Raw genomic sequence first — 72,089 nt, 5'->3', positions numbered from 1 at the left:
GAGAGGCCTGTTGTTTCTTTATTGTGGGTCTGAGAGAAGGTATTCGTGGTCTTTTGTCGTGAGAGGTGAAGAGAGAAGACGCAAGTGGAGCGAGTTGGTACACCGCAGGGTGGAGTAGACTTGGAGCGAGGGTCCAGGAGTCGATGCTCAGAGGAGGTCGATGGGGAACGAATGGATGGAACCGTGAGCTCCAATGTGCATTTTAGACTGTTTCATTAAAATGGGTCCTTTTTCTTTTGATGTTCTTTACTGACCCTATAGTCAGATTAAGAATTATAAAGCTCAATTGTCTCTTTGCATATGGTGTACTGTCTAATATTTTGCGGTACGGATTTGTAACCAGGCAACACATCACACAGCATCCACACAAACGAGATTTCTCAGTTCGACTGGGACAGGCTGTCTTTCCCTAGACAAATGCATGCTGGCCGAACCTGATGGTTACGCAAGTATTAATATGCTATCTGTACTCCATTTGTGCTGGGATTCCCAGCATATCATGAGCATCTTTTTACTGAAGAACCAGAAATAACCTACACTTCCTGCAGTGTCACCTTGTGTCACAATTATCAACTGGTCGTTGTCCTTGGTGTTTTCTGTACAATAACTGAATCATTTATTTAAGGAAAAATACAAACAAATGAAAGTGATTGTTTCCACCTTTAGAAAGGGAGTAGGGGAGTGGTTGTTCAAAAATACATCTTTACTTCCACCCCCCGCCCCCCCACACACTCTGCTTTCCAGAGTGATTTCTCCCTCTGGGATTCACTTGTCCATTCATCCTTCCCACTAACCTCCCTCCTGACACGTATATCTGCAAGCAAGAGGTGCTACGCTTACCCATTCATCTCCTCCCTCACCTCCATGCAGGACCACAAACAATCTTTACAGCAAAGGCAACATTTCACCCGCAAATCTGGGGTTGTCTATTGTATCTGGTGCTCCTGATGCAGCCACCTTTACATTGGTGAGACCCAGTGTAAATTGGGGGACTGTTTTGTGGAGCACCTTCACTCCATCTGTCAAAGGCAGAATTTCCCAGTGGCCAACTATTTTAATTCCTATCCCCATACCTGTTCCAGCATGGCCTATGCAGTCCATGGCCCATTCTTCTGCTATGAGGCCACTCTGAGGGTGGAGGAGCAGCCTCATATTCCATCTAGATTATCTTCAGCCTGATGGCATTGAACATTGATTTCTTCTTCGGGTAAATTTTTTTCTCTTTTTCTTTTCTCCATCCCCTTCCTTCTTTTACCATTCCCTACTCTGGCCTCTTACCTCTTCTCAACGGTCTGTTACCTCCCACTGGCATCCCTTCTTTGCTTTCTCCCATGGTCCGGTCTCCTCACCAATTAGATTCCTTCTCCAGCCTTTTACCTTTCCAACCCATCTGGCTTCACCTATCACCTTCAAGTTTGTCCTCCTCTTCCCCCACCCCCGTTTTATTTTGGTACCTTCCCCCTTCCTTTCCAGTCTTAGTGAAGGTTCTTGGCCCAAATGTTGACTTTCATAGATGCTGCCTGGCCTGCTGAGTTCCTAGAGCATTTTGTGTGTGTTGCTCTGGATTTCCAGCATCTGCAGAATATCTTGTCTATTAGTTATGTACACCTTACAGGAGATGCAGGTTATGTGTCCTTGTGGTATTTACTTCACTGAAGATAATAGACATTCCGAAATATAAACCATAATCTTGTGTATAATATTACATTATTACAGAACAGATCGTCTAAACAAGTTGCAGTAAACAAAATAGAAAGTTTTATACTGCTGTTTCCAAGATGAAGATTACATGTCAGACCTTTGGTTTTATTCGATGAGCATGGTATTTGCAGGCTGATATTCTGATTCAGATCTCCAGGTCTAATCTGGTGTCAAATTGCAGACGCTTTTCAATGAGGATTCTTGGTCTTTGGAATAAGGAAGCAAATTATGATTTTTAAATTAATTTAAAATGTAAAGTAATTTTATTTCTCAAAATATGTATATCAATTTCAATAATTTTATAAAATGTTCCCAGAATTAAGATATGTAAAAGAAAATGTTTTCTTTACTGGCATCAACGTCCAAGAACTGTATTTCAGGTAAGGACACTACACAAAAGTATCTAGCCTATTTTCTATTTCCTAACCAGAATTGTGCAACAGACTTCAATTATTCATTGTACTTTCATGAAGCTTTTGAATTAGTTCCATCCCCCTGTTTTATCCCTGGTAAACCCTTATCAGTTGGGTATTCCATTGCTTTTTTGTGCTTCCTTCATCTTAGTAAAAACTGTACACACATTTCTCAGATCTTTCTGGAGAACCAGAAATACACTACACTTAGTTCTGGTTCTTTTCAACCATTTTACAGCATATAGTTAGAGAACATCCTACCTACAGTTTCTACAACAAATTTTGTGTGAATGCTTTCAGCCAATATCTGACAACTATTTTTATCTAATGCATATATGCCTAGTGATTCCCAGAAATCCGTTATTGGGTCTATTTTCCTCCTCACTCCTGTTCACACTTCCTTAGTGAAATGACCTACAAGTCAATCATAATCTATATGTCAATGCAATTCCTATAAACAAGCTTTTATGTTGTTAAATTGATAGGTATCACTTTTTTCAGTTTAGCACAGAGAGCATTTTCTGTCCCTGCCCTGAAGCTGTTTTGACTATCTTTTCCATCTCCTTTTTCTGTCTTAAGCATGCAATGCAAAAGCAAATTATAAAACCATTTGTTATTTATTGGGCAATGTTGATGGAATTTAAATCAATTATGTTGAACATTGAACTCAACATGATCATTCCAATTTTGCAGCAAACTTCCTTCTGACTGGCAAACTTATTCTTCCTGACAAACCTTCAGAAACTGAAGTTCTTCTGAATGAAATGGAGTTGCTTTAAATTCCAGAGCTCATCAAAGCTGTGAAATCGTACAGGAGAGACAGGGGTAAGTCCTTGTGTTCCCAAAGGACCTTTTGAAGTAAAATGTCCTACTTTTAGGATGAAAACATGACAAAGCTGTATAAGATAACAAATTAAAAACTATTGAGTTATTTGGCCATCACAAACAAGAGAAAATCTGCAGATGCTGGAAATCCAAGCAGCACACACAAGGCACGTGTCTCAGCCCGAGAAAACGACTGTACTCATTTCCATAGATACTGTCTGGCCTGCTGAGTTCCTCCAGCATTTTGTGTGGGTTATTTGGCAATATCTTTTTATAGATCAAAAAAAAGAAATGTTGAATTCGGTGGTCTTTTTATTTTAGACAATTGATGAACATTTAACAGTAACTGCCTATCGGGAAGATTATTTGTGCACAGTTTTTTTTAAATTAGTTTACAAATGTCATGGAAACTTTTCAGCATACATAGTTGAGACAAAACTGATTAACATGTCTACCTTAATATCCAGAATGGAAATTATAAAAGCTTAAAAAACGATTTTAAAGATTTGTAAGAACATTAATTTTATTTTAGTATACTTGCTTTGCTTCTCACTTCTGAACTCAACTTATTTTGGGTAATTGTGTCCGTAATTGTTTCTACCTCCTAGACTCAAATTTTTTTGAAAGGATAATGCTACTTTTTTTTTTGCAAGTAACACCCACAGAGTATATAAACTACTGTCAGATTGGATAGCAAAAACAAAGATGTTGTTGATAAAGTGTCTTTCATAATATTTGAATGTCCCAAAGATTTTCTGCACATAACTAAATACAATAAAAGTCTGATAATTTGGCACCCTTGGGATTTTACTTTTGCCAATGTGTCAGATCTTCTTGACCATCGGATGGTACTTGCACTATTCCCAAAACTTCCATTTTCTTTACATGTAACACACATAGGGAGTATGGAAAACAGAAATAAGTCAGTTACAGCTTGTTATACATGGCTGACAGTCCACAGATAGAGAGAACTTGGTGTATCAATGAGTGATTCAAATGCTTAAATTATCAAGATTTCTGAACCTTGGATGCTGAATTATCAGTTTTTTACTGGTAGAACAGTAATCCACTATTATAATATAAGAAAGGTTATTGTATAATGTTTGCAGCAGCTTTATGGGGATCATTCAGTGCAAGTCTCTTTACAAAGTAAGATGGGTAGATTTTGAATTGACTAGTCAGCGATAAAAATATTCTTTAAAGATTAAAAAGGATTTGAAACTTAATCACTGGTCCATAATTATAATTATCCACCCTAACAGCAAGTTGAAAATCAATGCTATTACACTTCATTATCAATTGCAATTTTGAGTAACATACTTCTCACTTTATTATAGCAGGTAATTCCAAAGATGTCTCTATCCCTGGCAGTTCTGTAAATCATTCTGAAGTGGGTTGTGAGGCTGTAGGTGTTATGGCAAGCAAACCATTATATGTCCTTGTCCTGGAATTATTAGTGAAGTACCCAGATTCAGCACTAGGACAGCTTTGAAAGCAGCCTTGATGGGATGAAACTATATATTTTTGGCGATGGAGTTCTTTTTAAACATGTCAGGTACTTTGTATTAAATTTGATATTAAATATGATTGATTCTAATTGTTGATTGATATCAAGTATAATTTATATAAATTTGTTTTCATAACTTTCACATAATATTGAACATTTCATTTCTCAAAGTAATTAAATACATGCTTGTGTTATGTGCCAGCAGCAATAGGCCAAAGACTCAGTTTTTAATGTTAAACAACCACATTTTCAGTATCTACCCAAAGTACAGACAACTAAACAAATTACTCCCCTAAACAAAAATTAACAGTGCTCTGCATTTGTAGCTCACAAACGGTGTCAGGTTTGAGAACAGTTCTTCTTAAATCTTACTCAAACACAGTCCCAGAAATGGCAATCCAGATGATTCCAGAAATCCACGGAAATAGGTGAGGGAAAGAAACTTGTAAATCCACACTAAGATGTCCACTGAACATTTCTCACTGATTGGTGTTGTGTTTGCTTCATCATGCTGTTTTTACACTCTCATGCTGGGTCCTCCATCACTGAGGATAGTAGCATTTTTGGAGTTTGTTTTGTTAATCATTTTTGATTTATCATTGATAGTAAAGATACCTGTATTAGACTATAGCTCCACCTTTAGTACTCTTAATTCCAAGCAAACTCATTTCTAAACTCAGACCTGGAACTCAACACCTGTCTTTGCAACTGGATCCTTGACTTCCTGACCAACAGGCAACAACACCTCATCTGTGACTATCGCCAACCCTGCTGCCCCAAAAGGCTGCATCCTCTACCCCTGCTCTGCTCCCCAAACTCTCACGAATACTTGGCCAGATTTTGCTTTAATTCCATTCCATTTTGCAGCTGATACTACTGTAGTGGGCTGAATCTCAAACAGTGAAGAATTGGAGTATAGAAAGTTGGTAGAGAGCCTACTGGAATGGTGTTATGACCACAACTTTTTCCTCATCATCAGTGAAATGAAAGAGCTTGGTCATTGACTTCCAAAGGGGGCGATGGCAGTCAGTGCACCTGCTCCTGTCTACATCAACAGTGCTGAAGCTTCAAGTTTATAGCAGTAAACATCACCAAGTCCAACCTCATTGACACTATGGCCAAGAAAGCCTCTGCTTTCTCAGGAAGCTAAAGAAATTCGGCATGTCCTTTTTGATTCCGTCTGGATGCAACGCAGCTTAGTATGGCAATTGCTCTGCTTTTAACTGCCAAAGAACTGCAAAGAGTTGTGGACACAGCGCATAACTGAAAGCAGTCTTCCTCCATGTAGTCTGTCTATATTTGTCATTGCCTTAGTGAAGATCCTAACGTGATCAAAGGTGCCATCTACCTCTCTCCACCCCCCACCCCAACCCCTTCAACAATGGGCGGAAAAAACAAAAGCTTGAAAGCATGTGCCACCAGGCTGAAGAAAGGCTTCTATTCTCCTGCTATAAGACTGTTGGAAGGTTCCCTTGTCCAATAAGAGGGACTCTTGACCTCACAATTCACCTTGTTATGACCTTGCACCTTGTTAACCTGAACTGCACTTTTACTGTAACGGTAGCACTTTATTCTGTGATTGTTTTTTTTCTCCCTTGGACTACCTTGGTACAATGCTATAATGAATTGATCTGTTTGAACAGTATGCAAGCAAAATTTTCACTGTACCGTGGAACACTTGGCAATAATAAAATCAATTTATCAAGTGGAAAGTTCATAATCTGATGTCGCTGTAATTTTTTGATAGTTGGTATGTTTTCAGAAAATAGAGATAATGGCTTTAGACTATTTGGCAGTGTTCTCTGATTCTGTAATAAAGCTGATGGCAAGTTAAAGTTAATGATAATTAATTCACAGTTTGTTCTAATTTACTGTGCTGAGTCCATAAATTGTCACTGTTTTCTTTCATTCCTGTTTTTACTTTGTATCCTAACTGCAAAAGATTGATATTATTTGTGTCTCCAGAAGCTGGTTAGGGACATGTTGTTTACCTTTCACTGAAGATATGTCTCAAATGTGTGCAGTTTGTGTTTATCTGGACCGACACGACAGCCTGTATCAGCCAGTTAAGGATGCCATGCAACTTTATCTCCAGAAAAGAAGAAAGGAGTCGCTTGAATCAATGTTGCAGATAAGTATGTTCATCTAAAATGCAGCAAATTTTAAAGTGGCAGGCAATGTTGAAAGAGTTGTTAGTAAAGCAAATGAGTTTGTGGGTTTCCTAAGTAGAAGCAGAGATCTTAATGCAGAAGGTACTTTTACAAGGCATTCATTATGCCACAACTGGAGTTTTGTGGTCAATTCATATTGCTGTGTTTTAGGAAGAATGTCAATTTAGAAAGAGCGCAGAAAGCATATACATGAATAGCTCAAATAGTGAGGAATTCAGCTATAAGGTTCAAATGAAAGAATAATTCTTAGATTAAATATTGGTAAGAAGAAATTTGACATGAACAGGAAGACTTTAGATAGACTACGGGGGAAAATCTGTTCCTATAAGTAGATGGTTGAGAGTCTTGAACACACAAATTCAAAGTGATTGTCAAATGATGCAAGGAAACCCTTTTTGCACTGTGGGTTCTGATGTAGAACTTTTTGTAAGGGTGGTGAAAAGAGAGCTAATTGGGGCTAATTGGAACTAGCTGAAGGAAATTAATTTGCAGACTTCTGGGGAAAAAGTTGGGGAATGGAACTGATTAGATTGTTGTGAGGGAAAGATAAAATATATGGACTAAATGATTCCCTTCTGTGATGTTTTAATTTTGTGTACTTTCAATAAAACCAAGACTTTAAAATTTTATTTGCATGTATCATTTTCTATCTGCAGTAATTTGCAACTTTAAATTATTTAATTGGTTTGAGGTACCTCAAATGACAGTTGGACTGCTGCTGTCAACAGCCATACACTTCTTCAGATTGTGAAAGTTTATGTAGGAAATTATTGGTACGCCACTTACCTGAATACCTTCCTGAAGGTAAGCTAATTTATTTTTCTGTCATCTGCTTTGTAGATAATTTATTCATCAGCATATATACCAGTTCTATGAATGTTGTCCAAAATAGTTATTTTGATGTTTTTTTGAGATGTAATAAATATATTACTGGCATTATTGATATTGTAATTGATGAAACAGGAAAAAACAGTAACAAAAATATCTAAGCTAGTTATTCTCATGACCCGTAGTTCTAAAACAAACTGATGTCATTATGATATAATAATCCCTAAATAGGTCAGGAATCTGTGATGCAATTTAGGGTGGAGTGTGTTCAAGATGTTTCTGTCCCATATACTGCAAGTATAGAAACATAGAAAATAGGTGCAGGAGTAGGCCATTCGGCCCTTCGAGCCTGCACCGCCATTTAGTATGATCATGGCTGATCATCCAACTCAGAACCCTGTACCTGCCTTCTCTCCATACCCCCTGATCCCTTTAGCCACAAGGGCAATATCTAACTCCCTCTTAAATATAGCCAATGAACTGGCCTCAACTGTTTCCTGTGGCAGAGAATTCCACAGATTCACCACTGTCTGTGTGAAGAAGTTTTTCCTCATCTCAGTCCTAAAAGGCTTCCCCTTTATCCTTAAACTGTGACCCCTCATTCTGGACTTCCCCAAAATTGGGAACATCTTCCTGCATCTAGCCTGTCCCCCCCCCCCTCAATCTTCTAAATTCCAGTGAGTATAAGCCTAGTCAATCCAGTCTTTCATCATATGGAAGTCCTGCCATCCCAGGAATCAATCTGGTGAACCTTCTTTGTACTTCCTCTATGGCAAGAATGTCTTTCCTCAGATTAGGGGACCAAAACTGCACACAATACTCCAGGTGTGGTCTCACCAAGGCGTTGTACAACTGCGGTAGTACCTCCCTGCTCCTGTACTCGAATCCCCTTGCTATGAACGCCAGCATACCATTCGCCTTTTTCACCGCCTGCTATACCTGCATGCCCACTTTCAATGACTGGTGTATAATGACACCCAGGTCTCGTTGCACCTTCCCTTTTCCTAATCGGCCACCATTCAGATAATAATCTGTTTTCCTGTTTTTGCCACCAAAGTGGATAACTTCACATTTATCCACATTAAATTGCATCTGCCATGAATTTGCCCACTCACCTAACCTATCCAAGTCACCCTGCATCCTCTTAGCATCCTCCTCACAGCTAACACTGCCGCCCAGCTTCGTGTCATCCGCAAACTTGGAGATGCTGCATTTAATTCCCTCGTCTGAGTCATTAATATATATTGTAAACAACTGGGGTCCCAGCACTGAGCCTTGCCGTACCCCACTAGTCACTGCCTGCCATTCTGAAAAGGTCCCGGTTATTCCCACTCTTTGCTTCCTGTCTGCCAACCAATTCTCTTTCCACGTCAATACCCCCAATACCATGTGCTTTAAGTTTGCACACCAATCTCCTGTGTGGGACCTTGTCAAAAGCCTTTTGAAAATCCAAATATACCACATCCACTGGTTCTCCCCTATGCACTCTACTAGTTACATCCTCAAAAAACTCTGTGAGATTCGTCAGACTTGATTTTCCATTCACAAATCCATGCTGACTTTGTCCAATGATTTCACCGCTTTCCAAATGTGCTGTCATCACATCTTTGATAACTGGCTCTAGCATTTTCCCCACCACCGATGTTAGCTAACCGGTATGTATTAGATGGTCCTGCTAATTTACCAGCCACTTAAGGAAGGTGATAACACAGCCTAAGATTCCACCTCTGTCCTGGTTTAGTATATGATAAATTCCACATTCTATTAGACTAAGAATGCAGTAATTTACCACATACAAAGTTAGGGCAGAGGTAGAACCTTGGGTTATGTTGTAGAACCTTGGGTTCACCCTGGAGTTTTAAAGTCTCAGCCAAGTTAGTTTTACTATATATATTTTGAAATGATCCCAACATTGACATTTTGGGAACAACATCTGAAAAAAAACACAAGCATTTACTACTGTATTTTTGTTTCCTCCTTTTAAGGCAAATTATAAGAGCTTTCCCATTAAGCAATGGCTATGTTGGAATCCAGCAAAATTTTCAATATTATCAAATACAAATCCCTGCTTTTCCAGACCTATTTCCTCTCGAACCCTTATTGTATTATCTGGTCCTATTATTTATAGTCAATGATGATTTCATGGCAATAAAGCCCTTTGGTATCTCATTTCAGTAGCACCTTTTACTGGGAGAGTAGTCAACTGAAGATTATGTCCTTGAAGGAGAATAGGAAAGAGCTTGAATTGAACATCACTGTCATTAGTGGACTGATTTGGTCTTTTTCTGTGCAGGCTCTACATAACTTCTTGTAAAATGAGAAATAGCAATATGATAGGGGCTTTAGCCCAATTAATTTTCTCTCCCATTGACTTCGAAGTAAAAGAGAATTATGATGGACACAGAAGAAGTTGCTAATTTGTTATTTCATATTTTCTGTTACTGCTTTAAAACAATTTCATCCATTCATATTGTGATGGAACTGCCAGAATATGTCCAACCAGACCTGGAATCCTTTCTTGAAATACAACTTATATAAACATGCAAACCTAAAATGTGCATGATGATAATATATTTGACAATAAAGGAGCATTACAGATTAGTCCTGTTTTATTTTCATCAACATCCATGTGGCAGGAACCATTAAATATTGATCAGCATTAAAGAATACTGGGGCTGGTTCCTGATATAAAGGTGTGAATGAGAGTGACTTTTTTCAGGGTGGGAGCCATTTGAAATCAACAACTCTCAACAGGAGTGAGTTATTGTTTTAAGAAGCATGTGAGAGAGTGACATCTTGTAGGGCAGGAGCCATTTGATAAAGGCAAGTCTATTCAGGAGTAAGTCATTGCTTTAGGTAGCAAGTGAGAGATTGACATGCTGCAAGATAGGAGCCATTTGAAAACATCAAGTCTTGTCAGGAGTGAGTATTATTTGAGCGGCCCATTGTTGATGCAGGCAGGCTTTGGTTCAACAGGCTTCAGCAAGATCAGGTGTAGGCTAAAGACGCTGAGCTTTTGGAGTCATTTAGTTGATTGTAGGATTTAAGCTGAAGAAGTGGGAGCTAAAGGTATAATAAGTGTGGGCATGATGAAAAGCTCCTCCTGTAAGATGTGGGATTTCTGGATGTCGAATGGTCTTTCTGATAACTATATTTACAGGAAGTGCAGCCAATTTCAGCTCCTGACTTGATAGGTTTAAGGAGCTGGAGCTGAAGCTGGATGTATTTGGGACCAACCAGGAGGCTGAGACCTTTACTAAAGTGGGCATACCTGGAGCGTAGGCTTCTCCTGGTGGTCAACCATCTCATATGTGAATTAAGGGGAATAAGCACTCAGTGCAGGTTCCCCTGTGGCCATTTCTCTCAGCAAAAAGTATACTCCTTTGCAGACTGTAGTGGGGATGACCTATCAGGGTGCAGCAGCAGCTAGGCCAGGCCACCATAGCCGGCTCTGAGGCTCAACAGGGAAGGGTAAAGTCAGCAAGTGCAGGAGAAAAGAGGGCAAAGAACCTTTGGTAGTTGTTTCTAAGACTTGAATTTGATAACATTGTCAGCAGCCAGATCGTAAGTCCTCTGTGTATCCTGTCAAGAAGGCCAAATTATCAGGTATGTGCTCTCTACCAAGAGAGGGAGAATGTGGTGATGATTATGGTATTGATGATGATAATACGGTAAGGAAATCAAGCAGAATGTGAGGAAAAAGAGCCCATGTTTGTAATAGTCAAAACCTATTAAAGCTCTTTTAGATTCTTGTGGTTCACTATCATTTATTAAGAAAAATCATGCCCCTGCCTTTGGTGTTGCCTACAGTCAGCAAACACCTGTCCAGTATGTCCATGGTGACTGGAAGTCTGAGTCGCTGGCAGAACTCACTGTTGATTTGGATGACCACAAAGTATTTAATGAATGTAAGTGTGCTGAGAAACTGCCAGTTAACATGAATCGGGAAGAAATTTGCCTGTGTTTCATGATTTACTGAGGAAGGAAAATAGCCAATCACACTCATCTGTTACTCCATGAGTAGATAGTGCTGGTTTGTATTTTGGCATGACCTGTGCAAACCAAACCAATGGCCGGGTTACAATCTCTGCCTGACCTGAATGCTAGTCAATGGGAGGAAGGAATCAAAAGGCCTAGAAAATTAGGTTGGCAACAGCACCGTGAGAAATATGCTGGTTCTCCTGCCTCTGTTGATAATTGTATAGATGGTGTACCCATTTGATGATGATGATTCTGAAGGGGCTATGGAGGCCTGGAGGATTGACCTCTCCCATCTTGATGGCTGCCAACCAGTGGAGCTGCAGAGGGTGTTTGCTTATTTTCCACAGATGTTCCAGAAGAGACCAGGGCTGACAAAGGTCATAAGACATCCCATCATGATCAAACATGACCAGAGTTAAGTACAACACACTGCTACGGAGTGTCAGAGCGGCTTGTGGGGGCCCTGAAGTATGAGATGCTGACCATGTTGGCACTGGGAGTCATCAAGCCTTCAAATGGTGAGTGGAGTAGTCCTATCGTTATTGGCCCCAAGGAGGATGGTACCCTGAAGATATTCATTGACTTCCAGAAGCTGAATGCCATTTCATTTTTCAATGCTTATCCTATGCCCCGCATTGATGACCTATTAGAAAGAATTGGACGGGAAAATGACATTACTAGACTGGACCTTTGTAGAGGCTACTGGTAGGTTCACCTGGATGACCAATCAAAACCCCTCATAGCCTTCCAACCCTGGTTCTGTTTCAATTCACCATGATGTCCTCTGGTCTTCATAGTGCACTGGCAATCTTCCAGCAATTGGTGAACCAGGTGTTACAAGGCTGAGGACTGTAGTGCGGCCTACCTAGATGACGTGCTTGTCTACAGCCAGATGTGGTCAGAGCACTGGGACCATCTGCACAGGATCCTGGAAAATATGCTGATGGTTCTACCCTCAATGTACAAAAATGTGAGTGGGCAAAAAGGAAAACCAGATATCTTGGCTATCAGCTGGGACATGGAAAAATCTGAGCCCAAGTGGACAAAGTGAAGTCCTTCCTGGCTCTGGTAGGGTGGCATCACGGGTTCATTCCCCAATTCGCCACTCTGGCTGCACCTTTGACTCATCTTCCTGGGAAACTTGTAAGTCACCCAGTGTTGTGGACAAGTGAGTGTGAAAACACTTTTCCAGTCCTTAAAGCTCACATGTGTTCTTCATCTGTACTTCAGAGCTCAGACCTTGACTAATGGTCTCTTATCCAGGTGGATGGCTGCCTCAGGAGTAGTCACTGGAGCAATGCAGGTCTGAAGAACCTGGAGAAGAGCGACTTACCTTTTGCCTGAGCCAAAAACTCCTCCCAAGGGAAACCAGGTATTTCTTCATTGAAAAGGAGTGTCTGGCCCTTGGCAGCCTTCAGTACTACCTACTTGGTGGGGAGTTTGACTTCTGCACAGACCACAGAGTGATGTCATGGATTCAAACAGTGGAGGACCGTAGTACTAGAGTGACACAGTGGTATCTGGAGCTTCAACCTTTCAAATCCTGCATCCATCATAAAGCAGGGAAAGGGAAAGTCACTGCAGACTACCTGTCTTGGCTGCTGTGTGTTGGTGCAGCAGGAGAGGAGGGTGGAAATGTGACGGAGAGCACTCAGTAAACACACTCCTTATACATGTGCATTTACAGACACACAGTCACTGCCTTGTCATTCTGATGTCGTTGTGCTGAGTGGACACACTTAAATGTCTTCCCCGGTATATTCTCATAATGGGTCCGAAACCAAGCTGATGAACTTATATTGGCTGGATGGTGCCCTCCCACCATACACAGTGAAATATTCATTTTCTGTACTAATGGGGATGTGTAAATATGTATATATTGTTTGTATACTGTATTTAAAGGAAATTCTTCCTTTTATTTTGTAATATGATTGTAACTACATTGTGCGATGCATCAAGTCTTAAGTTAACTTTGTGGGTAATTAAAGATGGTGTGTCCTGGTGCCTAATAAACTGAGCTTTTATCATCAGTTGGAGAGAGATCATGGCTTCAAGGACTTAACAGTGGACAAAAATAGTATGGAGCTATTAGTGTGTTTTCTAGTAGATATCCTTAGGAAAATATTGGCAGTTTTTTTCCCACTATTTTCTCTAATTTTGTAAATTTGATTTTTGACGCACCTAATAAACACACTTGCATTAAAGTGTTAAGCGACTCCAGCCATTTCTGTAACAGAGCTTGAGGTAAAAGAACTCTTCAGAGGCAGTAATCATAATGTGATACAATTCACTCTGCAGTTTGAGAGGGAGAAGATAATGTTTGATGTATCAGTATTACAGTGGAGTAAAAAGAATTACAGAGGCATATGAGAGGAGCTGACTAAAGTTGATTGGAAAGGAAAACGAGTATAGCTGATGGCAGAACAGCATTGGCTGGAGATTCTGGGGACAATTTGGAAGGCGCAAGGTAGATACCTCCCGAAGATGAAGAAGTACTCTAAAGGGCGGATGAGGGAACTGTAGCTGACAAGGGAAGTCAAAGACAGCATTAAAGCAAGAGACGGCATATAATGTAGCAAAAATTAGTTGGAAATTAGGAAAGAAAATATGAAATATGAAGATAAGCTAGCCAATAATATGCAAGAGTACCAAAGGTTTTTTGCAGATCTGTGAAGAGTAAAAGAAGGGAGAAGGTGGATATTGGGCCACTGGAAAATGATGCTGGAGAGGTAGTATGGTGGACAAAGAAATGGTATTGTGTGTCAGTCTTCACTGTAGAAGTTGCTAGCAGTATGCCAGAAGTTTGAGAGTGTCAGGGGGCAAAGTTGAGTGAAGTCACCTGAATCAGATGATTTACACCCCGGGTTCTGAAGGAGGTAGCTGAGGAAATTCTAGAATGGTTCCGGACTGAAACCATTGTGTCTTTAGAGCTACAGCTCATGAATCTTCTGATTCAGCTTTGACTAGAAATTGAATAGCCTGGTAACACATCGCCCAATTAAATAGTTTCTTGTTTTATTACTGTTATACTGCTGGTAAATTAATCTGGAATATATTTAGAATTATGTCAGTATGCTTTGTAAAACTTAAAAGGACAACTTTATAAATGCTTGTGTTCTAATGAATTGTGTTGTGATTGGAAGTTCTGAATATACTGTGCACCACTTTCTTTCTCAAGAAGTGACAAACTCTATACCTCATGGAGTGGTTAAGACAGATATCATAGATATATTTAAGCAAAACTAGATTAGTACATGGGAGGAAAGAAATATGCTAAAATGATGCAAAATGATATCTGTTTAGTTCAAAGGACCAGTGATTTGCTGTGGTAAATTGTGATGTGACTTTCTTCTGGTGAATTATTTCACCAAATTTGCATATGATATGAAAAAAAATTAACAAATTAATTCTAATGTGATAATATATGTTCTTAGAAATCTTTAAGGCAAGGATTATAATTTCTTGAGTGACTATAATTAAATAAACAATGTAGCCTTTTTGACAAGATTCATGTCTGTTAGTGTCCTGAACTGCTGTTTAATTGCAACAAAGCACAATGGACCACATATGGCAAGACACTTTTCATCATTGAAGATGGTCAGATGTTTAGGCATACTATCAACTTCCTGAGATTCGACAAACTGTGTATTCCATCAGGATTCAAGTGAGTGCAATACTTCATATTTTAGCCATTTGAATGTCAAACAATTCATATAGATTTTCTAATATTTAAAGAGTTGCATACAAGTCAAAATATTTAAATCCAACTAGTTTAATAAGATGAACATTTGTCCATTTGTAGACTACAAGTTTAAATTCTGACTTCCAAAATATAAAGCTGCACTGATCTTGAAATCACTGATATCACTTAGAGGAAAGTAGTCAAACTGAAAAATTGACAACTGATGCTATATGGAGTGCTTTATCTGGTAGTACAAAGTCAATAGACAGACGATTCTGTAAGCTGAAGTAGCAAACAATCTGCTGGAGGAACTGCCAAGTCGAGTGAAGAAAAGGAACATATTTGGCCCCATGTCTGGAAGACATGTGGTTGAAGAGTTTATTAAACCTAATTGTGGCCAGGGTAACGTAGTCTTTAGTGCAACGCTATTACAGCTAAGGGAGTCGTGGTTTGGGGTTCAATTCCAGCATCCTCTGTAAGAAAGCTTGTATGTTCTCCTTGTGTGGGTTTTATCTGGGAGCTCCAGGTTTCTCCTACAGTCCAAAGATGTGCCGGTTCGTAGGTTAATCGGTCATTGTAAATTGTCCTGATTAGACTAGGGGGTAAATCAGTGGGTTGCTGGGCGAGGCAGCTCGGTGAGCCGAAAGGACGTACCTCTAAATAAATCAGAATCAGAATCATATAAAACCTAGCAGAATTGATCGTGGTTTGGTGCCAAGCATAAAAACAGGACGATACCATAGCAGACAACACAATGGCAACCAACAATTTACAAGACAATAGTGTGAACAGCCACGAGCAATCGACAACTGGCAGAATGTTCACATGTGCAAACATACAACATAGAACTGTACAGTACAGGAACAGGCTATTCAGCCCACAATGTTGTGCCGACCCAGCTAAAAAGCAAATCAAAAATACCCAAACACTAATCCCTTCAAAAACACCATGTCCATATTCCTCCATCTCCCTTACATCCAAACGCCTCTTAAAATCCTCTAATGTATTTGCGAACGTCAATAATCAAACTTCAGTAAACATGAACATATGAACAAATTCAATAATTATCAACAGAACAAGGAGAGCAGGAAAGACCATTTATTTAACAGATGTTGGGTTGGGACATTTGGGATTTTATACCTGAGTGAGATTTGTTGAGAAGCTGGATAGCTACAGGAAAGAAGCCTCGGAGATGATGTGTAGTCTTGGTGGTGATGGACTTGTAGCATCTTCGTGATGGCAGATTGGTGAATGTATGTCCGGTGGATGGAGTCAGCAGTATTTTTTTTAGCTCCTCTCTTTGCTCGGTCGAGGAACAGGTTTTTAAATGTCGACAAAGTTCAACGTAAAATTTATTATCAGACTCATATGATTAGGAATAGTCAGCATGGCTTTGTCAAAGGCAGGTCGTGCCTTACGAGCTCGATTGAATTTTTTAAGGATGTGACAAAACACATTGATTAAGGTAGAGCAGTAGATGTATATGGATTTCAGCAAGGCATTTGATAAGGTACCCCATGCAAGGCTTATTGAGAAAGTAAGGAGGCATGGGATCCAAGGGGACATGACAATGTGGATCCACAAGTGACTTGCTCACAGAAGGCAAACAGTGGTTGTAGACGGGTCATATTCTGCATGGAGGTCGGTGACCAGTGGCTTGCCTCAGGGATCTGTTCTGGGACTGTCTCCCTTCGAGATTTTTATAAATTACCTGGATAAGGAACTGGAGGGATGGGTTAGTAAATTTTCTGACACAAAGGTCAGGGTGTTGTGGATAGTGTGGAGGGCTGTCAGAGGTTACAGCAGGGCATCGATAGGATGCAAAACTGGGCAGAGAAGTGGCAGATAAAGTTCAACCCAGATAAGTGTGAGGTGGTTCATTTTGGTGGTCAAATATGATGGCAGAATATAGTATTAATGGTAAGAATCTTGGGAGTGTGGAGGATCAGAAGGATCTTGAGGTCTGAGTCCATAGGACACTCAAAGCTGCTGAGCAGGTTCACTCTGTGGCATTGGCCTTCATCAACTGCGGAACTGAGCATAAGAGCCAAGAGGTAATGTTACAGCTATATAGGACCCTGGTCAGACTCCACTTGGAGTACTGTGCTCAGTTCTTGTCACCTCACTACAGGATGGATGTGGAAACTATAGAAAGGGTGCAGAGGAGATTTACAAGGATGTTGCCTGGATTAGGGAGCATGCCTTACGAGAATAGGTTGAGTGAACTTGGCCTTTACTCCTTGGAGTGACAGAGGATGAGTAGTCCTCAGGAATTGGAATGACTTGTTCAGACACCGCCTGGACATTAATTTCTAAGGTGAGGGTAGGGTGTTGTCGACGTCCTCTGTCTTTATACATGAGGCTCTGAGTTGTTACGAGCACACCATGCAGCAAAGTGGTCTACCTCTCTTTGATAGCCAACTACAGTCCTGTCATCAGCGGACTTCAGAATTTTAATGGATTTGTGTGTGGAGGTATAGTCACTTGTATAAAGTGAGAACAGGAGGGGTGAAAGAACACAGCCCTGGGGACAGCCTGTGCTTACAGACATTGGATTGGACAAGTTGGACCTCAGCTTTTCTAACTGCTTACTTTCTGTCAGTATGTTTGCAATCTACTGACAGATGCTGTAGGGTTAGCTTGGTGTGGAGCAGCTCCGGGATAATAGAATAAAATAGACACTAGACAATAGGTGCAGGAGTAGGACATTCACCCCTTTGAGCCAGCACTGTCATTCACTGTGATCATGGCTGATCATCCACAATCAGTACCCTGTTCCTGCCTTCCTCCCATATCCCTATCGCTATTTTTAAGAGCTCTATCTAACTCTTTCTTGAAAGAATCCAGAGAATTGGCCTCCACTGCCTTCTGAGGCAGAACATTCCGCAGATCCACAACCCTCTGTGTGAAAAAGTTTTTCCTCAACTTGGTTCTAAATAGTCTACCCCTTATTCTTAAACTGTGGCCTCTGGTTCTGGACTCCCCCAACATCGGGAACATGTTTCCTGCCTCTAGCGTGTCCAATCCCTTAATGATCTTATATGTTTCAATCAGATCCCCTCTCATCCTTCTAAATTCCAGAGTATACAAGCCCAGTTGCTCCAACCTTTCAACATATGACATTCCCACCATCCCTACGCTGCACTCCCTCCATAGTAAGAAAGTCCTTCCTCAAATTTGGAGACCAAAACTGCATACAATACTCCAAGTGGGGTCTCACCAGGGCCTTGTACAACTGCAGAAGGACCTCTTTGCTCCTATATTCAACTCCCCTTGTTATGAAGGCCAACATGCCATTAGCTTTCTTCACTAAATAAAACATTAAAGAGACGGTGGTGGAAAGGTTTAAACAAGCAGCTGGTTAGTACTTTATCTATTACTCAGCCTGCTCTGGCTAAATCAGTGAGAGAGAGAGAAATGAGCAGTAGGAGGTCATGGCCTGGTATGTGCTAGGAAGTGGTCTCCAGAAGTTGCTGGATGAAAATCAGATTTAGCTGTGGTGGAAAGCTTAGACCAGTGATTCCCAGTGGGGGCAGTACCACCCCACATGAGAGTGGATACCTGTCCTAAGGATTCTTGGGTGGGTGGGGGGGTGGTAAGCGGCGCCCTAACTTGAGGCACTTCCAAACAAAAGGATGAGCCACTGGAACACGGGAAGAACCACAGCTCTGCAGGCGGTGAGCACTCGTCGTCACAACGCGTCTGAAACTCGGTAATCTCATCCGACCTTACCGACCAAACAGACGTTATTGGTGATGCATAAATTAGCAACCACGGTGCCCAACAATTCTGCTTGACTTGCGGCACTGAACTAGTTCATGCAATTTAACATTTGGTAAGTGAAGTACAGATCTACCGGAAACAGGTGAAATAGAACCTGCCTACCCTGAGGATTCCTCTTGAGGTGTTCAAAGCGACCTCGGCTGCATATGTGCGGTCAACGACCATCTTATGGTTTTATGGGACCTTACGTGATTGATCAATCGCGCTAATTGGAGTGGTAGAAAGGTAGCTTGCCGAACACCAGCTCTGTCCCGACTAACATTCAGATTCCAATCTGAATCCTCGTCAATGTAATTTTCACTGTTGTGATCATCTTCAACTTCGCCTCGCCGTTCCTTTGCATGCCGCTACCATTGTTTCGTCCATGTCAACTCGCTGCTGTCGTCAACATCCAATAGGCATTTCCAGATTGTGTTCATTTTTTAATTTTAGCTTATTCCTGATAACGACGGATAAATATCCTGCTGAGAAATAGAAAGTGCGTCAATACAATGTTGGAGTACGGTTTTATTCCATTCTCATCAGATCACCCATGCTCCATGCGTCTTATCTGTATTGTCTAATGAAGGAATGAAACCATCAAGATTGCAGGAACACTTCTGTAAAAGACACCCTGAAAAGACCACTTATGGTATTACTCAGTTCTAGAGGATGAAAGAAGCATTTGGAAAGCATTGCACACTCAGTTAATTTCCCAAGAAAACTAAAAATGACCTTGATATTGGTCTCATTGCTTCTTATAACATTTCCAAAATTACAGCAAAGTGTGGAAAAACTCATGCAATAGGTGAAAGGTTAATAATGCCACTGCATCAGAAATGCTCACCACTGTTCTCAAAATGGATACCAGTATTTTAAAATCAATTCCTCTGAGTAATAACTCTGTAGCTCGTTGTATTGACAAAATGAGTGACGACATTGAGAATCATTTATGCACAGAGGAACAAAAACAGTATTTGTGATACAGTTGGATGAATAAACAGTGCGAGGCAATGAGGCATTGCTAATGGCATATGCACTGTTTGTCAAAATTGGAGAAGTTTATGAAGAGATTGTGTTTTGTAAGAAGTTAAAAACGAATATCAATGGAGAATCAACTTAGGACGAATTCAAAAGGTAAATTGAGGATAAAAATATTCCAATTAGGAACATGATTTCTTGTGCATCGGATGGAGCACCATATATAACAGGGAAGCAATGCTGGTTTAGTGGCATTTATGAAGAAGGATATTCCAAGTAATTTGCAATCCATTGTGTAATTCATCATCATCACATCGTAGCCAAAAACCTCAGCCAACTTTGTTTTAAACTATTATCTGTTATCATAAATTTCAAGCTCATCCATTAAACAGCAGAATATTTCGCCAGTTACCCTAAGATAATGTGTTTGAACGCTTGCTTCTTCACATTGGCTGTCAAAAGGCTGCTGCTTAACACGTTTCAATGATCATTTTGACACAGGGGTTCAATCTTAGCTCAAATTCAACAAGAGCTTGGGAAGCAAGATTAAACTTCTATATGGAGCTGTGGCATACCAAGCCAATCTGTGTGATGAAATGAACTTTCTAAATATGAAACGGTAGGGTGAGAATTTTAATTTAATCCAGGCAAAAAGCAGTGTCCACTGTGGGTAAGGAGTTGGAAATTTGGAAATAAATAAGCAAAACAATGAGAGAAGAATGTTCTCACAGTTTCCCTGTATTGAAAGTCTGGCACCTTCTTTCACATATGGTGATTTGCAAGAGTACTGCTTACATCTGCCACCACTGAAGAAAGATTTTCAGAATTAATTCAAGGACTTGAACGATCTGGAAATTCTGGATTGGGTAATTAACCCATTTCTTTGCAAGGTGGAAGAACAGGGAGAGTGCTTGCTAGAAGAAATGATCAAAATTCAGAATGATAAGTAATTTTTTTCAAAAATGTTGGCTTTTGTGGTGTGTGGTTACACTGTCATACAAAGTTTTCTGGTCTTTGGAGAAGAGCCAAACGGCTCTTCATTGCATTTCCATCCTCCTACCTTGTTGAAAGGTTTCAGTGCAGTGAACCACATACAAAAAAAAGAGAAACCGCTTGGACATTGTAACGCGTGGGACTTAAGCCTTTTGCTACCGCAACTTGAACCAGATATTTCAACTCTTGCTAAAAACCTTCAAGCTCAAAGGTCACAATGATATCGAAGATGCTGTACAACGTAGTGTGTAAGATAGGTTTAAAGACCGATAAAAATTTAAAGCAGAATCACTTTAGCATAGGGTAGACTTGTTTTTACACTATGGGGGCGCCGGAAAGTATATTGTGCCTAAGAGGGGCGTTGGCAAGTATGAAAGTGCTCTAGGGTTAAGAAAGGGCCGGAAAACACTGGGACTATTTGGGAAGGGGAGGAGCGGGCAGATGATCAGAGAGGGTAAGGAGTTGGAAGAAGAAAAGAAAACATTCTTTCTCGACACAATCCCTCTCCCAACGACCCAAATTCTCCCACGCCCCGCGAGCGTCGGAAGGCGCAGTCCACTGCATTGTCGCGTCACAATGGAAGGAAGTTTGAGACGGTGACCGTGGGTGTTTACGGTCCGAATGGCTCAGAACACCGGTGAGAGGTATGGAGGTTGGATGTGTTTTCCACTTGGGGAGTAGAGAGGGCGGGCAGTCACTGTCCGCTGTGCCAGGGTTCATGCCAGGTGAAATCATTGCTGGTCATTTAACCCGCCCTCCGGGATGGTGCGGGTGGTCGTCCGGCCGGTTCGATTGCAATCAGTGCCGAGCCCCGGGTCGGGCTGCCTGTCCGTGGGAAGGGGATGGTTGTGTATTGCTGAACCGAGTTATTTTTCACGGTAACGGATTTAACCATAATGATCCGCTTCGCGCTCTGTAAGGATCTCAGACCCAGAGCCAATGTCACGGCCCAAGGTAGGAGTGTCGCACTTCGTAAACTTGCATTGCAATTGCCTTGTCGCCAACCTCGTCTAGTATAATACTTTCCCGAACGCGTGAAGAAGTGACCAGGTATGACGTTCACAGAAACAGTGTAAACTACCCTAGCGAGTTTTCTTTCAATTGTCAGCACAAGTATTCATCTTCATCATCGTTATATGCCGTGTCAGCCAAAGTATTAGTGTTGTCATATGGGACAATCTCCCGTAACCTGGGCTTGGGTGCCCATGCCTGGTTTTGCCTGGATCACCCAGCCTAGGTGCAAATGTAGATGAGACAGCAATTTTCCAGTAGTGAGGTGAGAGTGACCAACATTGAGGCAGTTCAGGGTCTGTGATGGCTTGTGGTATCAAGGAGTCCTGGTACATTTGAAGCCTGCTGGCATCACTGTTCTGGCCCAGATAGTGCCAGTGAACAATGCCACCTCAGGCTGATGTACAGTCACAGACTGGAGAAAATCTGCAGATGCTGGAAGTCCAAGCGACACACACAAAACGCTGGAGGAACTCAGCAGGCCAGGCAGTGAGTACAGTTGATGTTTCTGGCCCGCTGTACTCTTTTCCATAGATACTGCCTGACCTGCTGAGTTCCTCCAGCATTTTGTGTGTGTTGCTCAGGTCGATGTTCTTGTTGCTGTTCAGGGGATTTGTTTGTTGTGCGGGGGGGGGGGTGATGTTCTTGTTGCTGTTCAGGGGATTTGTTTGTTGTGGGGGGGGTGATGTTCTTGTTGCTGTTTGCAGGATTTGTTTGTTGTGGGGGGGGTGATGTTCTTGTTGCTGTTTGCAGGATTTGTTTGTTGTGGGGGGGTGATGTTCTTGTTGCTGTTCAGGGGATTTGTTTGTTGTGGGGGGGGTGATGTTCTTGTTGCTGTTTGCAGGATTTGTTTGTTGTGGGGGGGTGATGTTCTTGTTGCTGTTCAGGGGATTTGTTTGTTGTGTGGGGGGGGAGTTGATGTTCTTGTTGCTGTTCAGGGGATTTGGTTGTTGTGGGGGGGGTGATGTTCATGTTGCTGTTTGCAGGATTTGTTTGTTGTGGGGGGGTGATGTTCTTGTTGCTGTTTGCAGGATTTGGTTGTTGTGGGGGGGGAGTTGATGTTCTTGTTGCTGTTTGCAGGATTTGGTTGTTGTGGGGGGGGTGATGTTCTTGTTGCTGTTTGCAGGATTTGGTTGTTGTGGGGGGGTGATGTTCTTGTTGCTGTTTGCAGGATTTGGTTGTTGTGGGGGGGGAGTTGATGTTCTTGTTGCTGTTTGCAGGATTTGGTTGTTGTGGGGGGGGAGTTGATGTTCTTGTTGCTGTTTGCAGGATTTGGTTGTTGTGGGGGGGTGATGTTCATGTTGCTGTTTGCAGGATTTGGTTGTTGTGGGGGGGGAGTTGATGTTCTTGTTGCTGTTCAGGGGATTTGGTTGTTGTGGGGGGGGAGTTGATGTTCTTGTTGCTGTTTGCAGGATTTGGTTGTTGTGGGGGGGGTGATGTTCATGTTGCTGTTCAGGGGATTTGTTTGTTGTGGGGGGGTGATGTTCTTGTTGCTGTTCAGGGGATTTTTTTTGCAGGGGGAATGTTTGTTTTTAATGGGTTTTGTGGCTGTCTGTGGAGAATTTAAATCTCAGGGTTGACTACTGCATGCAATCTTTATGTAAATATACTTTGACCTTTGATCAAAGGGACAGTAGAGAGACAGTAGAGATTAGGAGTGCTGGAAATCTGCAGCAACACGTGTGCTGGATGCTGGAGGGGTTCAGAGGTCAGGCAGCAGCTCGGAGGGAAATGGACAATCCCTTCATCAGGGCTGGAAAGGAGGAGGACATGAGCCAGAAGGAAAGGGCGAGAGGGGAGGAGGTGTTGATGGGTGATGGGCAAATCCAGGTGGAAGGTAGGTAAGTGGGGTTACTGTCAGGTGATGAGTGGAAGAGGCAAAGGGTTGATCAAGATGGAATCTGATAGGAGAGGGCAGTTGACTGTGGAATAAAAGGAAGGAGGTGAGGAATATGAAGGTGGTGGGCTGTGATGTTGATGTAGGTTGGAGACTATCAGGATGGTATTGCTTCTAGCAAGCCTAACACTCTAACGTGGTAGTCGAGGAGGCTCTGGACAGATACATCAGTGTGAGAATTGGAAGTGGAATTGAATGGCTGCTCACGAGGATATCCTGACCGTTGGGGCAGCTGGAGAGAAGGTGCTCAATGCAGTGGTCCCCCAGTCTGCTTCGGGTCTCTGCAATGTAGAGGAGGTCGCACTGCGAGCACTAGATGCAATAAATGGCGCTGATGGAGTCACATGTGAAAAGCTGCCTCTTCTGGAAAGATTGTTTAGGGCCCTGAATGCTGGTGAGGGACGATGAGTAGGGGCAGGTTGCTGGGATAAGAGCCTGGAGGGGAATTAGCGAGGGATGAGCAGACAAGGGAGTTGTGGTGAGTGATCGCTGCGGAAAGTGGAGAGGGGAGGAATATGTGCCCCGTAGTGGAACTCTTGTAGTTCTTCACTCACATTTTGGACTGGGTCGGGAGTTAGCCTTTTCATTGCAGTGCTTCTAAATCTATGATCGACTATCTTCATAGCTGAGACTGACAGCTTTTGGCATAATTATTACATGTTATAGCTCTTCAGTCTTTATATCAACTGTTCAATCTCAGCAGTCTTCAGAAAGAATTTTAAATTACTTTATATATTTAAAACAGTTTCCAGTTGCTACCTACATGATAATATCTTGTAGTTACCTTCCATTTCAAAAAGCTATCAGTCACACTGAGTGCCTACAAGCTGATGGGCTGGGAAATTTCAAATGTTTCTTACCTTTTCAGTGAAAAGGTCTTTCTCACTCAGTCCTAAGTGATCGTCATCTCCTTAGATTTAGGTCTTTATTTTCAGAATATACATCAAGGCTCATAGATTCTTAAAGCCTATTGCAAAAATGTTTCAGTGTGGTCACCACTCACTTCTTTAAACTGAATGGGATGGGCCTGTTTGGATATATGGAATAATTTCCTTATCTCCAGAAACAGGAAAGTGCTGGATGCTTTTAGAAAGTGGTTAAAGCTAAGGAGAAGGCACGGAAAAGAATGATTTGTCAGAATGAAAGGCTTTATATATTATGATAGACTTAAAAATAACTTGTTTTCACAAAGAGAATGTTAAATGAAATCTAAATATGTTTGAATTTGGGAGGTTTTAGTAAAACAGGAGTGTGGCTGACTGAAAGATAAAAATCAGAATCAGGTTTATTGCCACTGACTGCTAAGTCATGAAGTTTGTTGTTTCGTGGCAACAGTGCAACACAAAGATACAGACTACTATAAGTTACAAAATAAATGTGCAAAAATAGAACTAATGAAGTTGTCTTTGTGGACTATTCAAAAAGCTGATGGCAGAGGCAGGAGGCTCCTGTACCTCCTCTCTGGTGGTAATTAATAGAAGCGGGCATGCTTGAGTGGTGAGAGTCCTTAATGATGGATGCTTCTGCTTTCTTGGGACACCATCTCTTGAAGATATCCTTAATGGCGAGGTGGCCTGTGCCCATGATGGAGCTGGCCTAGTCTACATCTCTCCGTGTCCTCTATCGATCCTGTGCTATCAGTCAGAATGCTCTCCACCACACAACTATAGAAATTTGTGACATGCCAAATCTCTTCAAACTCCTAATGCAGTATAGCCACGAAGGTGCTTTATTTCAATATTTTGGGCCCAGGATAGATTCTCTGACACGCAGAAGCTTGAAGCTGCGTACCCTTTTCCACTGCAGACCCCTCGTTGAGGACTGGTGTGGGTTCTCCCAGCTTCCCCTTCCTGATGTGCACAGTTAATTCCCTGGTGTTGCTGACGTTGAGCACGAGGTTGCTGGACATCACTTCTCAAACAGCTGGTGTACCTCACTCCCTCCTGCCTTTCATTTTCAGATTACTAAAAGAACATGGGGAGATCATACTAGATTCTTCTGCACAAAGAGCTGTTTGGTTAAGCATTCAGCCAGTTCTCAGTTTAACTTAATATCCCTTCATAACCTCTCTCCTCATTCCTGTAGTGCTGTCCAAAGGTCTTGGGTACCCTAGAGGTTTTTAATATAAATTTTGATTTAGATATTTATTTTGTCTTCTGTGTTAGTGTGCCAGTAGAAAAGAGAGAATTTTAGATTCATTTCCCAAAAAAATTAAAGGTTACACAGATTTTTTTCGGTGTTTTATGAACAAAAGGACCATGTAAAAACTTAATTTGTAGGCGTATAGCTCAGCACATGATTAAACAAAGATAACAACAGGGGCTAATGATCAATGACATAATGCGTTAAACAGAAATGGGTGTAGAAGGAATCAAACTGGGTGAAAGACAACCAAACTAGAAGGAAGGGTGTGACGGTTTGGCATAATCTGAACTGTGAGTGGGTCGGGCTGGCAGATATTCTTTCTGGAATGGAAGAGAAGGATGTCAGGGACATGTGGAGTGGAAGAAAGTGCAGACAGATAGGAAAAGTGGAAGTAGACGAGAAAATGATAAGGATGATAAGAACAATGATCAACTTGAAAGAAGGTGACAGGAGAGGAGTGTAAAGTAATGTGTAAGTCTAAGCAAGGCAGTGAAGTAAATGCATTGAGTCCACTAGCAGTGACTAACAATCTAAAGAAGGTAACAGGAGAAGTAAGTATTGCAAAGGTTCTGTGTGATGGAACAGAGGGACAAAGTAATGAAGGTACTAAATATTGTCAAAAAGAGAGGTTATAGAAAAGAGAGTGTAGTGGAAAAATGGTATTGAAGAGGTGACAATTAGAGAAAACTTAGAGGAACTAAAGAAAAATATTAAAGCAGGATTGGTGACTGAAATTAAGAGATTAAAAGCAGTGAGGAATGGAGAAAAGGTTGCTAGCACGTCTGTTATATTAATATTTCAGGGTTCAATCTTAGCAGAAAAACAAACCATTGGATTCATATGCTTTAGTGTCAGAGCCTATGTTCCACTGCCACTTAGCTGTTATAAATGGGCATGTAGCACGGGTATGTAAAGGAAGGCAGAGATGTGGTAGATGTGGAGGGGAACGCATGTATGAACTGTGCAGACAAGGTGAACTGGTAAAATGTCATTGTGGTGGCGCCCAGACAGTGTCCAATGGGGGATGTGAAATTAGAAAAAAAGCAATGGAAGTCCAACAATTGAAGGGACAGTGTAATATGTCTTATGTGGAAAAGGTTTGGATAGTGAACAACAAGAGAAGAATTAAAAGTACGGAGTCTGTTTTTTGTATGTTAAATTTAAAATGGCTTCTTTGTTATGTTCTTGGTGGCTCTTCTGCACTGCAGTCCTTTGACTCCAGGGGGTTTAAGAGTCCGCTGTAATGAATGATCAGCAAAGCCGCGGCACCCAACTTCGACTGGCTCACAGCAAGCTCTCCAGCCATTGCTCCAGCATTCTGCAACAAGATCTGCGTATTTAGCCCTCTTGCACTCATTGGCCTCTTCAATCCAGTCTTCCCAAGGGAGAGTAAGTTCCAGCAGGACACTTGCTTTGTAGACTCCGATATTATCGTCATGTCTGGGCAGAGCATAGTAGCTGCAATGTTCTCTGGGAACTTGAGCTGCCTCTCTAGATCGACTTGGAGCTGCCAGTCTCGTGCAGTGGTAAGAAGCCCTCCCGAGGAGCTAGGCCGATGCTGAGCCTTCTCCCCCGCTCTAATAAAGGTGATGGGCTGTTTGGGAGCATACTGATTTTTGCTGTCTTGGATAGCTGTGCTGATCGTATCTGCCATGGACCTTAGGACTTGGTCATGGCGCCAGCGGTATCACCCTTCCCCCAACGCCTTCGGGCAACAACTGAGGATATGCTCCTAAGTGCCCCTCTTCTGGCACAGTTGGCATGCTGGAGTGTTTGCCATGCCCCACCTCTGCAGGTTGCCCGGGCTTGGGAGAACGTCATAAACTGATTGGATGAGAAACTTGATGCACAATGGTTCGGCTCTCCAGAGCTCTGTCTAGGTGAACTTGCTCCCATCTAGTCCAGGTCGGCCATCTTGCTGTATTGTTCTTCCTCCACTTCTGCTCGTATCTCGTCCTGAGCAAGTTGATGCTTCTCCTTTCCGTGGGTTTTGTTGTAGCGTGGTTTGGGAAAACAGCCCAGTCCTGCTCGCCCCACCGCCACAGTGCCCACCAAAATGTTGTGCTGCGGCCGTGCTTCCGCTCTGTCGACATCTTCCTGTGCCTGCCACTTCCTTCCGGTCTTTACACGGATTTCTGCCGAAGCAACTTTAACGTCAGAGGAGTCTCGGTACATCATAACCTCCCTGACTCAAGTGACTTTGAATTGCTCTGATAGGCCGCTGATGGGGAGCTGCAGCTTGGTGGATTGCCCATACAAGGCAATGCTGCTCAAGGTCCGGGGCAGCGCCAACCACCTCCGGAGAAACTGACTGATGGTCTTCTCTAGAGCTTCCACTGTTGACATTGACACCTCGTAGACTAGAAGGGGCCAGGGTGGCCTTGGCAAGACTCCGCGTTGGTACATCCAGGCTTAGAATTTTCCTGGAAGCCCCGATTTGTCAATCGCAGTGAGCCAGGTTATCAAGTTGCTTCTAGTTTGCTGAAGTGCGGCTGTGTCCCTCAGGGACCTGTCAAAGATCCTGCCTAGGCTCTTGACTGGTTTTTCTGTCACTGTTGGAATCTGGCTCCCTCCCAGGGTAAAGTGGAACCGGTCGACCACTCTTTCCTTCTTCAGGACCAGAGACCTGGACTTGGCTGGTTTAAAGCTCATCCTTGCCCATGAGATGAGCTGTTCCAGCCCTTAAAAGAGCCATCTGCACCCAGGAACGGATGTTGCCATCACTGTCAGATTGTCCATGAATGCTCTTATGGGGGGCTGCTGAGTGCCAGATCTAGACTTGGGGCCTCTACATATATGGTGCCCAATATATAATTAAGTGAGCATGGTTGATTTTAAAGTTATCATGGAATAAAATACAACAACATTAGCAGTATTTTGCAGAAAGGGTCTCAGGATTATTGATTTAAATATATAGTGCAGTTCCTTAGAATACAGGCCAAGTCTCCACTTGGCAGCTCATGGAGTAAGACGTTTTTGTCATAGCTCCATCTTTTACAACTTACTTTCCACTGCTAGATTCGTTTCAAGTTTGAAGATTTATTAATTTTGCTGAAGGATTTACGATTTAATTACGATGGCTGATATTCGATCTGGAACCGAATTAAGAAATGGCAAAACTCTTCCCAAAGCTCAACAAAGAAAGAAATCAGAGGAAGTTTCTACTTCAGAAAGCATGCTCTCTTTAATAGAAGCTATTAATGCGAAGATCGGTACGCTGGATACCAAAATCGATAAATTGACAAACGGTAGTGAAATGCTTGAAAAAACTATTCTCGCTGTTCAGGAATCTGGAAGATCGATATCTGATGCTTAAGCAGAGCGCTCACAGAATTGAAAGAGAGCAGGAGTTAATGTCTCAAACTATTAAAGAGCAGGATTTGAAGATGGCTTTTATGGAAAAGAAAATTAATGAGACTACTTTGGAATTATCAAGAATTAAGAAGAAAACGATTGATCTGGAAAGCAGAAGTTGCAGGATGAATTTACGCATACTGGGTTTGCCTGAAAATACGGAATTCGGTGAGCCATTAAAGTTTTTCTCGAACATGTTATACTCACTCTTTAGTGACATTCTCGAAGCCTGTCTGATATTGGACAGAGCCCACCAAATTCCACGTCTTAAACCTTCAGCTGAAATGAAACCACGTCCTGTAATTCTGTGCTTGCATTATTTCACAACCAAAGAAGCTATTCTTCAGGATGTAAGGAAAAGGGAAAGCTAATTTATTACGAAGTTAAGATTCGTGTAGTTGAAGATTTTACCCCAGAGATTTATACTGAAAGAATTAAGCATCAGGAAGTTATGGCTGAACTTTTTAAGGTTAACTGTTGCCCTTCTCTGCATTATACGGCTCGTCTGATGATTGCTCCACCCAATGCTTGTCTAAGATGCATAGACTCTCCAGAAGACGGTTGGAAATTTATTAAGCAGTTTAAGTCCATTTCGTAAGCAATTTGAAAAGTTGATCCTTAGCTGGGAGTTGTTTGTAACGGCTTTGATGAAAATCCGCTCCACGTTTTGAGTGCCCAAACACGGACTTGGTTGACTCACTTAGATCTGTTGTTGTTTGCTTTAACAGTTAATATAGTTTTGTATTTAATGTATATAGATTTATTTTTTCTTTCTTTGATTTGAGTTAATTTTTAGTTGGGAGTTTGTTACGGTTTCGATGAAAGTCCACTATATGTTTTACGAGAGCTTAGATATGGATTTGGTTGACTTTAATAGTTAATGTAGTTTTGAATTTAACATATATGTATTCACTTTTTTTTTATTTTAATTTGTAAGTCTTTAAAATTAGTTGTATATTAGTTGGTTGGATTTATGCTTTTTTTTGAATACATGGTTGCGTATTTTAAATGGATTTAAGATGGCCGTCGTTAATTTAGTCTTAACTATTGTTAGACATAATATGAAAATATTTGGAATCTGTTTACTTTATGTATTCTTTGTTATGTATTTTTCATGGTGGTAATGTGTTACTTTGTAAACAGGGGCTGCTATCTGGAAACAGGGGTTAAAGGTTATTACAACAGCATGCCATTCGCCTGTTGGATGGTTTTCGGGTTTCCGGGGGAGGAGGGTCAGTCTATTAGATTAGTTTTTTTTTGACTGGGCAGTCCTGAGGGTTATTTTTGTCAATCGTTTTACATAGAAACATAGAAAATAGGTGCAGGAGTAGGCCATTCGGCCCTTCGAGCCTGCACCGCCATTTATTATGATCATGGCTGATCATCCAACTCAGAACCCTGCACCAGCCTTCCCTCCATACCCCCTGATCCCCATAGCCACAAGGGCCATATCTAACTCCCTCTTAAATATAGCCAATGAACTGGCCTCAACTGTTTCCTGTGGCAGAGAATTCCACAGATTCACCACTCTCTGTGTGAAGAAGTTTTTTCCTAATCTCAGGCCTAAAATGCTTCCCCCTTATCCTCAAACTGTGACCCTTCGTTCTGGACTTGCCCAACATCGGGAACAATCTTCCTGCATCTAGCCTGTCCAATCCCTTTAGGATTTTATACGTTTCAATCAGATCCCCCTTCAATCTTCTAAATTCCAACGAGTACAAGCCTAGTTCATCCAGTCTTTCTCCATATGAAAGTCCTGCCGTCCCAGGAATCAATCTGGTGAACCTTCTTTGTACTCCCTCTATTGCAAGGATGTCTTTCCTCAGATTAGGGGACCGAAACTGCACACAATACTCCAGGTGTGGTCTCACCAAGGCCTTGTACAACTGCAGTAGTACCCCCCTGCTCCTGTACTCGAATCCTCTCACTATAAATGCCAGCATACCATTTGCCTTTTTCACCGCCTGCTGTACCTGCATGCCCACTTTCAATGACTGGTGTATAATGACACCCAGGTCTCGTTGCACCTCCCCCTTTCCTAATCGGCCACCATTCAGATAATAATCTGTTTTCCTATCTTTGCCACCAAAGTGGATAACTTCACATTTATCCACATTAAATTGCATCTGCCATGAATTTGCCCACTCACCCAACCTATCCAATTCACCCTGCATCCTCTTAGCATCCTCCTCACAGCTAACACTGCCGCCCAGCTTCGTGTCATCCGCAAACTTGGAGATGCTGCATTTAATTCCTTCATCCAAGTCATTAATATATATTGTAAACAACTGGGGTCCCAGCACTGAGCCTTGCGATACCCCACTAGTCACTGCCTGCCATTCTGAAAAGGTCCCGTTTATTCCCACTCTTTGCTTCCTGTCTGCTAACCAATTCTCTATCCACATCAATACCTTACCCCCAATACCGTGTGCTTTAAGTTTGCACACTAATCTCCTGTGTGGGACCTTGTCAAAAGCCTTTTGAAAATCCAAATATACCACATCCACTGGTTCTCCCCTATCCACTCTACTTGTTACATCGTCAAAAAATTCTATGAGATTCGTCAGACATGATTTTCCTTTCACAAATCCATGCTGACTTTGTCCGATGATTTCACCGCTTTCCAAATGTGCTGTTATCACATCTTTGATAACTGACTCCAGCAGTTTCCCCACCACCGACGTTAGGCTAACTGGTCTATAATTCCCCGGTTTCTCTCTCCCTCCTTTTTTAAAAAGTGAGGTTACATTAGCCACCCTCCAATCCTCAGGAACTAGGCCAGAATCTAACGAGTTTTGAAAAATTATCACTAATGCATCCACTATTTCTTGGGCTACTTCCTTAAGCACTCTGGGATGCAGACCATCTGGCCCTGGGGATTTATCTGCCTTTTATCCCTTCAATTTACCTAACACCACTTCCCTACTAACATGTATTTTGCTCAGTTCCTCCATCTCACTGGACCCTCTGTCCCCTACTATTTCTGGAAGATTATTTATGTCCTCCTTAGTGAAGACAGAACCAAAGTAATTATTCAATTGGTCTGCCATCTTCTTGCTCCCCATAATCAATTCACCTGTTTCTGTCTGTAGGGGAAAAACTGTCTTGACCACTCTTTTCCTTTTTACATATCTAGAAAAGCTTTTACAGTCAGTTTTTATGTTCCCTGCCAGTTTTCTCTCATAATCTTTTTTCCCCTTCCTAATTAAGCCCTTTGTCCTCCTCTGCTGAACTCTGAATTTCTCCCAGTCCTCAGATGAGCCAATTTTTCTGGCTAATTTGTATGCTTCTTCTTTGGAATTGATACTATCCCTGATTTCTCTTGTCAGCCACGGATGCACTACCTTCCTTGATTTATTCTTTTGCCAAACTGGGATGAACAATTGTTGCAGTTCATCCATGCAACCTTTAAATGCTTGCCATTGCATATCCACCGTCAATCCTTTAAGTGTCATTTGCCAGTCTATCTTAGCCAATTCACGTCTCATACCTTCAAAGTTACCCCTCTTTAAGTTCAGAACCTTTGTTTCTGAATTAACTATGTCACTCTCCATCTTAATGAAGAATTCCACCATATTATGGTCACTCTTACCCAAGGGGCCTCTCACGACAAGATTGCTAATTAACCCTTCCTCATTGCTCAAAACCCAGTCTAGAATAGCCTGCTCTTGAGTTGGTTCTTCGACACGTTGGTTCAAAAAACCATCCTGCATACATTCCAAGAAATCCTCTTCCTCAGCACCTTTATCAATTTGGTTCACCCAATCTACATGTAGATTGAAGTCACCCATTATAACTGCTGTTCCTTTATTGCACACATTTCTAATTTCCTGTTTAATACCATCTCCAACCTCACTGCTACTGTTAGGTGGCCTGTACACAACTCCCACCAGCGTTTTCTGCCCCTTAGTGTTATGCAGCTCTACCCATATCGATTCCACATCTTCCCGGCTTATGTCCTTCCTTTCTATTGCGTTAATCTCATCTTTAACCAGCAACGCCACCCCACCTCCTTTTCTTTCATGTCTATCCCTCCTGAATATTGAATATCCCTGAACGTTGAGCTCCCATCCTTGGTCACCCTGGAGCCATGTCTCTGTGATCCCAACTATATCATAATCATTAATAACAATCTGCACTTTCAATTCATCCACCTTATTACGAATGCTCCTTGCATTGACACACAAAGCCTTCAGGCGCTCTTTTACAACTCTCTTAGCCCTTATACAATTATGTTGAAAAGTGGCCCTTTTTGATGCTTGCCCTGGATTTGTCGGCCTGCCACTTTTACTTTTCTCCTTACTACTTTTTGCTTCTACCCTCACTTTACACCCCTCTGTCTCTCTGCACTGGTTCCCATCCCCCTGTTGTGAACTAACCTCCTCTCGCCTAACCTCTTTAATTTGATTCCCACCCCCCCCCCAACCATTCTAGTTTAAAGTCACCTCAGTAGCCCTCGCTAATCTCCCTGCCAGGATATTGGTCCCCCTAGGATTCAAGTGTAACCCGTCCTTTTTGTACAGGTCACGCCTGCGCCAAAAGAGGTCCCAATGTTCCAAAAACTTGAATCCCTGCCTTCTGCTCCAACCCCTCAGCCACGCATTTATCCTCCACCTCATCGCATTCCTACTCTCACTGTCGCGTGTTTGCTTTTCTTTCTGATCGAGTCATGCTTCTCCCTTTTTTCGGATTTAGTTGGCGCCTGCGCATTAGTTTAGTTTATAAAATTTTTTAATTAAACTTTAAATATGGATCTTAAAATGAATATAATATCTTGGAATTTAAATGGTATGAACCAACCTATTAAGCACAGAAAGATTTTTAAGAAATTAAAAACTCTTCGTGCGGATATTATTTTTGTGCAGGAGACTCATGTCCGCAGACAGGATGAAAATCGTTTTTTTTTTAATTTTGGAAGGGACCCTTATTTCATTCTTTATCAGTAAATAAAATAAGAGGGGTATGTATTTTTATTCATTCTAAAATCCCTATGGTCTTTTTTTTTGGATTTCCTCCATTATGTCCTGTTTAAGTTTAGAGAAAATAAGAAGTCAGACATTTGATACATCCTTTAAATTTGAGCAGATATGGTAACCTTTTATTCTATATTTTCATTTGAGTTGATTTATTACTCTTCCAATTTTTTTCTCTCGAAGTGTTAGATTTGATCAGAAAGTCTTTCCTTTTTTCTTCGTTGTATCCTCCAAATGGACTGCCATTTTTTTCTTTTTTTAGTGCAGTGGGGTTTTTTCCATTCATTTTAAAATTTAAAGGTTTTTTTCCTCTCTTTATGAATTGATGAGGCGAATTAGTTGTCCCTTTTTTATTATATATTGCATATAAGCATATTCGCTTATTACTATGTATAATTATGATAATATCTATTTCATCTTTTGTTTATATTGTTGCTGATATCTATATTTGAGATAATTCTCCTGTTGTCTGTATAATTGTTTTCTCTAAAATCTATAAAAAGATTAATAAAGAAAAAGAATACAGGCCTTTTTATAGCATTTGAGATGTACTGTATATAAGTATATAGGATTTCGATATCCTGACCGACACTCCAGTTCAGAAGGTGATGGTAATGCATTTCAAAGCTGTTTGCAAGCTGCCATATAGAAGAAAAAAAAACTAAAAGGTGAGGGTGTGGCAGATGTGAAAATGTTTGTGTAAAGAAAGCCATCTCACAGAATAAATAATATCAAGGTGTATGCAGAGGGAAAGTGAATTGAAAGTACATAGGAACTACTATGAGAACTCATTTTACACTCATGACTGGGTATAAAGTTAACACAGTGTAAACTGAATTGCCTCGACAGTGGAACTACATAACCTTCATTGCTATTTCAAAGTTAGCTTAGATATGACTTTTTGATGTTACATTGCAGATGGAGGGTAGTGAAACTGCACCAGAGGAAAATCGTCGTACTGGAAGACGCTGCACCCCCAGGCGCCCAAAGCTCAATGGTTGGAGCTGGCCACCACATCCCTATCAGATATTGGCTTGGTCAGCCTACGTGTATTTTCTTATTGTTGTAGTTGGTGTACTTATCCCTCTTCTTCCACGGCATTGGATACCTGCTGGCTACATTGTATCCTTTTTAACAGGACTGTAAGACCTTACTAGCACACGTTTAAGGAAGTAATTGCACAGTCTAACCTGTTTCCTTGCAGTGATTTTATGTGCAAGTTGCATCATGCAAAGATGCTGGTTTCAGTTTTGGTGAGCATGGAAATGTAAGTGCATTTGAACTGATAAAGAGCTGTAGTAGAAGTGGGTATTAATCATTGTGTAAAAATATACTGCATGAATTTTATAATTAAGTTTATTCTTCTGATTTAGCACATTTTCCTGTAATAAAGTAGAGTCTAAAGTATTAAAGTAACTACAAGAGCAGGAAATGTTGTTGCAAATGGCGAGCAAGGACTGCCTGTCCCTGCAGGCAAACAGACAAGGGTACCCTGTCATAGAATGGTTACAACATAGGAGGAGATCATTTGGAGAATTGTGTTCATGCTCGTTTTCCATTCAAGTAGCTTGTTAGTTCTACACATTGGCCATTTCTCTGCAGCCTTACAAGATTTTCCCCAACATTTATTGATATTAACGGAGAGGAGGTGTTGGAATTCCTAAAATACATTAGGACGGATAAGTCCCAGGGGCCTGACGGAATATTCCCCAGGCTGCTCCATGAGGCGAAGGAAGAGATTGCTGAACCTCTGGCTAGGATCTTTATGTCCTTGTTGTCCACGGGAATGGTACCGGAGGATTGGAGGGAGGTGAATATTGCTCCCATGTTCAAAAAAGCTAGTAGGGGTTGTCCGGGTGTTTATAGACCAGTGAGCCTTACGTCTGTGGTGGGAAAGCTGTTGGAAAAGATTCTTAGAGATAGGATCTGTGGGCATTTAGAGAATCATGGTCTGATAGGGACAGTTAGCATGGCTTTGTGAAGGGCAGATTGTGTCTAATAAGCCTGATAGAGTTCTTTGATGAGGTGACCAGGCATATAGATGAGGGTAGTGCAGTGGATGTGATCTATATGGATTATAGTAAGGCATTTGACAAGGTTCCACACGATAGGCGTATTCAGAAAGTCAGAAGGCATGGAATCCAGGGAAGTTTGGCCAGGTTGATTCAGAATTGGCTTGCCTGCAGAAGGCACAGGGTCATGGTGGAGGGAGTACATTCGGATTGGAGGGTTGTGACTAGTGGTGTCTCACAAGGATCTGTTCTGGGACCTCTACTTTTCGTGATTTTTATTAACGACCTGGATGTGGGGGTAGAAGAGTGGGTTGGCAAGTTTGCAGATGACACAAAGGTTGGTGGTGTTGTAGATAGTGTAGAGGTTTGTTGAAGACTGCAGAGAGACATTGATAGGATGCAGAAGTGGGCTGAGAAGTGGCAGATGGAGTTCAACCCAGAGAAGTGTGAGCTGGTACACTTTGGAAGGACAAACTCAAAGGCAGAGTACAAAGTAAATGACAGGATGCTTGGTAGTGTGGAGGAGCAGAGGGATCTCGGGGTACATGTCCACAGATCCCTGAAAGTTGCCGCACAGGTAGATAGAGTAGTTAAGAAAGCTTATAGGGTGTTAGCTTTCATAAGTCAAAGGATAGAGTTTTAGGAGTCGTGAGGTAATTATGCAGCTCTATAAAACTCTGGTTAGGCCACACTTGGAGTGCTGTGTCCTGTTCTGGTCGCCTCACCATAGGAAGGATGTGGAAGCATTGAAAAGGGTACAGTGGAGATTTACCAGGATGTTGCCTGGTTTAGAGACTATGGATTATGATCAAAGATTAAGGGAGTTAGGGCTTTACTCTTTATTGATGACAGGAGTGGAACTTAGTGTGGCTTTCTGATGCTGGAGCCCATCCACTTCAAGGTTCAGACATGTTGTGCATTCAGAGATGCTCTTCTGCACAGCACTGTTGTAATGCATGGCTACGTGAGTTGCTGTCACATTCCTGTCAGCTTGAACCAGTCTGGCCATTCACATTTCTTCCCTTTTCTGATGTTTGGGCTGAGTGTCAACTTCATTGATTAATTAACCTAATTAATTAACTCTTAATTGATTTTCCGTTAGTTATATACAGTTGAAGTCAGAAGTTTACATACACTTTAGCCAAATACATTTAAACTCAGTTTTTCACAATTCTTTTGACATTTAATCCTAGAAAACATTCCCTGTCTTAGGTCTGTTTTTCACTACTTTAGTGATCACTACTTTATTTTAAGAATGTGAAATGTCAGAATAATAGTAGGGAGAATGATTTATTTCAGCTTTTATTTCTTTCATCGCTTTCCCAGTGGGTCAGAAGTTTACGTACACTTTGTTAGTATTTGGTAGCTTTGCCTTTAAATTGTTTAACTTGGGTCAAATGTTTTGGGTAGCCTTCCACAAGCTTCTCACAGTAAGTTGCTGGTATTTTGTTCCATTCCTTCGGACAGAACCTGTGTAACCGAGTCAGGTTTGTAGGCCTCCTTGCTCACACACGCTTTTTCAGTTCTGCCCACAAATTTTCTATCAGATTGAGGTCAGAAAATGATGTCAAGTCTGATTCATACTTGGGAGCAAGTTCCAAACACCTGAAGGTACCACATTCATCTGTGCAAACAATAGTACGCAAGTATAAACACCATGGGACCACGCAGCCGTCATACCGCTCAGGAAGGAGACGCATTCTGTCTCCTAGAGATGAACATACTTTGGCGTGAAAAGTGCAAATCAACCCAGAACAACAGCAAAGGACTTTGTGAGATGCTGGAGGAAACAGGTAGACAAGTATCTATATCCACAGTAAAATGAGTGCTGTATCAACATAACCTGAAAGGCTGCTCAGCAAGGAAGAAGCCACTGCTCAAAAACCGCCATCAAAAAGCCGGACTACAGTTTGCAAGTGCACATGGGGACAAAGATCTTACTTTTTGTAGAGATGTCCTCTGGTCTGATGAAACAAAAAACTGAACTGTTTGGCCATAATGACCGTCGTTATGTTTGGAGGTGTATGTAAACTTCTGACTTCAACTATACCTGTGACTTTTAGTTCTTTACCCCTTCACCAAAGGGGACAGCCTCCTACTATCCCCTCTGTCCAGACACCTCATCACTATCAAATCTACACTCAAGAGTCCTCTAAGAAAAGTGGTGCAAACTTTTGTAATATCTCTAATTGTTGTATCACATTCCAGGAATCACTCTCATAAATTTTTTTTTATTGCACTCCGTAAAACCTTCACATCTTTGCTGTCATGGGATGACCAGTACTGAATGTGATGCATATGTTTATAAAGCGTCTGCATGACTTCTGAGTCCAGTGTAACTTTCATATCCCTCCATGGGTTTACTCCCCAAATTCATTCTGGTGAAACTTTGAACTTTGTTGCTCACTGTTTGTTGTACACCTTGAGTCCACCTAAAACGTGGTGTTCCAATTTTAAAACTCCCTCTCCCCCCTCCCCCATTGTGGCGCTCTTAAACCGTACTACTTTAACTTGTTTAAATTTCTTCAGGTACAACACCATTAAATTTGATGATGCTCTGTTGAAGTGTGGCTTACCAGTCTACTGGATCAGACACCTTTTCTCGTTATTTTTCCCGCTGGTGTGGGTGTCGTGCAAACATATCAGCAGCATCAGCAATTTCTGAACCACAACTATACTTGTGTTTAACCCCTTAAGGCTGATCTAAATCCTACCCCTCCTCCTTATATGCAGCAACAGTTATAATATAATCATGGTGCACCTTCATTTGCATGTGGGTGGGCAAAGTGACTGAGCTGCAAAGACATGCAGGACAAATTTATGAATTATGAGAACCTTTAGGCTGAAAAACCCACAAGGGAGTATTTTTGTTTAATGGGAAAAGCATGAATTAATGACAGAATATTAAAGAAGAATGGTCAGTATTATCAGAGATTTGCTTCAATATTAAATCTAAGCTTTAAATCTGAATACACTACAAAACATGCAACATAAGTTGGGGGAAACTACATTAAAGAATATAATAGTAAACAAAAAATGAGTCACCCCCCCCCCCCCAGGAGGAACTCAACAAGCCATAAAGCATCTATAGAAAAGAATAAAGAGTTGGTGCTTTGGGCTGAGGCCCTTAGTTAGGACTGAGATGTCGATTCTTTAGTGGAGCAGGGTTTAATACAAACAGCCTAATGATTTTACCACCTTAGAAGAACTTACAAATGTTTTTTCAATATTCATGCATATATTTTGGAACTATTCACTTTTACAGTCCTAAGAAATATTAGCATGGATCAAATTAATTAAATTATTTTACTTGGGTGTTGGTTTGACCAGCTTAACACCAATAATGCAAGGCATTTAATTTGGATCAAAGCTGAAATAACTGACTTGCGTGTCTTAATACGTGTATAAAACTACTGTATTTCGTAGTTCCAGCTTTAAAATTATAGCTGGTTGTTATTTGGCTTGGTCATGTCTAATTTTACTTCAGTGTTTTAAAACTGATGTGCAAAGAGTTACAAAATTTCATCCATAGCATTCAGAACATTTTAACCTTAACCCGTTTCAGTATTTTGGTGCTGCTTTTACTTGGCACTTAGGTTTTTATGTGATTGCGGCCACCGTTGACCCAGCTGATGATAGCGTTCGGCTCAAGAGACGTAAAAAATTACCCCCAGTGTTTCGCTGCCGAACACACAAACCTATACTCCGGAAAAGTTACTGCCTGCTTTGTGAAGTTGACGTGTAAGTACCGAACCGAGTAATGCTTCTGTTGCGTAGAACTGAAAAATATACAAAGTAGAGGATCGGTGAGGCTCATTTGATCAATGGCAGTGTGACAGTTGGAGTAACACTTTATAGCACTAGTTGTAAGATGGGGTTCAATTCCCAACACTGTAAGGTGTTTGTATGCTCTCTCCGTGACTGCGTGGCTTCCCTCCAGGTACTCTGGTACCTCCTATATTCCAAAATGTATGGGCTAGGGTTACTAAATTGTGAGTATGCTATGTTTGTGTCCGAAGCATGCTGGTACTTGGGGGCTGCCCCCAGCACATGTGATGGAGTTGTTCTGACTGTGTTGGCCGCTGAGACAAAACAGTGCGTTTTACTGTATGGTTTGATGTTTCAATGTACATGTGACAATTAAAGCTGATCAGATCAGGTTTGAAGAACTTTATACCTAACCTCCGACCTTATGTCTTTGTAGACCTGTGATGTCGTAAGCCATTAGAATAATACAAGATTAAGTATATTATTCAATGCAGATATAAAATTGTCTAAACTGATTTCTTTATGTCTACACCATTAATATTAACAGTTTTGGCCTCCAACCAGTCGTTATTTGATACCTTTCTAGTAAATGCAAATTATTGCAAAGAAATATATAACTGAGCAATAAATGTTGAGAACATGAGATGAAAGAGTGTTTGAAAGTGAGCCCATAGGTTGTGTGGGAACAGTTCAGTGATGGTACGAGTGAAGTTGCCCCTGGTTCCAGAGCCTGATGGTTGAGGGGCAATAACTGTACCTGAATCTGGTGATGTGGACCCTGAGGCTCCTGCACCTTCCTGCTGGTTTTAGAAAGTATGATATTCAGAACGTCCAGAGTAAAACAGCACGGTAATGTATTATCTATCAAACATAATACATTGGAGCACGATTAGGCCATTTGGCCCATCAAGCTTGCTCTTCCATCCATCATGGCTGATTTATTCTCCCGCTCAACCCCATTTTCCTGCCAACTCCCCATAAACTTTGACACCCTTACTAATCCAGAACTTGTCAACCTCTGATTTAAATATTACTTGGCCTCCATAGCTATCCGTGGCAATGAATTACACAGATTCACCACTCTCTGGCTAAACAAAAAGTTCCTTCTCATCTTTGTTCAAAATGGAGTCCTTCTATTCTGAGGCTAAACTCCCCCACTACTGGAAACATCCTCTCCATGTCCAATCTATCTAGGCCTTCCGATATTTCAATGAGATTCCTCCTCATTCTTCTGGACTCGAATGAGTACAGGCCCAGAGCCATCAAACTCCTCTTCATTAACCCTTCCACTCCCAGGATCAGTCTTGTGAACCTCTTCTGAAGCTCCCCAATGAATATCCTGATCTGTGCTCTCCTTGAGACTTTGACTGTTCATCTGTACAGCTTCCCGCCATGTAGTTTCGTTACAGATGCTGTTTTAGAATGCTCTACAATTGGTAGGCTATTTGCACTGCAGTGTTCGTGCAATTTATTCATATTTTGACCGAATCAGAAGTACACTAGGACCCTACAGTTATTCCTCTGTGGGAAAAGTATAGAAGTTCCTATTTTTTCATATTTATTGTAATTTTAGGATGATAGATCATTATAGATTTTGTTTGTATATCTGATTCACAGGGGTTACAGGTCCAAGCACTGCAGAAGATGCAACAAGTGTGTCTGTAATTTTGATCATCATTGTAAGTGGCTCAACAATTGTGTAGGAAGCAGAAATTACCGGTAAGTCAGATTTTTGTATGTTTGTCTTTTCTTTTTCAATGTTTTTATTGATTTCTTACATAAAAGAATAGAGTACAGTAGGAGATATAATCTATATCGATTACAATATATTGGAATCACAAATATAGTCTAATTACTCCATATCCATATTAATTAAATTTAAACATAATATTGAAAAGAGTTAATTTTATTATACAAAAAAATCTAAACCCACTACCGAAAAAAAACAGCTGTTTGGTTAAAAAAAAAAGGAAAAAATCCTTATCATATATTAAAACATATTATTAGCCAACATCTGTGCTTAATAGCAAATCATAAATTTTGAAAATACTTCAAAAACGGTCCCCACAATGTTAAAAAATCTTGTCTAGGTTCAGAGATTGAACAGCGGATCTTCTCTAAATGTGAGCCTGACGTAACATCATTTAACCATTGAGCATGAGTAGGCGGAGTGGCATCCTTCCACTGAGGCAACAATGTCCTCCTGGCTGTAAGAGAAATAAAGGCCAAAATATGACAATCATGTGTCTTCAAAATAATATCATTTCCTCCAACAATACCAAATAAGGCAGTCAAAGGATTAGGTTTAAAATTTACTTTAAAAAGCACCAAAAAAGTTTGGAATACTTCCTTCCAATCTTTTTCAAGACTCGGACAAGTCGAAAACATATGAGTTAGTGAAGCGTCTCCATTGTTACATCTATCACAATAGAGAGATATATCTGAATAAAAACGAGACAGCTTATCTTTAGTCCTGTGGGCCCTATGAACCACTTTAAATTGTAGAAGGGAATGACAGGCACATAACGATGAGGTATTAACCAATTTAAAGATATCATTCCAAGTATCCTCAGAAATTGAAATCTGTAAATCTTGTTCCCAGAGATTTTTAATTTTGTCTAAAGGAATATTTCTCATTCCCAACCACATACCATAAATATTAGATATAGATCCATTATGAAAGGGTTTCAAATTAAAAATTGTATCAAGTAAGGCCAGGGATGTTGTGGGGATGGAACTGGACTCTCTCACGGTGGTGTCTGAAAAGAGGATGCTGTCTAAGTTGCATGCCATCTTGGTCAATGTCTCCCATCCACTACATAATGTACTGGGTGGGCACAGGAGTACATTCAGCCAGAGACTCGTTCCACTGAGATGCAGCACTGAGCGTCATAGGAAGTCATTCCTGCCTGTGGCCATCAAACTTTACAACTCCTCCCTTGGATTCTGATCTCTGGCCTTCAGAATCAATCATACCTTTCCAACAAAATTCACAAATTAAAAGTTCCTTTGTTTGAAAGTGGTGAAGACAAATTAACACTGAACGAGGTCGTTCTCCTGGAGGAGGTCTTGGTACTGGTGATCTATGAGCTTGGTCTATTTTAGATGGAGATTTTAAAATATTCGGAAATAAGTTAGCCAAAAGGTTTGCAAAAAATTCCAAAGGCTGATTGCCTTCCATTAACTCTTTAAACCCCAGAATTTGTAAATGATTTCTTCTGCTTCTATTTTCTAAGTCAATAATTTTCTGTCTTAATTTTTCATTAACCTTTGACTGTTCATCACAGTTCTTTTCCAAGTCATCAGTCTTCATATCCCAACATCTTCAAAGTGTCTTCATTCTCTCTTATCTGTTTATTGTGTTCACTTAAAGTTTTTTGAATAGAATCCAATTTTACATCCATTTGTTTAAATTCAGCGCTGAGTTGCCGGAATTTCTGCTGGAGCTCGTCTGAAAGTTCATTTTTATGCTTCCAAAGTGTCTCCATAAAAGATTCCAAAGTTATAGAAGGGTCCTCTTCTTTTTTGGTAGCTTTGACGCCCCTCATAGTACAGCAATATTGCGTTTAAAAGTAAGTTTTCAAAACAAGTTGGAAACAGTAAATTAAGTAGAGTAGGAGCAACTATAAAAATGCTGCTACTCCATCGGCAGCCAGTAGGTTTCTCATGCTTGTCAATAAGAAAAAATATACATAGCTATTTCCTAATATTTTTGAGTGGAACAAAAATTGAAATTAAACTGTTATGACAATGTATAGTCACATGGTCCTGTTTTAACATCAGTAAATTGAAACTTGGTCCAATCAGAACCCGCTCAAACACAAACCAAGCTAAAGTACTTAAATTTTCAACCAGACCCTGACCATCACTGTGAGTGTAAGTCTCGTATATGCTATTGATTGGAGGTATGATGTAATGGTCCTGATGTGCAGTATTAAGTGGTGTATCGATGGTTTTGCCTAATTCCGAGTGCTGACTTACGTAGAAATTTTATTTCAGTACATCTGTTAAGGTTTTCATTCAGTAAGGTGCAGATGATTTAAACTAGTGTTACTGGACTCACTGCTGTCAGTTTTACTCACGTTTGGGAGTGCTGGGTACCAAATAGATCTCCAAAGTATGTTCAAAAATCGTGTAACTGTACTTTGCACCTTGACATTTAAAAGCTGTGTTTGTTGTGAGGATGTACAGAAATATAATGTAGAAGGAAATTTACAGAATGTACTATTCACTATGCACTGAACGCTTTGAATATTGGAAATCAGAGCTGGAAAATGAACGCCTCTTTGCTTTTGAGATCAGTTTTGCAGGTACCACTGGATGAGGATATTTAACCTCCTGTTTGATTGTGGGACAAGCATAACGTTTCATTTTTCAGTTCAATATTATTTTGCTTTCCCTGATTAAGCTCATCCCATCTCAGCATTTGCTTCAGTGTCCAGATGTTGGTTATTGGTTTTTTATTGTTATGTACCGAGATACAGAGGAAAGCTTGTCTTGCGTACTGTTCATATAGTCAAATGCTTTGAAGTAGAACAAGATGATGATAGAGAATAGAAAGTTACAGAGACAGTGCAGTACAGGTAAGCTGTATAGTGCAGCATCATAATGAAGATTGCAAAGCCAAGAGTCTACTTTATTTCACAAAGGAGCTGTCTTATAACAGCAGGATAGAAGCCACCTTGAGCCTGTTGTAGTTGCTTTCAGACTTGTGTATCTTCTGCCCAGTGGGAGGGGGAGAAGAAAGAACGGCTGGGGTGTTGGAGTCTTTGATAATGCTGGCTGCTTTACAGAGGCAGCAAGAGGTATAGACAGAGTTCATAGAGATGAGACTGACTCCCGTGATGTGCTGAGCCCTGAACACAACTCTCTGCAGTTTCTGCAATCAAAGCCAAGACATGATGCATTCAGATGATCTGATGGCTCTGCTGTACAGTGACAGAAGGTTTTGGAGAATATTCACAGGCAATAACGAGCTGCTTAAAGGTTAACAGATTGGCTGCCATGTTGATTGTGTCAGGTGGACCTCACCACTGTAGACTCTTGCCAAAGACCAAAAGCTAAGGAAGGTGTTCCCATTTCCTCCCAAATGGCAAAGGTGGGTTAATGAGCTGCTGTAAATTGCCCCGAATGTGCAGGTGAGAGATTGATCCGGGGAGCTGGTGAGAATATGAGGAGGATCAACAGTGAGAGTACTGCAAGATTGGTGTCGATGGAGAGCGGCTGTAACAGGCAAAATGCCTGAGGAACTGGTCAGGTCAGGCAGCATCATGGTGAGAAATAAACAGTCAACTTTTCAGCCTGAGGCCCCTCAGGACTCGCTTGACTGTTTATTGAAGAAAAAGTTCATATTTTCTTAATCTTTGCTAGAATTGCTCAGCCATCCCTTCTGCACCACACCTGTTCAATAGGCTCTGAGGGCAGGAAATCAGTAGAATTTTAACAGTTCTGGTCACTGATGTCTTTACAGTGCGCATGCTTTAATACTCATTCACTTGATGTTTTGAATCTGCTTTCTCATGCAGGTATTTCCTGAACTGTGTTATCATTGCTCTCCTTGGTAGTGTGGTAATCGTCATCATTTCAGGCTTTGTGCTTGTTGCATTCTTCATCAATCCAAACCTGCTTCGAAGCAACCCAAAATTTGAATGTAAGTTTATTTGCTAAATTTTAATTTCAATGACGTTATGTTTCGGATGCTTTGTACAAGGCAAGTTGTTTTGCTCCCTGTTTAAATTGACTGTGTCTGAATGATGTGAGGATTCTTTCAGGAGTCACTTCTGTTTCGAATCTTTTTCTTGTGTGTTCATGAATAGAGATGTCTGATGTTTTTGCCTCCTTTAGGCAGGAGCCCAAGACCATGTATAAAGACACTGCAGTTCCATTGGCTTATTTTAGCTAATTTTCCAGAGATGATTTCAATTTCCCTATCCAGGGGTAGTGGTAGATGCAGGTACAATAGGGGCATTTAAACAACACTTAGAAAGGCACATGGATGATTGAAGGAGGGAAGGGTTAGATTGTGGTTCAATGGTTGACTCTGAAGAGCCTTTACTGTGCTGTAATTTCTATGAATCCCATGTGTCACGGACCCCGTGACGGGAATAAAGAACCAGCAGAGATGGAAAACACTTTGGAGTCTCATATCGCTATAAACTAATAATATTTATTAGTAACTACGCAATACAGTAATATAAATGTAGATAAATCAAACAAGTTAGCAATGATTATATATAAAAATAAGTGTGAAATATATATGTATGAAAAAACCAAGCTTCTTTAAGTCTAGGGGTAAAAAGATACAGTCTTAACATGTTGAGTAAATTTCAGTTCAGTTCAGTTCGTGGTATTTAGTTGAGTAGTGATGGAGAGAGAGAGAGAGAGAGAGAGTGAGTTGAGTCTTCAGGTGAGCTGATGCTGTCGATCTTCTCGTCGTCCTCCGAAATCATTTCCAAGTCACCGACTGTGACTTTAACCAGGGGGACCGGTCTTCTGTGGTGGAGCTATCACCCAGGCGAGGGTGGACACATAGACAACTCCCCACCAGTCAACCCCTTCTCCTCAAACTGGAATAGCAACTAGGATCAATCTGCCTGATCGATCCTCCAAAACCCACTTTCTCTGTGGGCACAACAATGCCCATTCAGCGTCCAGATCATGTGTCCTGAGGTCTGTATCATCTGACCTCCCATTTATTTCACCAGGCTGAGCATCACCTGCCATTCAAAGAGTCCCTCCTTCCTTTGTCTGTAAAGGAGTGCACAAGCAGGCAACAAGTCCTTGGAAGTAACATCAACAACCAGCCTTTGGTCACCATAGCAACCTTCAAGCTGCTCAGTGCTGTCTCCAACTCCAACTCAGTAAAAATCCAAAGTTACCTCCAATGCCTTAAGGTGACAGTCCAACTGTTAATCTTCATCTCTCTCTCTCTTTTCCAAAAGCAACATATCGGTGGTAAATAACTCTGTCTCTCTCTCCTTTCCAAACAAACCATCAATGATAAATGTCTCTCTCCAAACACTTAATAGGGGCACTCCTGGATCCCCTCACACATGTTACAAGTGGGGATGTATACTTACACAATATTTTCTCTTGCATTAAGCCATTTTATCAGAGAGGACAAAATAACCCACTGCCGTTATTTATTAGTTGAAGCTAAAATAACATGTTTATTAGTAGACTCTGGGATTGGGCAAGACTACGGCGGAAGAAACAACACAAATTGTCAGATTTCACTTCTAGTGACTGTGCTGTGGATCCATAAGATTTGGACATGAGTCACTGCTTTGAGTGGGTTAATAGCCACAGGCCAGTCTCTCCTTTGCCACACTCTCTCCAGTCCAAGGATGCGAAGATGAGAAGAGGTGGTTCATAGTACTGTGTTCCCCTGTGAGGCACATTTTCCCTGGCGCACAAGTCTGGGGCATTAGGAAAAGGTTCAACAAATGGGGCTATCGGAAATGGATGAAATTCAAGGATTGGGGATCATGGAAGAAATAGAAGCAGATTGGGGGGGATAATGGGTTCAAACATTGTGAAACTCACGTTGTCCTTACTTCATTCACCACGATCGAAAAGCTTAATTATGTCTAGTTTTATGCTAAGTGTAACACCCTTACGAGCACTTTTAGGCTTTTCCGACACCTTCGAACTCATATTGCAAACGGCTGCTCACAGGCACGTGTTTCAGCAATGCCGGCGAGAATGCCGTTCTGAATCCGGGGGAAAACAGCTGCTCGGGACGGGCGCTGATTTTTTATCGCACGCTGATTTTTTTCGTAACAGTGAAAACACCTTCTGAAAGCGAAAACAGGGTACTAATGTCATAACAGTGAGGTTTCGTAAAGCGAGCGTTCGAAAAGCGGGAGACACCTGTACTTTAAGGAGCTGGCCATGGTACTGCATCTTCCCACAATGCTTTGCAGGTGCTGAGCTTGGCAGCGCTGCACTCTGACCTGTGTGTTCCTGTGTCAGCTGACTGGAGGAACTCAGCAATAATTTTAAATACAATTGACATTATACCAAATCTTATTCCCTCACCCCTTTGTGTGAATAAAAACTGACAATATTCTTTTGTTTCTTTTAAACATTTTGTTTTTTTCCTGACATAACTTCTGTATGAGCGAAATTTATTCTGTATCTCAAGATTTTTGGATACTGATTTGTGAAATCTGTAAGTGAATTTCTGTAACCAAGTGGCTTGTAACCCAAATACAAGGTCACCTGTACATGTCAAAAGAGAAGAGGTTCTAACTGTGGGATCTTTATAGATCCCTTAAGAAGGCAGCATCCATCATACGTACTGCCATCACCCAGGACATGCCCTCTTCTCATTGCTATCATCAAGAAGGAGGTACAGGAGCCTGAAGATACACACTCAACGTTTAAGCTTTTTTCCCTTTGTTACAATATTTCTGAATGAACAATGAATCCAAGAACCCTCCTTCACTTCTTACGTTACTGACGTAATTTAATTGTATAGGCAGCGAGACAGAGAGATATACTTACTACAGTACAGTGCAAAAGTCAGTATACAGTACACATGTATAGCTGGGGTGTCTGAGACTTTTGCACAGTACTGTAGTAAGCTTATTGCACTGTACTGCTGCCACAAAAATAAAATATTTCATGACATATGTAAGTGCTGATAAACCTGATTCTGACGTGAGTCCCTATTGTGGACTGAGAGTGGGAAGGGGACAGGAAGAGTGGAATCGTGGTTGGGGAAAAGGGGAGGGAAGAGAGCAGGAAGCATGAGGGAGACATTCTGTAATGATCAATAAACCAATTGTTTGGAATCAAGTGACCTTGCCTGGTGTCTCAGGGCCGGGTGTGTCTGCACCCACATCACCGCCTGCCCCAGCACTCCTGCACTGCCACCTGTCCCAGACCCCTCCTGCCGTACTCCCCGCTCACCATTTCCAGCATCCTTTGCTTCTGCAGATTTACAAGTTTGCTCACCACTCCACGTTGACAAATTACAGCACTGTCCAAGAGCATTAGGCACCCTATTTATATATTTATAAATACAAAGCCTTTTGCACAGTACTGTATATATACCTCATGTAAATTATAATTTTATAACGATGTATTGCAGTGTACTCCAGTGATATTAAACCTGATTCTGATTCTTATGGAAATATTTCTGGGAGAAGAGCAGTGAGTTCTATGGTTGGTGACTTTAAATTCAGACCATTATGTTTACAAAGGGAATGAGTGCATTGCAGCCCCATATAGGCAGCACTTGTTAGGTCAGTTTGGGTAATGGAAATTCTCCCTTGCAGAATTTATAAGTATCACCCTAAAATCTGATGCGGAGTAAGAATTTGTTCTTAAGAAATTCATGTATGGCGGGGATGGCAAACATATAAGCAATTATATTCATCTCTCAGTTCTTTATGCCTGTTTTTCTTTGTATTATGTAGGATAGTCATGTGGATTGCTTTCTAGGAGCAGAACCCTAGCTCCACCACATTCCCACCAAATAACACAGGTTTGCCTGTATTCACCAGCTACAGATTTGGAAAATTAATAGTTTGATTGTCGATTCTAATGCATATTTATAATTTTCCAACTTTATCCCACAATAGTGTCCTGGGTATGACTCTAAACTGCAACCGGTGATGAGGCTCTGATTGGGGATTTTCAGAGCTTTGCTAGATACTAGGTTTCCTAGAATCTATTTGCTAAGAAAACCATGGTCAAATTCACAAAATGTATCACACAACACCAGCGTCAAGAGGATCTTCAAGACAATTCTGAAGATGCTTTGCTCGATAGGATTGATTCTGGTCAGCAGGGGATCCCCGACCGTCATCAAGCTAGTGCTCACAAAATTCAAGTAACACAAAAGAAAATTATTGCCAATTGGAATGTAAGAACCCTATATCAAGCAGGAAGATTGAACTATGTGATAAATGAAATGGAAAGACTAAAGATTAACATCATGGGAATTAGCAAAGTTCGTTGGATAGGTGCTGGAACATGTCAGAATAGAAATAAAACACTAATTTATTATTGTGGAACATCCCATACTAATGGAGTAGATATCCTTATGGATGAAAACATGGCAAAAAGTGTTTTAGGACATTGAGCAATATCAGAAAGAGTGCTCCTTGTTAGATTCACAGGACAACTATTTGGTTTAGCAATTATACAGGTATATGCACCAACAACAGATGTAACAAATGAGGATATAGATAAATTCTGTGAAGAGCTTGAACAAGCAAAGAATGGATGCAAATCTCAAGATATTGTCATGGGAGATCTAAATGCTAAAGTAGGACAAGGTGCTGATGGAAATACCATAGGAAAATTTGGACTAGGGGAAAGAAATGAAAGAGGTGAGAAATGGGTAGAATGGTGCAAGATGAATAATCAGGTCATTATGAATACCTACTTTAAAAACCATCCAAGATGCTTGTGGACCTGGAAAAGTCCAGGTGATAACACTAGAAATTAAATTGACTTTATTACTGTAAACCAAATATTTAGAAACTGAGTGACTCAATGCAAAACGTATCCAGGTGCAGACTGTAATAGTGACTGTAACCCAGTAGTATGCCATGTAAAAGTAAAACTTGAAAAACTAAAGAAGCAAAAACCTGGACAATCCCTTGACTACTCGCAATTAATTAAAAAAGAAAACTTAAAGACAAAAATTGACAATTGAAGTAAGGAATAGATTTCAAAAATCAGTATCAGTTCAAGTTTTTTTAAACACTTAATTCAAATGACTTGATAATTTGAATATAAACTGTAAAGACAGAGGTATTTAAAATCCTGAATTGAAATTCTTAATTCTGTTAATGTTTTGCAGGAAAGTATTTTGAAATATTAATGGTAAACAATACTCCTGCATCTTGATTTAAGTGTGTTTTGGAGATCCATATTAACTAAGGCATTAGGAGTTTCTGGCTTTCATGCAATTACTGTATGCATGAGAACACTACATTATCAATATTTATTTATACTCAGTTATTTCTCATTGTTATAATAATTCCTTGACTCTAAACAGAACATTGAAATATTGTATATTAGTGTATACAGTGTACACACAGTGACTAAAAAGCTTATATTATGTTAGTGTATTTATTTTCTTTGAACATTTGTAAGTCTCACTGATTATATTGCTCTAGTGGAATTATTTTATCGCTTTAGGTACTTTATAAAAATCAGAAAGTCATTGAGCTTTTAAAATGTTTGAAAACGTTAACGTTATGTTTGTGGAAATATGGATAAAAGGACATGCATTGCAGATCAAGTTTGTATAGTTTTATACCCCAAGCACATTTCACGAAAGAAACAATGAGGGCTTTTATCCAGTTTAAGTCCTTTAATGGAATCAGGCAGGCTGAATATCAATAGATTGTTCAGAGCAATTACTGCTCTGAATCTTCAGCATTATACCTCGAACCTTTAAATGAAGGGTAGATTGGGAGAGATCTGGTGGAACTTAAATCCAGTTTAAATTTGTACTCTTTATTCCAACAGCGGTAAATGATGCAAATACCTGGCTCGCATTTCTGCCATATTTTTCCGTTCGTATAAACGCACCTACTCTTCTTGTTCTCGCTGTGGTCACTATTGGACTAAGTCTGATTGCACTGATACTTTTGTGCTACCTTCTGTTCTTCCACTTCTACCTCAGTAAGTAATGTACGAAATGTTTGCTCCAGTTTTAACATCAGTAAGATTCACCGCTAGTATTGTTTTTTCTAAAAGAAATTAAGGCCTCTTTAAATTATGTCTTAAAGATTCTGTTACAAGCAAATGATTATTTAAAAGTTGAACTTGATCAATTCTCTACTATGGGAAGTATCTACTTTGACAGATCATAGAAATTATGACAGATGATAAAATAGGCTTGGCATACAGTATTTACACAGTCAAGCAAACTAATCCTACTTTTCCAATAGAGAACTCCATTTTTTTTTACTAAAACGTTGGTTGTCCTGGACTGTTCCTTGTAATTATCAGCACCAAGATAGTGCTCCATCGTTTTAGTTTTACCACTTCTGTTCTGCTTCAAGGGTGCAGACCTCAAACCTTGCATTTCTTTACATTTATTCTCATGAAATAATTGAAAGGAAGACGGGCACTTTGTTAACCTCACCCAGAGGGCAGCATAAATGTAATATTTAATTGGATTACTAATCTAGATGAATGGCAGGGTGGAGAAACGTCTCTACCAAAGCAGGTGTAGGACGCTCCTTGCCTCTGCTGATCTACAGGTCATCCTTGGGCAAGGTGTAGCACCTGCTTAGCACCCCCCCAACCCAAGACCAGCGTGACATGAAGGCATGGGAGCAGTGATGGAAGGTTATATGAGCAGCTGGTGCGTATCATGTCCCGGTTATGCGACCGCTGACACCAGGCAATCTCTGAAGAATATTGATAATGGTTGGGGTCATCTGTCTTGTAAAGACACTGCCCAGAAGGCAATGGCAAACCATGTCTGTAGAAAAATCTACCAAGAACAATTGTGGTCATAGACAAACCATGATGCCACAGGTCATACGACACAGTACAGAATAAATGAACTAGCAAACTAATCTAGAAGCCTGATGCCTGAACAAACACAGTTAATCATTCCTGATTCTGACAGGACAGGTTCAAAATTTGGAAACGATTCAAAGAAAGTAGAAATGAAGGTAAATAGAAATGGCCTTTGCACTTCTCATCCACATTCAATTGACCGACAGATCACTTGCGTCTCATAGTTCTGTGGCTCTTGGTTGTATTCAGATTGCAAAGCCAATTCATTATTAGCAAAGTGGACATTCTGAGATTGAGTTTTTTCAAATAAAGAAATTAATATATTATAGAAATCAAAATATAGTAATTGAAGACAATAAGACACAGAAGCAGAATTCGGTCATTCAGCCAATGAGTCTGCTTGCCTTTGTATCATCACTGATTTATTTTCCATCTCAACCCTATTTTCTTGCTTTCTTCCCATAACCTTTGATGCCCCGACTAATCAAGAACCATCAAACTACACTTTAAATATATCCATCTGGTGAGGCTACCTACCCAGAAGGAATATGAGTTGTTGCTTCTCCAGTCTGAGAGTGGCCTCATGACAGTCTGTGAGGCCATGGTCTGACATTTCAGAATGGGAATGGGAAGTCAAATTGAAATGTGTGCCCACGGGGAAATCCCAACTTTTGTGGCAGACGGAGCAACAGTGCTCATCAAGTGGCCACCCAACCTACATCGGCTCTCACCAATGTAGAGGGGGCGTCACCAGATACAGTAGATGACCCTGACAGATTTGCAGGTGAAATGTCGCCTCACTTGGAAGGACTGTTTGGGACCCTAAATGGAGGTGAGGGAGGGGCAAGTATAGAACTGGTCATGCTTGCAGGGATAAGTGCCAGGAAGAAGATGAGTGGGGACGAGTAAGTGCCCCAGGGAGTCATGGAGAGTTGGGAGAGGTAAAGATGTGCCTAGTGCTCGGATCGTGTTGAAGAGGGCAGAAGTTAGGGAGAATGATGTGATGGATATGGAAAATCAGATGTTTTTTGTACCATCTTTTACAGCCTTGGGTTATAACTTGAAGACAATTGAATAATTCTAGATTGCAGTAGCTGTGGTAATGAAAGAAATACAAGTTTTATTTCAGAAAGGTTGTTGGATCCAACCTGATGACATGGGCATTAATTTCTCTAACCTATGGTAATTTCTTCTGCTCTCCCATCCCTCTTGCATTCCCCAATCTGGCTCCCCGCTGCCCCTTCTTTTCTCCTCACCTGCCCATTACTTCCCTCTGGTGTCTTTCCTCCTTTCCTTTCTCCCATGGTCCACTGCCCTCTCCGATCAGACTCCGTTTGCCTTTACCTCTTCCATGTATCACCTCCCACCTCTTTGTCTATCATTACCCTTCCCCAACCCATTTACTCTCTCCCTCCCCTTGTTTCACCTATCATCCCCCACCACCTTATTCTGGTGTCTCCCCCCCCCCGCCCCACTTCTAATCCTGATGAAGAGTCTCAGCCTGAAACAGCAACTGTCTATTCTACTCCATTGAATACTGCCTGGCCTGCTGACTTCCTCCAGCATTTATGTACGTTGTTCTAGATTTTCAGCACCTGCAGAATCTCTTCTGTGTTTCTGATTTACTGATGGCTCATATGTTTTGCCTGTGTTTCTTCTGTCCATTAAATTAAGGCCAGAGGTACCTTCTTGTTTTTCAAGATATACCGCATGCACGTGTGCCAATTCTCCAGCCATAAGCATATAACCAGAAAATATCTTGCTAATATTCTGCCTAATTGTGTTTTTTATATGAAAGCAATGTGCTTGGCAATTCAGAAAGCAGGCTTTAAGAATAATTGCAAAAACAGTGCATTGCATCTAAAACCACTGATATATCACATAGTAGCAAAAATGAACATTTTAGCGTTTATCAGATAAACTTCTCAATGTTTTCTTGATAAAAGTAGGTTCTAATGGTGTTCAGCATTAAAAAATACATTTTGATTTTCTTTCTAAAGTGTCAAAAGCTTTTAAAACATTTTACATGTATTTTTCAGTTTGCTATCTTAATAAATTTTACTTCTAAATTTGTTTTTCATTTATGTCTAAAGCCCAGCACTAACATCCAAAATGAACTTAATAGTATTACTCGTTTTGCAAGACATCGTTAGAGATTCAGTGTAGAATATGCAGGCGGCACATAACTTGGACATGTTCTTTCTCTGACAGTGTGGAACCGACTAAGCACTTACGAATACCTACTTCTGTACTCTCGACGTCGAAGGTCAGAAAATGATGATGTAGAAGCTCCACGATTGAGACCTATTCAGGTAGCAAGGTGCCAGTGTTCTATAAATGATATGTGCATTTTATAACTTCTGATACTGTCCTGTGCCTGTTCAGAAAACCTTGCTTATGTTCTCGGGTTAAGCTGATTAAGATATTGACACTGGATTGTGAATCATGAAAGAGTGGCAGAAACAGGAAGAATTTTGTATGTAGAGAAATGAATAGAAGTTAATAGATTCTAACTATTAAACTTACAAGGGTTGGAAGTTAGGATATAAATAGTCTAGGAAGATTTGAGTAACAGTGAAAAAACAGTAACGTGGCGGTCTACTAAACATTGAGACATGGTGCTAGGAAACATGAAAACGTACAGTACATCTGTGCTCCAGTTATGGACAATGAGGAAGGTTGTCCAATGATTCAGCAGGATCTTAACCAATCAGGAGTGTTCTCAGAGAAATGATGGCTGGAGCTTCATCTGGACCAGTGTGAGGTGCTACACTTTGGGAGTTTGCACGTAAGATGAAGGGATAGAGTTTCTGGGAGGATTGATGTACTGAGGGATTTTGGAGGAGGTCCATAGCTCCCTAAAAGTAGCACCTATGGTGCGAAGGTGATAGAGCAGGCAGGACAGATTTCCCGTCGTCGGCAGTGGTGCTCAGTGTACAAGAGGGGAAGTCACTTTGCAGCTGGTCTGCTACAATTTGGAGAATTGTGTGCAGGTCTGCTTGCCTCATTACAAGAAAGATGTAGAGGCTTTGAACAGGGTACAGATAAGTTCACCAGGATGTTGTCTGGATTAAAGAGATCAGCTATAAGGAGAGGATGAACAAGCTTGGACTAGGGAAGACCTGACTGAAGTATATGGTCTGAATGGAATGATGTGTTGGGACGGCACTGAAGCAAAAATGTTGCATTGTATCTCAGTACATGGGACAATCATAAACCGATTTCCAATGTAAACTTGTCAAGCACAGATAATCTAGACAGTCAGAAGCATAAGGGAGTGTACGGTTGCTGGAAATCCTGAACAACACACAAAGTTCTGGAGGAACTCAATAGGTCAGGTGGCAGCTGTAGAAGGAATTAAACAGTCAACATTTCAGGCCAAGACCCTTCAACAGTCTTTGTTTCGGGGTGGAAATGTTAAATGCTAAGAGGGATAGCTTTAAGGTGATGGTAGGGGTGGGGGAGGAGAGTTCGAAAGAGTTTACATGGCAAGTTTCTTGTACAGTGGTGAGATCAGCACTGGGCTTGTGGTTGAATAATAAATTGAAGAGATGTTGACTGAGGAATGATTAGAGGAATTCTCCTTTTATGTCAGGGTATCTCTATTGTCTTAAAGATATTTTCAAAGTATCTTTTGTTGGTACTTTTGAGCGCGTAGATCAAATCTCCCTCACATAGCACCCCTTCCTCCAGTATTGCACTGATTACTGTCCAAGTTTATTTTGACAAAATTGATAATAAGATCACTCACCATTATATTCCTGAAATTACTTTAAATATGAAAATGTTTCCAAAGACGGGAGAGTGAAAGTCACTAACCACTGATGAAGACGTGAATTCGATAAAATAATAGATCAGTTCGTTTCTGCTCATTATGGATGAACTTCAAGAGTTGATGGAAAAGGCACCAGCTGATGAAAGGTGGTCAGTGGTGTTTTAACTAATTCTATTTTGTGAGAAAAGAACATGAATTTCTAACAGGTTTCAAAGGGTGTTGATAAGTTGCTATGTAAGAGATGTAAGAAAATCCCTAACTCACTCTTCCTTCAGTTAGTCCTGACGAAGGGTCTCGGCCTGAAACGTCGACTGCACCTCTTCCTAGAGATGCTGCCTGGCCTGCTGCGTTCACCAGCAACTTTTATGTGTGTTGCATGTAAGAGATGTGTTGATCTTGGGAAAATAGCCGGGTAAATTTGTTGCTTTTTAGATTTGCTTAGTATGTGTACAGGTATTAGTGTCCCACAGTATCAATGCTGAGACTTTTTTTTATACGAGCGTTGGTGTAAGTGAAGATGATAAAAGCTTGTTAATGGCCATATAAGGACCATGTTAAGAAAAGCTTTTAGCATATCTTTGGCTGAAATTATATGTTGTACTTTTATTTTCAGTTTTTGGCCATTGATAAAGCAGTTACTGGTTCTGAACTTGATATTTAATTTTCAAATATTGACAGTTATGTTCCAGTATAACAATTTGAGTTGGACAAATTACTCCATTTAATCCATTTCTAAAGAGAATGACTCGGTGAGAATTCAGTTTCAAGGGTAAATATTCTTTCATCTGGACAAGTTGCACCCAATGTCAGCCGTCCAAACATGTGCATCTTCCAGCAGAGCTTCTTCAGATTGACAGTTTCGCTTTGAGCTTCGCAGGCTTGGTTAATGACTTTACAACTGCGTACCAATCCTAGCGTTATATTTATCATTAAACCATAAACAAAACTGAAATTCTGCCATTTTTACCTTTAATTGTATAATCATTAACCTTCAGTTGTACTGATGAAAAGTTTTGCTTCCATCCCGAGAGATCAGCTTATTGGCAAAAATGTGTGTTTCTACTTGGGCCACTGTGAAAGAAGCATGTCTTTAGTGAAGATTGTATTTTTAAAAAAACAGAAGCTCAAATGGTATGGTAACCTGTCTGTTTTCCAGAGGATAAAAAACATGGCATCTCGTCGAAAGGGTAGTGTTCACGTTCACTTTGAAAGCACCTCAACAAATGGGTCAGTAACAAATGAATAATTCCTCATTTTAACTTTTCTCAGCATCCAAAGCTAAATTAATAATCATTTTAAAAGAAGTGTTAGAATAAGTGTATAAAATAGTATTATGTTAATTTACAACATTAAATCAAATCAATTCAAATTAGTTTGATGGCGGAGGAGAGGGAAGTATTCCTGAAACATTGAGTCTGTGTCTTTAGGCTCCTGTGCCTCCTCCTGGATAGTAGTAATGAGAAGAGGGCATGTCCTGGGTGATGGGAACCCTTAATGATGGATGTCTCCTTTCTGAGGCATCACGTTTTGAAGATATCCTTGATGCTGGGGAGGTGAGTGCCACATGATGGAGCTGGCTGAGTTTGCAGTATTCGACAGCTCTTTTCCATCCTGTGTGGTGGCCCCTCCATTCAACCATATACCACCAAGTTGATTCTTAACATACAATATTCATTTATACCACAATGTAGCATCTTAATTTGCTCACATTATCTAACTATAACCCTGCACTAGTTGTATTATTGAAATTGGGTGTATAATTTTACAACAAAGTATTATTTTAAATAGGTTTGTTGGAATTCAAATATATTTAAATCTGAGGACATGTTTATAGTGAATGCCCGAGTTGGTATACAGTACATGATAGTCCTTAGATAAATATTGGTACTGGACCAGGAAGCAGATATAATTTCTTTTAATTTGGAGGTGTTAGGGGTTTTCTGCAATCAAAATCAGTTATGAAAAATATACGGGGAACCATGGTAGAGTGTAGAAGAACTGATTTTGTTCTGTTTCCTAAGTGCTTGAGATTTTGTGTACATCAGAAGAACAATACAGTGAGATACCTAAATGGGGCGTGATAGAAATAGCAAGATAGACTTTTGTCGATGGGAAGAGAGAAAACTCAGAAACCAACCTGTTAGCCTAACATCAGTAGTTGGGAAAATGCTGGACTCTATAATAAAGCTTGTGATACCAAGACTCAGAAATAATAATAATATTGAACAAAGTCAACAGCAAAAGAATGCTTGACTGATGTCTGCATATCAGTAAAGTTAGACCAGACACAGGATTACAGGTGTGTATAGATAACTATCAGACAACAAGGTGAATTTATCTGTCGTTTCTCTCTTTACTAGTGTGAAGAATCTTGCACCTCACCACTGACTGTCTGTACCCCATTTTGTTTTACTTTGTATCCTGTCGTCTGTTTCACAGGTCAGGATCAGAGAATCACGGGGATGGCTTCAGGACAGAGGATGAAACTTTGCCAGCAGTTCCTTCTAATCATAAACAAGTCAAGATAAAGAAGATTTTGCAGATAAAGAAGATTTCGCAGGTAAAGGAGGCTGATGCACAGGACATTGAAAGTAATTGTAATTGATGAATTCAAGATCGATCTTCAGAGATATTGATTAGGATCAGGTTTATTATCACTAGCATGTGTTGTCAAATTTGTTCACTTAGCAGCAGTTCAATGCAATATATAACAGAACAAGAAAAAATAATAAAATAATAATAAATAAATAAATTACAGTATACGTATGTTGAATAGATTAAAAATTGTCCAAAAAACAAATAATCTGTATTTTAAAAAAGTGAGGTCGTGTTCGCGGGTTCAATGTCCATTTAGGTCTCGGATAGCAGAGGGGAAGAAGCTGTTCCTGAATCGCTGTTCCTGTGCGCCTTCAGGCTTCTGTACCTCCTACCTTATGGTAATGGTGAGAAAAGGGCATGCCCTGGGTGCTGGAGGTCCTTAATAATGGACACTACCTTTCTGAAACACCGCTCCTTGAAGATGTCCTGGTTACTTTGTAGGCTAGTACCCAAGATGGAGCTGACTAGATTTACAACCCTCTGCAGCTTCTGTCAGTCCTGTGCTGTAGCATCCCCCTACCCACCGTATCAGACAGTGATGCAGCCTGTCAGAATCCTCTCCATGGTACATCTATAGAAGTTTTTGAGGGTATCTGTTGACACACCAAATCTCTTCAGACTCCTGATGAAGCATAGTCGCAGTCTTGCTGTCTTTATAACTACATCGATATGGGACCAGGTTAGATCCTCAGAGATCTTGACACCCAGGAACCTGAAACTGCTCACTCTCCCCACTTCTGATCCCTCCTCCATGAGGATTGAAGTTATGTTGTGCTGACTTCCCCTTTCTAAAGTCCACATTTAATCCTTGGTCTTACTGATGTTGAGTGCAAGGTTGTTGTCACACCCCCTTCATCAGCATCTGAAATTCTGCCAACGGTAGTTGTGTCTGCAGCAGATTTATAGCTGGGATTTGAGTTGTGCTTGGTCACACACAGTTGTGTGTGTAGAGAGAGTGAGCACCTGTCCCTGAAGTGCTCCAGTTTTGATTTTCATTGAGGTAGAAATGTTATTTCTGATCTGCACAGACTGTGGTCTCTTGGTGAGGAAGTTGCAGGGGGAGGTACAGAGGCCCAAGTTTTGGAGTTTGTTCATTAGAACAGTAAGTGCGATAACATTGAGCGCTGAGCCATAATCAATAAACAGTAGCCTGAGGTAGGTATTGCTATTGTACCAAGAGCCAGTGAAATTGCATCTGCTGTAGACCTATTGTGGTGATAGGCCAATTGTACTGGATCCAGATCCTTGCTGAGGCAGGAGTTGGTTCTAGCCATGACCAAGCTCTCAAAGCGCTTCATCACAGTAAATGTGAGTGTCAGTGGGTGATAGTCATTGAGGCAGCTCACTCTGCTCTTCTTGAACATTGCTGTGATTATCACCCTTTTGTAGCTTGAACCAGTTTGACTTTTCTCCTCTGACCTCTCTCGTTAACAAGATGTTTTTGCCTGCAGACCTGCTGCTCACTGTATGCTTATTGTGTTTTGCACCATTCTCTGTAAATTCTAGGGACTGTTGTGTGCGAAAATCTCAGGGGATTAGCAGTTTCTGAAATGCTCAAACCACCTCATCTGGCACCAACAATCGTTCCATGGTCAAGGTGACTTAAATCACATTTCTTGCCCATTCTGATGTTTGGCCTTGACAACAACTGAATCTCTTGACCATGTCTGCATGCTTTTATGCATTGAGTTGTTGCCACACGATTGGCTGATTAGATATTTGTATTTACAAGCTGGTGTACAGATGTATCTAATAAAGCGCCTACTGGATGTAATTAAAGTAGTACTTTGCATGTGAACAGCTCTGTCGGTTTCTGAATGCAATGTATATATCCTTCTGGCAGAGTTTTACATTCGATGAATAACTGATATTAATCTTTCTGTCGTTGAAGAAAAAACGAAGACGTCAAATGGCTGCAGGTAGAATTAGACACAAGGCTGCAATCCGCACCACTAAAGGACCGTTTCCACGTTCTCAACTACCACCAGGTAAGGATTAGATAGCTATTACCTAAAGTAAAGTTTTTAAAAACGTTTGTACTTAGAATAAATTGAAGGAATTGTGATTTTCTAAATTTTCTAAATTTGAAATGAACTAATCTATTTATCAAAAGAAAAACAATTGTTTAAATGGTGTCAACATATTGCAACAAAGCTAATGTAAAATTCTATTGATTTTAGTTAATAGATACCTAAAGCATCATATTTACTGCACTTTATTTCAGTCTTCTGAAATATATTCAGCTGTTTGAGTCATGTTGATAATCATCTCGTGCTGAATTACTCAACTAGTTTCTTTCCCTGTACTTTTACTGACCTTCATCCACTGTAGATCAGGGGCGGGGTGTGAGAAATCACTCTGGCTCCCCACGTTCCAGATAGTCCCTTCCCTTGTACTTGTGCCATATTCTCCCACCCACTGCTGGAAGCTTTTCTATCGTGGCCACTTCCTCCTCGGGGTTCTGGGGCATTCCTGATCGTTCTAATTGTAGGTGATCTTTGAGGCGAGGGTCTGTTTCTCAGGCTCTGTCAACCTTGAGTTGGTACAGCCAGCTTCCCCCGTAGGGTGTAGGTTGGTTTTAAGAGGCAGTTTTGTTTCTTCAAAGGTCTATTCATCCTCTTAATCAGCCCTGATGCTTGGGCAGTAATGGAGCATGTGATACACCTTTGCTAGTGGCCCAGTCTTTCAGGCTCTTGTTATTTAGAGATACAGTGTAGAACAGGCCCTCTGGCCCAGCAAGCTACACCAGCCAGCAACCCACCTATTTAACACCAGCTTAATCACAGGACGATTTACAATGACCAATTAACCTGCTGACTGGTACCTCTTTAGATTGTGGGAGGAAACCAGAGCCCCCCCTGTCCTGCAAAATGAGACCCGTTATCCCATTGTATTTCTTGTGGGTCCCCATAACAACGGATCGACTTCTGCCATCCCTTCAGTGTATGGTCCTGATCAGACTGGAGTACGTCTCGGCCATGGAGAGCAAGTATTTACGTCGTCGCTGCTGTGGTATCCATCTGCCATATTAGGGCTGAACCAGTTTCCCTTTTAGTGGGGTGGGGGTAGTGGTCTTTTAGGGAGAGCTGTCCCTTTAACCTGCTGGTAAATGAAGCATGTAGCGACAGCTTCCTTCGTTATGTCCACGGGTTGCAAGCCCATTCAGTCGTGTCAAGTGACCAGCCGTGTTCCTTTTCCCCAGGCACTCAGCAAGGTTCATTAGGCTATACTCTTATTCTCCTTTCGTTTAGGAAACCCTATCTCACTTAACAGAGTGACTTCCTTAGTCAAGAGGCTGTCACTAATGCTTTTCATCAACATGTGGGAGAATACCTTCATAAATAGGGGCATCAGAGCTTAAAAATTCAACATAACCCCTCTGTACAAAAGATCACATCTGAAGTATAGCATCCAGTTTTGGTTACTGTACTGGGGAAAATATGTGAAGGCCTTCGAAGGCAAAGAAAAGATTTATTGGAAAATTTCCAGGAATGAGTGATTTTTGCTTCAAGATTAGATAGGAGAAGCTGGAGTCATTTTCCTTACACTAAAGAAGATTGACTGGACATTTGATGGAGTTGTACACAATGATGATCTGTTGGACATTTGATGGAGCTGTACAGGATAATGACCCGTTAGACATTTGAATGACCTGTACAAGATAATGACCCGTTGGACATTTGATTGACCTGTATAGGATAATGACCCGTTGGACATTTGATTGACCTGTACAGGATAATGACCCGTTGGACATTTGATTGACCTGTACAGGATAATGATCCGTTGGACATTTGATCGAGCTGTACAAGACTATAACCCGTTTGACATTTGATTGACCTGTACAGGATAATGACCCATTGGACATTTGAAAAGGAGAAAGTCAGGCCAGGAATTCTTTGGGCTTCATCAAGTGTACAGATAACAAAAAAAGAGGTTTGAGTGGTAGAGCCTTGGCAAGGATGAGGGGATGTCCATAAATAGAGGGGAATACAGGAGATCTTACTAATGGCATGCACAAGACCAGTCTATTAATTTTGAGAAAGTTTAGGATCAAGAGAAGTTGTCAAGTGGTAAAAGTGGGTATCATTTGTGTATAAGCTGAGGCTGTCATTTCAAATAATGTTGTCAAGAAGATGCACATAGAGAGAGAAGGGGGAGATGCGATCACCAGAGGTAACGGTGCAAATGATGCAAGTGCTGTACAAAATTCTGCTGATGGCAGTCTGGTGAGAGCAGGTGAATGTGATTCCATTCATCCAGAAAACACTGAATAGATAGAGGAAAAGGAAAGTGAGATCGACATTGAAGGTTGCAGACAAGTTGGGAAGGAAGGATAGAAGTTCTTGTTTCAATCAAATCGAATGATAGTAGTGATCAGAACTTTAGCAATAGTGTGGCACAGGTGGGAATTTGATTTGGTGGATAGTGAGATCTGAGTGAGATCGACAGAGATGTAGGAAGCCCAAATATCCTCATAAACCTTGTAAAGGAAAGGGCAATTGGAGCTGAGGTGTTCTACAAAGAAAGAGTGAGGGACTTGTAATTATGACTATCATATTTTAATGAAAGAGCGTGGTACCTGAGTGACCAGAACTATCCACAAAAGACCAGCACTAGAAGCAGGAGGGGTGATTCCGTATTTATTAGTTTACTGCAAATAAAATCAGAGTGGGGGGTGTGCTGGGGTCCCACACAACCAGGTTCAGAGTGGGGAGGTGCGCTGGGGTCCCACACAACCAGGTTCAGAGTGGGGGGGGGTGCGCTGGGGTCGCACACCACCAGCTTCACAGTGGGGGGTGCACTGGGGTCCCACACCACCAGGTTCACAGTGGGGTGTGCGCTGGGGTCCCACACCACCAGGTTCAGAGTGGGGGGGTGCGCGGAGGTCCCACACCACCAGGTTCACAGTGGGAGGTGCGCTGGGGTCCCACACCACCAGGTTCAGAGTGGGGGGGGTGCGCTGAGGTCCCACACCACCAGGTTCAGAGTGGGTGGTGCGCTGGGGTCCCACACCACCAGGTTCACAGTGGGAGATGTGCTGGGGTCCCACACCACCAGGTTCACAGTGGGAGGTGCTCTGGGGTCCCACACCACCAGGTTCACAGTGGTGGGGGGTGCACTGGGGTCTCACACCACCAGGTTCAGAGTGGGGGGGTGCACTGGGGTCCCACACCACCAGGTTCAGAGTGGGTGGGGTGCACTGGGGTCCCACACCACCCAGTTCACAGTGGGAGGTGCGCTAGGGTCTCACACCACCAGGTTCATAGTGGGGTTGCGCTGGGGTCCCACACCACCAGGTTCATAGTGGGGGGTGCGCTGGGGTCCCACACCACCAGGTTCACAGTGGGGGGTGCGCTGGGGTCCCACACCACCAGGTTCACAGTGGGGGGTGGGCTGGTGTCCCACACCACCAGGTTCAGAGTGGGGGGGTGTGGGCTGGGGTCCCACACCACCAGGTTCACAGTGGGGGGTGCGCTTTGGTCCCACACCACCAGGTTCAGAGTGGGGGCGGGTGGGCTGGGGTCCCACACCACCAGGTTCACAGTCGGGAGTGGGTTGGGGTCCCACACCACCACGTTCACAGTGGGGGGTGCGCTGGGTCCCACACCATCAGGTTCAGAGTTTTGAGAAATAAGATATGGAGGATTAGGTGGGGTGGAGGGCCCAGGTGGGCAGAGGCATGAGCATATGACCCACATACCCATCCCTGACTATCATTATCCCCGGGCCTGACCATAATCATGCCAATTCCTGAAGTTAAAGCTGTCATGTGACATCCTTCAGCTTTTCAGCCATATTCTATATCAGAACAAGCACAGTTTTCGTGCAGGATTTCTGCTGGTGTTTGAGAACTTTGCGATGATTTGTCCCATTAATATGATGAACTGAACACCGAGGCTTTGGGCCGACTCGGGGCTGCTCTGGAGATTTGGATCAGGGACTCAGTTTGGTTCAGAATGCTGTTGTTGTTGCTTCCATTGTTTCCATGATTTGTGTTATTTTTTTCTCTGGTGGTTGGTCTTTATTTTTTTCAATTGGGTTCTTTCGGTTTTGTCTCTTTGTGGCTGCCTGCAAGCAGACAATTCTCAAGATTGTATTATTTATACATTCTTTGATGATAAATGTACTTTGAATCTTTAATTCCACTTGCTTCTTCCATTCCACAGCTCTTGCGGCTACTTTTCAGACTTCAGTGCTCTCGCTCCAAACCTTCCCATCGATGGATTATCTGTCTGCGTTATCAATGAGCACTGTCCGCTCCGTGCGGGCTGCAGGACCTCCAGTTGAGTACCATTCAGATTCTGCAGAGTCCATGAATGAAATCCCGGTGGCCCAGACAAGACTAGGCAGTGCAGCCGTGGCCATGCAGACCAGCACAACCTTCCACAACACAGAGGACTCCTTTGGAAATTCCCTTCAGACTGCGATTTCCGAAGAGCGCCATGAGAAAACACCAGATCAGCCAACTACAGGCAAAACATCGAACGGCTTGGATCCAAGAGATCCGCCTGTGAATGACAGGCACAAGAGTGATGAAATGCCTCTTCCTGAATAAGGATAGGGCCTAAACCTGGATCTGTGAACCGGAGACCGTCCAGATTCTTTCCCCATGTCAAGGATAACTTGGCTGAAAAAGCAAACACAGCATCTGAGTGAATGTCATGTTCAATTGGTTTCAAGGTACGCATGTTAAAGCTGGGTCCCAGTGTTGGTTAACGATGGTGCAACTGCAGGAAGTGGTTTGTGATACTACAGATCCATTGTGGACTAAAGTTGCTCATGACTTTGGAATTTAAATTAGCAAATTGTTCATTGTGACAATCTGAGGGAGAAAAGAAAACACCATCTAACAGCTTCTTTACAACACTTTTCCTAAAACCATAGCATTTATTTTGTGTGGCCTTGGCAATCTTTTAATGGCAATGTGACATTTCTCTTGTTTTATTGCGATTTTATTGGTATGTTATTTAATAGCTAAACTCTTAAGTGCCAGAAGTATTAGATAATCGGTATAATTTTCATTTTATTTATTAAGACTACAACATTGTTTCTGTACTAAAATAAACTGCTTTAAAATATACATACCTCGTGAAGTTTATTTAAATATTACTGCAGAATACCTACATCATTAAAATGTCATGTCGTATGCACATCATTATGGTTATTTCCTCCTCTTGTTTTTTATTAAGCCTCCACACTGGAAGACCAATTTAACACCTTCGTCTCCTTACCACACACTGAAACCTTTTCCTCTGAACTCACGTTAGCAGAGATTAGTATTGCTCCATCACAAATGATTGTGCAGCTCAACAGAAAGGCAGGCATCACTCCAAGATAGCACTTGTGGAGCTAAACAAGGGCACGTTACTGAGATCAGAGCCCTGCATTCGACAGCCACGGACTGTCTCCCAACAGTAACACACAGAGAATCCAGAAGTCACGTATCTGTTTTCTGCTGCAATCATTATATCCCTGCAAACCCAGCACTCTCGTCCCATCGTAGGATGGAGAACAGACCAAATCAAAACAATGATGGTGCGAGAGATTCCAGCCTGATGTCCAATTTATTGGAGGTCTGTCTGGAACAACATCATGAATAAAATATAAACTGTTACAAACCATACAAAGGGGATGTAACTCATTTATCCCGACAGAAGCCCTACTAAGACATTGTGATATGCAGTGGCTTTGTTTCCTTCCTATTACGAGCATTCTGGTTTTCTTTGCACAACCGAGTGGCAAGGTAGCGTAGTGGTTAGCCTGTTGTTTTGCACTGCCACAGACCCAAGTTCAGTTTACGGTGCTGTATGTAAGGACCATGTAGATTTCCTCTGGTTCCCTCCCACATTCCAAAGACACACAGTTTATGAGGTGAATTGGTCACGGGTGTAATTGGGCAGTGCAGGCTCATCGACTGGAAGGGGCTATTACCATGCCATGTCTCTAAATCTTAAAAAAAAATCTAAATCTAACAACGTAAGCAATGCTTGATCTCAAATGTTTCTTAGTACCTAAAGCATTGAATCTGTTTCTCCACAGATAAGACCATAAGACATAGGAGCAGAATTAGGCCATTCAGCCCATCGAGTCCGCTCCGCCATTCCATCATGGCTGATCCTGTATCCCATTCAACCCCGTACACCTGCCCTCTCTCCATATCCCTTGATGCCCTGACTGATCAGGAATCTACCAATTCCTGCTTTGAATATACCCATGGACTTGGCCTCTACCACATCCTGTGGCAGAACATTGCACAGATTCACCACTCTTTGGCTCAAAAAAAATCTTCCCCTTGTTCTAAAAGGTCACCCTTCAATTTTGAGGCTGTGCCCTCCAATTCTGGATACCCCGACCATAGGAAACATCTGCTCTACATCCATGCCATCTAGTCCTATCAATATTTGGTAGCTTAACCCCTTCATTCCTGGAATAATGCTGCCTGACCTTATGTATTTCCAGCGTTCTCTGTTTTCATTTCAATTTTGCAACAACAGGGTATTTTTTGCAAATGGTCCTGTTGTGATTGTAACAAAGAAAGTCAGACTTTTGACTATATCATCAAAGGTGGCTTTCTAAATCTTTCCCAGATCTCATGACCAGCATTCGGCAAACCAGATCTATGCTCTTATCACTGTCCGATAAGATGGGGAGAGTTCTAGTTATGTCTCTTACCAACTATGGATAGTACCTAGCCTGATGAGGAATTAGGGAAGATTTAGCTTGCTCAGCCACAGGGGATTAAGTCGGGCAGATCAGAAGAGATTCAGCTTCCTTGCTGAAATCTGTGCTGCTCCCAAGTGGTGGTGGATATTCTGAAATTTGCCTCTGTAGGATCAAATGGGTGGAACGGTAGGAGAAATCAGACAGGGTTTCTGATGTGCGCTCAAACTTCTGCTGGAAATGCAGCTTAAATAATAATTGTTTGTAACAATACATTTCGTTTGGCAAGGAGGTCAAACGATGTATGAAGAAAACTAAATTAATTGGGAAAAGAATTAAAGGGTATTAGAAGAAAAGTTTGAGGGTAGGAGACTGGGACTTGGAATAAGTAACCCACAGGCTAGAGCTGCTGAACTGAAAAGTGAATTTTGGATGGGTATCTCTTTAACAGTGGATAAATGGCCAGACATTTCTATGAACCATTATTTTAGCAATCCAGAGTTCTGTCACACCAAGGGGCTGCGTGGCCTTTCGTTGCATATGTACTATCATATACCCAGAGATGCTTGGCGTGTTTCCAGAGTAATAAACCATGTGTTCTGCACGTAACAATTATTATCTACTCCTTGATTTCTCAAAATGCAAGTGGTAGTTTGCACTGAAGCGTCGTGAGATCAGAATCAGGTCTATTATCACTGACAAGTGAAGTGAAATAAATTGTTTTGCTGCAGCAGGGCGGCAAGTGTTATCAGACAAAAGATCTTCCCCTGAACTGCATGCTGGTGCACAAAATGTTTTGTGAATTGAGTAACTGAGTCACCCTTCAGTGTGGGAAATCAGCAACCCTCCCAGCAAGTACTGACTCTGCTTTGGCAAGACAGCATGAAATCTATTTAAATGCCTTTGCAAACCGAGGGGGAAGATATCAGAGGTGGGGAGGGGAGGTATTACTACACTGAGAGTGGTGGGTGTATGGAACCCACTGCTAGGTGTGATGATAGAGAGAAATTTAATAGACTCTTAGATAGGACCATGGATGAAGGAAAATTGAGAGCTATGTGGGAGGGAAAGGTTAGATTGATATTAGAGTAGTTTAAAAGGTCGACACAACGTGGGCCGCACCGTTCTGTGTTCTATTATTGCTCTTGGAAGAAGGTTGCCCTCAAGGATCGGCCGAGTCTGTGATAGGGATTTTGCTTTTTCGTTTGATTTCATCCCTGACATCAGTTGCTGAAAGGAGTGCTCTACATGGAGTTCGTACAGTCTCTCTGTGATCGTGCGAGTTTCCCCGGCCACCGGGGTTTTCTAAGGGTATGGTGCTTGGTACGTTGATTGGCTTCCGCAGCTAGTTGGAATCGGGATAGAGTTGATCAGCATATAAAGAAAGAATAGTTTAAGGGGAAACATGGGGCATTCTCCGTGTTGTAAGAAAAATGTGATGTTCACAGTTGTCCTGCTGACAATCTGGCTGAGCAGCCAATGAATAATTCTCACAGGCAACTAACTGGCAAGTAAAAAGGTACACCTTAACTTTTTCGCAATGACTAAAGTAAAGGTTAAACTGTGTTCATGGATGAAAGCTACAATGAATTCTCAAAATTCTTTAAAGATGTCGAAGCAATTATGAAGGATTCCACACATGTAAAATTAGTATTTTGACCAGAGAGGTTTCCAAGCAGTAATTATGCCTTAGCAAACTATTGAAAATTCAGTTACATCTTACACAGAAATCACAGTATTGCAGTCAGAATCAGGTTTATTATTACTGTCCTGTATGATGTCAGATTTGTTGTTTTATGAAACTTAATGTTTGAATTATTGATATTCTTGTCAATCAACTGATTTCTCATGACACCAAAGAAATTCCCAACAAGACATTCAGTGGAAAAACAAGAAGTTGCCCACAGCAGCTTCTGTCTTCTCAGATTCAGTTATGCAAATGCCAAGTCATTCAGCTGATGCTGGATTTTCTCTTTGTAGTGGTGAGTAGTGAATTCACACTGTAATCTTTATCACAAACCTTGGATGAATTCAAAAAGACCATATTGTACCACAGAATGAATACACAGAAACAATGGAATGGAAGCAGACCTTGTATCCTCAGTGTTATTTCTAATCCATATACTCATCTGTTTCTTATTACAAACAGCAGAATTTCTGTTGACAAGATAAAGAGTGTGTGAAGTGTCACGGATGTAGGTAGGAAGGGACTGAACCAGGGGAATAAAACCGAATCAAGGTCTGCTGATATAAGTTCGGAGGGGCAGGAACAGACCCCTGGCCCTGGTCATCTCATTTTCGCTATGGATGTCCAGTCCCTTTACACCTCCATCCCCCACCAGGAAGGCATCAAAGCCCTCCGCTTCTTTTTGGGCACCACAGCCAACCAGTTCCCCTCCACCAGCTCACTTCTCCGTCTTTCTCTGTTTTTTCTCACTGTGAACCTTTGTCTTGTACTTGGTGCAGAGCGCAGTGGTTTGTGCAGCTCTTTACATGACCCAACAGGATCTACCACTCCCTGTAAGACATTTGTGCCTTCTCCCTGTGACCATGTGGGTTTCCAACAGCTGTGCTCTGGTTTCACCTCACATTCCAAAAAAAGACATCGATTTGGGGTCTGCTATGATCATTACAAAAAGCATGAAATACCACAAACTGTCATTATGATGTCCATGTTCTAACAACCTTACACAGCTTTAACCATGAGCCGTTACTCTGCTTTCTGCTCATTTGTGCTTCTCTTCAATGAATTGAATAAAGTCAATCAAGCATTCACCTAGTCCTAAAGGAATACTTCAAAGTTCAAAATAAATAATACAACCTTGAGATTAATCTTGTTGCAAACACCCACAAAGAACAAAGAAACACAATAGAATCCATGGAAAACCATGTAAACTAAGATTGGCAGACATCGAGTGTGCAAAAAAAAGAACAGATCATGCAAAAAATATAAGCAAGTAACCAAATACAGGGCGACACACTGGAGGAACTCAGCAACTAAGACAACATCTATGGAAATGAATAATGGTCGATGGTTCAGATGAGACCCTTCTTCGGGACTGGAAAGGAAGAGGGAGATTCCAGAATTAAAAGGTGAAGGGAGGGGAAGGAGGCGAGCTAGAAGGTGGCAGGTGAAGCCAGGTAAAGGGCTGAAGATAAAGGAATCTGACAGGAGAGGAGAGTGGACCACAGAATAAAGGGAAGGTGATAAGTGAGAAGAGGTAAGAGGCCAGAGTGGGGAATAGAGGGAGGAGAGGAGGGAGTTTTTTTTACAGGAGGGAGAAACCGATATTCATATCATCAGGTTGGAGGCTACCCAGACAGAATATAAAGTGTTGCTCTTCCACCCTGAGGGTGGCCTCATCATGGCACAAGAGGAGGTCATGGACGACATGTCGGAACAAGAATGGGAATCAGAATTAAAATGTTTGGCCACTGGGAATTTCCACTTTCAGCAGATGGAGCAGAGGTGCTCGACGAATCTGTCCTCTCCAATTTCCGATGGGTCTCACCAATGCAGAGCAGGCTGCATCGGGAGGACCAGACCCATTAGACGATGCCAGCAGATTCGCAGGTGAAGTGTTGCCTCACCTGGAAGGACTGTTTGGAGCCCTGAATGGAGGTGAGGGAGGAGGTGAATCGATAAGTGTAGCATTTTGTCTGCTTGCAGGAATAAGTGACTGGAGGGAGATTCGTGGGGAGGGATGAATGGACAAGGGAATCATGGAGTGGACTATCCCTGTGGAAAGCAGAGAGAGGTGGAGAGGTACAGATGTGTTGGTGGTAGGATCCCTTTGGAGATGGCGGAAGTTGCACAGAATGAAGTGTTGGGTGCAGAGGCTAATGGGGTGGTAAGAGGAACTCTATCACTGTGACGGTGGTGGGAAGATTGAATGAGGGTAGATGTTCTGGAAATGGAGGAGATGCAAGTGACGGCAGCATCAAAGGTGGACAAAGAAGGAGGACATCTCTGATGTCCTGGAAAGGAAAGCCTCATCCTGGGAACAGATGTGCAGATGAAGGAACTGAGGAAAGGGAATAGCATTTTTACAGGAGACAGGGTGGGAAGAGGTATAGTCAAGATGGCCATGGGAATGTAGGTGTTTAAAAGGTGTCGTTCGACAGTTTGTCTCCAGAGATGGAGACAGAGAGTTCAAGAAAGGGGACGGAGATGTCAGAAATGGACCAAGTGAATTTAAGGGCAGGGAGGAAGTCGGAGGCAGTTGAAGCACCTTCAATAACTCCAAAAGACTGAGGTTTGGTAAAATACTGAGAGGCTTTTATTCACTGTACAATACAACCTCCACGGTGAGTATCTGTCCCCGGACTGAGGGGGGAGGGGCAAGGCGAGACACCTTTATACAGGATTCTGTGGGAGGAGCTACAGGGGCAGTCAGCAGAGGGGCGTTTCCAGACAGTTAACCCAGTTACAACATATATACATGGTTTACCACAGCAATGTTGATGAAATTGACAAGGTCAGTATAGATGCATGAAGTGGCACCAATACTGTACTGTAATCCAGGAGTCCCCCAACCTTTTTTGCATTGCGG

The 72,089-nt window shown here is 41.5% G+C and overlaps 1 protein-coding gene across 1 annotated transcript; it reads left to right on the top strand.

Annotated features, from left to right (window-relative positions):
- The first annotated feature begins 35,142 nt into the window (after positions 1-35,142).
- Positions 35,143-65,511, top strand: LOC134356600 (palmitoyltransferase ZDHHC1-like). Its single transcript, XM_063067559.1, has 10 exons — positions 35,143-35,346; positions 39,802-39,977; positions 41,622-41,723; positions 45,530-45,654; positions 51,498-51,653; positions 54,714-54,814; positions 57,434-57,504; positions 58,717-58,837; positions 60,767-60,863; positions 65,043-65,511. Exons 1-10 carry the CDS (start codon positions 35,143-35,145, stop codon positions 65,429-65,431), a joined length of 1,542 nt encoding a protein of 513 aa, XP_062923629.1. The 3' UTR covers positions 65,432-65,511.
- The last annotated feature ends 6,578 nt before the right edge of the window (positions 65,512-72,089 follow it).

This window comes from Mobula hypostoma, chromosome 14 (assembly GCF_963921235.1).
Source record: "Mobula hypostoma chromosome 14, sMobHyp1.1, whole genome shotgun sequence".
Taxonomy (NCBI): Eukaryota; Metazoa; Chordata; class Chondrichthyes; order Myliobatiformes; family Myliobatidae; genus Mobula; species Mobula hypostoma.
The sequence above is the reverse complement of the archived record's forward strand: the minus strand, read 5'-3'. Positions and strand labels throughout refer to the sequence as shown.

What these genes read in the sequence shown, in the direction of transcription:
- LOC134356600 (XM_063067559.1), top strand. Translation starts at nt 35,143, where the DNA reads ATGGAGGGTAGTGAAACTGCACCAGAGGAAAATCGTCGTACTGGAAGA. An exon ending in AGATAAAGAAGATTTCGCAG is followed by an intron (nt 58,838 to 60,766) that starts GTAAAGGAGGCT and finishes CTGTCGTTGAAG; the next exon opens with AAAAAACGAAGACGTCAAAT. An exon ending in ACGTTCTCAACTACCACCAG is followed by an intron (nt 60,864 to 65,042) that starts GTAAGGATTAGA and finishes TCCATTCCACAG; the next exon opens with CTCTTGCGGCTACTTTTCAG.